Source organism: Arachis ipaensis, chromosome B10 (assembly GCF_059453495.1).
Source record: "Arachis ipaensis isolate K30076 ecotype BB chromosome B10, ASM5945349v1, whole genome shotgun sequence".
NCBI lineage: Eukaryota > Viridiplantae > Streptophyta > Magnoliopsida > Fabales > Fabaceae > Arachis > Arachis ipaensis.
In genome coordinates, this window is record NC_142435.1 from 136,598,444 (window position 1) to 136,670,532 (window position 72,089).

Sequence of the window (72,089 nt, forward strand, 5' to 3'; positions counted from 1 at the left end):
CTAAATTAATTTATTTCGGGTTTATTTCTTATTTCATTTGAGTTCAAATTGAGCAATTTATTTCACTTGTATTGTAGGAAGAAATAGATACTTTCAGACGAAAATGTGATCCAACCATTCTCTTGCACAAGATAAATAAATTGAGAAACAAAGGCATTGAGGCATCTGAAGCGATAAGACTCCCAAAGCCATCCAATACCCTCTCAAATCTTTTTTTGTAAATTCACATATGGAGATATAGAAAGTAAATAGATTATAGTTTCTTTGATTTGGTGTAAGAAATTGTAATTAACACTAATTTGTTTAACTCGTTGTAAAAAAGTAAACACTTCTTCTTTAATGTATATATGTTAATGTTAATGTTAATGTTGATGTTAATGTATATATTTGTTGAAATTGTCTGGGCTGCTGTTTTGAATGAATCTAGGTTCACAGTGGATGGATTCAATGTATTGATCAAACACAAGAGCCCCAAAAACACAAATGAACCGAAATTAATGCATTAAATGAACCGAAAAAAGTGTATATATCACTATTTAATTTCAGAAATACCTAAACTGTTTGACATAACATAATTGCAGAAAACTAATTTGAAAAACAAAAAAAGTGACTATTCAATAAAACATAACATGAATCGAAATTAACTCTCCTAGAACTCAAAAGAACTGAGATTTGGTCATACATGAATCGAAATTTATATTAATAAAAACTAAAACTTCTATAATCCTCTTCGGGATAATTCATATCCTGTGCATCAACAGGCTAGAGCTTGACTGAATCATTGAACCACCAACTAAAAGGTTCAACAGCAAAAAAGAAAATAAATCATATATTAGAGAAATGCACAAACAAATTTTTTCCTAATCAAAAGCAAATCAATGTTACCTCGCTTAGAGCTGGCTTTTTTTTTTTTTTTTTTTTTGCATTTGCGATCTTTTTTTCCATATTTGATCCTAATATGTTCTTGGAACGACCTCTTGTTCTAACACGTGGGGGCTTTGAAGGTCATTAATATCACTCAACGTCGCGTCTTCGTGAGATAACGAACTTTTACCTTTACTTTTCACTTGATATTCTTGCATCTCCGCCATGACATTATCAAAAGCCCAGTGCAGAATTCCAGTCAGCTCCTCGGACTCTAACGTAAATTCGCAAATATTGTGTGACCAAAACACCAAATCGTCGAATCTCTTGCTTTTTGCCTCCAATAGAGGCTCGTCTTGGCTGCTCTTGATATGTGTGTGCCTCCTCTTTATGTTCTTACTCCAGTGTTCCAATATATATTTTGATGCTACTTTATCTACTCGCTCAAAGCTTAAGACACTTAGAGAATGACGACACAGTATACCCGTTGACTCAAACAACAAGCACTGGCACTTTACTTCTCGTGATACTGCATTGTAGGTAACAAAAAACTTGTTGAATGTGGAGTTAGAAACCTGCTCTATGACTTTGTATGTCATAAAACCTAGAGTGGAACACATTGATCTTGTGATGCAATTCACCTTTCCTCTGAATTGTGCTTGAACTTCTCGTGAGTATACACGTGCTGAAATTGAACCTCTATTGTTGATTTTGTTGCACATGGTATCACGGTGTGAAAATCTGCAGCATCAAATTCTCTCTCTCTTTGCTATCTGCTTGCTAGGCAATTATCATATTGCTTCACAAATTGAATCAAGGAGCTATTGTGTGTGATAAACTTGTTAAAAAAATGCATACATGCTCTCACTCCTTTGTGTGCTTCTCATCTCGACCCAAAAGTGGTGATCTAGATAAACTGTAATCTATAAATGGCGATCTTCAAATAGCTTTACAGAATAAACCGAAAATAGACGCAAAAATGAACAGAATGTTATACTAATTTTCACTGAAAAAGTAACAGCATCAAATAATTCGAATTAAAACCTCGATTACCTGAAAGCCACTTATTGCCTCAAACACCGTATTTTGTGACAAAATCAATCCAATTTCTGTCGAATGCGTCTTTTGTAAATGAGTTCCAAACGACATGACTCATCTCTTGTTCGATTTCTTCGTGTCTCTTGTACCCGTTTAATTTGCTTGCGATCTTCTTCATGATATGCCAAATACACCACCAATAAATTGTTGTTGGCATACGCATCTCAATAGCCCTTTGCATCGATGTGCATTAATCGGTAAGAATCCCTTTTGGTGCCTTCCCTTCCATGCAACGAAGCCAACATTCAAATAGCCATTTGAATGATTGGATGTACTAATTTTTCATCAAAGCGCATCCGAGAAGTATCGACTGACCGTGGTGATTCACGCCCACAATAGAACCAAAAACCAGATTGTACCTGAAAAAATAGACACTCGCAACAATTATGAACCGAAATGTGTTGGCTCTGTGAACCTAAAACTATATCTCAATGAATCAAATACCTGTTTGTGTTGTAAGTGGTATCAAATGAAATAATATCTCCAAAATACTCATATGCAGCCCTGCTTCTTGCATCGGCTCAAAATGCATTTTTGATGGAGTGATCACCTTCAAGGTTAAGCTCAAAAAAGAAATTTCGATTCTTCTCTTTCATTCTTAATAAGTACTTGCCAAATTCTTTGGCATCGTCTTATTCGGAAACATTCCGTACTTCCGTTGTAATGTAATTTCTCACGACTTTTTTGATAAAACATAGTTCGCAATAACTGTCTACTGCCGCTACGAGTGACTAATATGTTTTACTTGGGCTGATTCTGTCTTCCTCGTTATTTTTAATTGTGCGATGCACAAACATGCTTAGCTCTCTGTATTGTTTGAGCATCTCTGCTCGATCTGGATAACAAGGGTGTGAATGATTAAGAACAACTTTAAAAATTATCCAAAGATCGACGTCCTTCAATATATGTACATAAATCCTAGCTGGACAGTTTATTGGAGCAGAGGGGTTTGTCTTCAGAGTTGGAGACATCCTAGATTTTCACTTCCCATCTCTACTACATGTAATTAGTCGATTCTTAGTCTCATCTTCCTTCTGAGTCGTGTTCCTTATTTTGGTAGAAAAACTGGCAAGTTTCAAATAATCTTCGTAGAACTTTCCAGTTTCTTCCAGTGTCTTGAAAGTCATCCCAACCATTGGGATAAATTGTTCATTCACAACACACCTGGACTGTAAAATTACCCGAAAATATTATTAAAGAAAAATCTTTGTATAATACCAAATGAACTGAACATTTGTCTATTATATAAATTTGAGTTCAGAAACACCTGCGTCTAGAATGAATAAAAAATATTATCAAAGCGAAACCACTGTATAATACCAAATGAATCGAACATTGTCCATTATATAAATTCAAATTCAAAACACCTGCATTTAGAATGAACCGAAAATATTATCAAAGCAAAACCACTATATAATACTAAATGAATCGAACATTGTTCATTATATAAATTCAAATTCAGAACACCTGCGTCTATAATGAACCGAGAAATACCATCAAAACGAAACCATGTACAATTCCAAATGAACAGAAAATTGTGTTCATAAACATCAATTGGATTTAGTGATTACATTCCATTCAATTCAATTTAAAATTGAATAATCCAAACCTCATCCGCTTGATTCGATTCAAAAGAATAATACAAATCGCTTTCATTCAACTAATTTAAAGTTGAATCATTCATTGTTTTGATATGCTATTGAAATATGAAAACAAAGAAGAAATTTGGAATATGAAAATAATGAAGAAAACGAAGAAGATAAATGCAATGCAAATCGAAGAAGAAAACGAAGAAGAATAGGAAGAAGATAAATGTAATACAGATCAAAGAGAAAAACGAATAAGAATACAAAGTTTTACGTTGTAGAAATCAGAGTAGAGAAGAACACGAGAGCTTTACGTTGAAAAAGAGAAGCTCTACGTTGAGATAGAAGAACAAAGAGAAGGTTTACATTGAGAAAGAGAAATTCTACGTTGAGGAAGAAGCTTTACGTTAACAGGGAGAGGGGGCGCGTGATCCAAAAAGAACTTGTTTGACTTGGTTAAGGAAATTACATAGATGTGGAACATTATTGTTTATGTAAATTACCCTCAATACACATGCCACACATACTAATATTAGAATTTGATTTTAATTCACCCTTTTAGATGTTATCATTAAAATTCATCATCTCTTAAATTCTAAGAACTTATTTGGAATGTTAGGAATTAGAATTCACTCAAGAATTGAATTCTTTTTCTTGTTTTGAAACAACTAAAAATGAATGATTTGAATTCCGTTAAAAATTCTAATTCTCATTTTTCCTTCGTTTGTAAGTCAGATTAAAAGGAGTCTAATTTTCAAATTTACTCACACACTCTTTAAATTTGTATTCTGTTCATATATTATAGTATTTTCAAATCATGGAATTGAGTTTGAAATAGAAATGAATTCTTTTGTTAAAGGAAATAGAATTCTTTTTTCATGTTGAATGGTTTCAAACAAACTCTAATTCTAGATCTTAAACTCTAAATTGTAGCTGTTAAAGCTTGTTAATGATTAATTGGCTATCCACATCAGCAACTTCATCATCTCACAATTTTAAAATTCACCACATCTCCAATTATGTAAGTTATGAAAAATTGTCTCCTTCTCACATAGAACCATAAATGTATGAACACACTATTCTGTATGATTGTTGGAGGAATGCAATTACTGTCGAGTTGCATGCTCTTGAGAAAACTAAGACATGAGTTCTTATTACTCTTCCTCGAGACAAGAAAGCTATAGGATGCAAGTGAATTTTTAAAATTAAATACAAGCCTGATGATTCTATCGAGAGACACAAAGCTAGACTGGTGGCAAAAAGATTTACTCAGATACCAAGTTTTGATTATTTTGACGCCTATAGTCCGGATATTAAAATGACCACACTTCACATTTTGCTTGCACTGGCAGCTAGAGAGAATTGGTTTCTTTACCAATTGGATGTAAACACCGGTTTTCTCCATGGTGAATTAGAGGAAGATGTTTTCATGAAGGTTCCACCCAGATTCACTGCGACTCCCGACCAAGTCTGTAAACTCAAAAAAAGCTTGTATGGCTTGAAACAAGCGAGTAGACAATGGAATAGTAAATTGTGTGCAACTCATCAATTATAGATACCATCAATCAAAGGGTGGTCACTCGTTGTTTAATTACTAAATCACTCTATGGCAAATTCACAATCAGATGATCTAGTACTTTCTGGAAATGACTTGGCCGAAATTTAGAATGTAAAAAAGCTTCTTGATGATCAATTTAGCATTAAAGATTTGGAAAATTTTGAATACTTCCTGGACATGGAAGTCGCTCGAAGCAGTGCTGGTGTTTATCTATACCAACAGAAATAAACTCTTGATTTATTAGAAAAATTTGGGCTCCTTGATGCAAAACCTTCCAGCACTCCCATGGATTATTACAAAGTTCTCTCCAAATGTTCAAGTTTACCCTTAGATGATGCTACTCCTTACTCTTGGCTACTGTCTTTGGCTACTGTTTCTTCTTGGGATCTTTTTTGATATGTTGGAAAAGTAAGAAGCAAATAATTGTGGCTTGATCTTTTGCTGAGGCCGAATATAGAGCTCTTACTCTTGCAACTTGTGAAAGTGTTTGGCTAACATACATTCTCTCTAATTTTGGTCTTAAATTCCTGAAGCCATTTACTCTTTTTGTGACAATCAATTTGCCTTATATATTGCTGTTAATTCAGTCTTCTACGAGCGCACAAAATTTATTAAAATTTATTGTCACACTGTGAGAGATCGTGCTTAAGATGGTACCTTAAAATTGTTGTCTATTTCTTCCGCAAATCAAGTTGCATATGTGTTTACTAAGGCACTGCCATTAGCACCCTTTAGTTCTTTTTATTCCAAGCTTGGAATGATCAACTTCCACATTCCAAACTTGAGGGGGATGTTAGAGTTTGTTAATTATTAATTGGCTATCTATTATGAGGAGTGTTAGGAGGCCAGCAACTTTTGTAATTTGTAGCCATCAAATAGTCATTAATAATAATTTTAATGGTGTGAAATTAGTATGAGATTTCATCTAATAGCTTACTTTTCTTTACTGGTTAGATGCTAGTTAAAATTTGAAAAAGTTACTGGTCCTAGACTTTTCCATCTATTATAGTAACTTGTTAACAAGACTAAGATGTATAAGTAGGTAATTTATTTACCATTTATTTACTATAGTTAGATAATTCATTTTATGTCTTTACTCTAGTGGTACAACTTGTACATTTAGTTAGAATATAATAATTTTGTTAGTCACTTATATATAAGGTCATTCTTTGTATAGTACAGACTACAGATCAGAGTGTAATTTATCACACTAACAAAAAACTTTTAGCTTTATCTTTCGTATTCTCTTCTCTCCTTATTCTTCTTTCTTCTCTTTCATTATTTCTCTTTTTTCCTTTGCACAGCCTCATCAACTCTCCGGCTCAAATGCCAAATTTTGACGGTAGCAGAATCAAATTTAAGAATGAAAAAGGACACTCAGTATTGCATTAGGGAAGCAGATGAATGTGCTTTCTTCAAAAAGATCGAAAACAATGAAACAGAAAGGGGAATACGTTGTGTTTCATTTTAGACCGCAATATTCAACTACTATATACTTATCTAAACCTCTCAAACTATAAGGCTTTGTTCGATTTTTTTTTATTCTTATTTTTTTTTCCAATTTCTAAATATTAAAAATTGTATACATTCTAAATCTTCTAAATAATTTGAGTTGAACTGGAGGGTCAACCTTTTTAACTAACATCAACTAATTTTTTTAATGTTAAATTTTAAATACTAAAATTTAAATTATAAATTTTAAGTCTTGAATTTTATATCTTAAATTTTCTAAAATTAAAAGTTAAAAAAATAATTTTATAATAAAATATTAGTTAATATTAACTACTTAAAAATTAATTTCCTATACTTTTCAAAAGAAATATTGACGAAAACGTTTCAGCTTCTAAATTTTTTTATTTTTTTTGAAATCTCAAATACATTTAAATTTTTATTTTATTTGAAATTTAAGAGAATTGCTACGCATATTATTAAGAATTCCTATGTCCCTATATGGTACTATGACTGATAATCCATATACCAAAATGCAAAAGGAAAAAGTGTAATTAGTGTACAATGTGAGTATTTTTGAAATTAATATTAAATAATAATTAAATTAATTAATTATAAAATTATTTTTAATTTTAAATACAATGTAAATAAGGATTTCAAACAGTCACGAACACTTCTAACCGGTCTCCCTTTTTCTCTCTCTCTCCCTCTCTATCCTCTCTCATCTGTCGCGCCACCACAGACACCAGTCGCCGTAGTCCTCAACATCTATCGCCGCGGCGCTACGTGACCTGAAGCCTTCATCAGCGTCAATCAAAACTGCAGCGTCCAACCTCCTTCGCGCGCGTCTTCTCCCCACTGGCAGCAGCTACTTCGGTCGTCCGATTCCCGGTCCTACACCGCTCACCCATTGCGCGCGCTCGTCTTTCGGTGTCAGCCTGTCTCCGTGCCGTAACCTGTATGGTGTGCGTGCCCTTGCGTCTGCCTGGCTCCTGCCTCCTTCGTCAGCCAATTGAAGGTGTGACCGTTGGATGGGTCACGGTTGCATTGGTGTTACGGTCCCCTCACACCTATCGTCGTTGTCTTCTCCTCATTTGTTCAAGCTTTTTTTTTCTTTTTTTTTTTTTCATTATATGCTTACATCAAATCATAATTCTCATGTGTCAAATTATACACTTTTTTTCTTTTTTAATAAAAATTAAATTGTTGGATGATCATGTGTCCATTTAGAATGCTCATTTTAGTAGATATGCGGATGGTTATTTTAAATTTTATGTAGATGATTATTTTGGCTGGATTGGGTTTAGTTATATATAATTAAAATATGTTGAATGTTCAATTCATTAGGTAAGCAGATGAATTTTTTTTTTATTCTTAAGTAGATGATTATTTATTCTAAGAGTGAGTGGCGTGTGACAAGTCAAGCAGTAAAGGTAAAGTGGGATGATTATTGATGAAAGTGAGGGTGGCGGCCGATTGAAAAAGAAGAGGGTATTGGAGTGAAATATTTTGATAAATTAGAATTTTGGATGATTATTTTTTTGAAATAATTAATTAAATTTTTTAAAAATTTAAAATTTAAAATTTAAAATTTGATGTGAAATAACTAAAGGAAAATTTTTGAATTTAGGATAATCTGTGTGGAGGGACTTTTATTATTTATCTCTATTAAACTAAATAACTAGGTCATTGTACATATTATCAAAATTCTTCATTGTGTCCCTAATAAAATTCTACCAAAAAATGGTATTCAATTAAATTTGAGTTCCTCTAGATGTACGTATATACACTCATAATTTATGTTTTAAAAGTCCAAGACATAAAAAGATAATAATAAAAAGAAAACACACACACTCTCTCGGAAGGTCTGAAATAATTAAGGTTGAATGACAAACAGCTTTATCCCAAGACTCCAAGTTAAGCACAATATCAAGAGAATGATGAATACGTGAAAATTACACATAACCTAGTTATGTTTTGATTTCATCATTAAAATGTTCTACTGTGTCTTATCATATTTAAATCCGTCCATTTCATCAATGATAAATAAGTATCAACACAAAACAACAGTATAATGAAATTTTCATATAAAATGACCTTTTCCAGAGATAATGACAGACACACACAACTATGATTTATTCATTATTAGCAACTTAGCATATAGTAAGCATAACTATAGCATTATATCATAAATTCATATCAGATATATATTCCACCAAAATTCATAGAAATAATAAAACACATAATTTTTTATTTATAAGAATAAGAGAAATAACAATATCACTCGTAACAAGAAATAACAACAGTATAATAATGTAAAAAAATCATATAAACTAAAAATTAGAGGTAAACTAACATAATAAGATTTTTAACGTGAAAAACCTCTTCAATGTGAGCAGTAAAAATTATGAATCACCAAAACGAGAAAATAGTTTCACTATAATAAAAAATAAAATACAGCAGAGTCACAAACTACTGTATAAAATGTACATACAACTCAAATAACCTAAGTTTCAAAACTTATAAAATAAGAACAAGCAGATAAAAATACCACAAAAATAGAGCTGTTGTGCGTGGCCAATATCTCTAGCCACAGACATCAAATTAAAGATCCGAACAGTAAAAACAAAGAACCAGGTATCTGGAATACACTGTCCAAATTTGAGCTTGATCCAACGGTTAACAAATATGCAGCAACCAATTTACAAAGACAGCTTTGTATATGTACAAAAATAACTTTCTCTCATCTCTTCTCTCTAGTGTTTGGTGTTCTTCTTGCAAATGAGACCTCTCTCACTCAGCCCTAACTCACTTCAGCCACTTCAACTATTCGTGGACTTAGATATTAGTATTTGAACTTTTTCTCTACATAGGAAGGGAGCCAAAAAAATCCAACAAATCTCTCCCTCGGGACTATGTGGAGGTAACCGTCAATCCGGCGATTAAGTAACAAACTTCAAACTTCTATTTTGATAATACTTTGGTCATCATATCAGAATCATTCTCATCAGTATGAACCTTTTCAAGTTCCAACAACTCAGCATTCAAAACATCACGTATCCAATGATACCTCAAATCAATATGTTTGGATCAAGAATGAAAAGTGGATTTTTTACCAAGATGTATAGCACTTTGACTATCACAAAGCAAGACATACCTTTCTTGAGCAAACTCGAGTTCTTTTAAGAATTTCTTCATCCAAAGCATCTCCTTGCATGCTTCGGTAATAGCAATAAATTCATCCTCGATAGTGGACAAAGCAACACATTCTTGCAAGCAACATATTTTTGCAATCTCGATTGTCAAGACATAGTTCCACCCGCAAAGTTGATTAAGAAGCCTAAAATGGACCTTCTAGAATCAATATCTCCTGCCATGTTTGAGTCAGTGCAAATAACTAGAATAGGTTTATCACTTCCATAACACAACTTCATGCTAGAAGTAGTACCACGAAAAAATCTCACTATCCATTTTACAGAATTTCAATGCTCTCTTCCTGGGCTTGAAAGAAAACGGCTAACACAACTAACAGCATGACCTATATCCGGTCTTGTGCACGACATAGCATACATTAAACTATCCACGACTGATGCATATGGAACTTTTCCATGTCTTTCTTCTCTTTATCACTTGATGGACTTTGCTTGCAACTCAATTTGAAGTGTGTAGCAAGAGGAGTACTAACGGTCTTTACTTTCTCCATTTGGAACCTGTGCAATATTGTCTCTATGTATTTCTCCTGTGACAACCAAAGTTTCTTCTCTTTTCTATCACGCTCAATTCTTATACTAAAAATCTCTTTTGCCGGCTCAAGGTCCTTCATTGCAAATGAGATTGCAAGTTGCTTCTTCAACATATCAATCCTAGAAGCATTTTGACCAACAATAAGCATGTCATCAACATATATCAAAAGGATAATAAAATCATTACTAGCAAACTGTTTAACAAATAAACAATTATTAGAAGTAGTCTTCTTGTAGCCTTGTTCTGCCATAACAGACTCGAACTTCATGTACCATTATCTTGGAGATTGCTTCAAGCCATACAAGCTCTTCTTTAGTTTGCAAACATGATCTTCTTTATCTTTTATCATGAAACTTTCAGATTGTTCCATGTAAATTTCATCCTTTAGATCACCATGAAGGAAAGCAGTTTTCACATCCATCTCCTCTATCTCTAAATCAAGACTTGTAGCCAAACTCAAAATAGTGTTAATAGAAGATCTTCTCACAACTGGTGAAAAGATTTTATTATGGTCAACTCCCTTTTTCTGCCTATAACAATTGACCACCAATCTAGCCTTGTACCTTGTTAACTCCCTTCATAAGTTCAAATATTTGATTATCATACAAGAATTGTATTTTATCTTGCATTGCATCAAACTATTTCTTATTGTCATCACCTTCTATAGCTTTCTCATAACATTCAGGTTCTCCCCCATCAGCCAAAGTCACATACCCATCAGTAAATGTCACATACTCATTAGAAAGATATTTCATTAAAGGCTGTCGCTCTCTAGTAGACCTCCTAGGATAGAAACCTGGTGGATCTTCAGGTAGCTCAGGTTGATTATCACCATCAATTGGAGCATCAATTGGATCTCCCATTTGTTGATCATCAGAAATCAAAGGCTCATTTTACTGCATATAATCCTGATCTTGATTTTCTGCTAGTTTTGGTGAAGGAGGCGGCTAAACTAGATCTACATCAGACAAGTCACTGCTCTCTTGTGATTGACTTTTCTCTGCCTTATTAATGTCTTCAATGGTTTGGTCTTCAATAAATTCTACATCACGGCTTCTTACAAGCTTCTTTTCAACTGGATCATAAAGCCTGTAACTGAAGTTGTCTTGACTATATCCAATAAAAATGCAATGCCTTGTCTTTACATCCAACGTGGACCTCTCTTCCTTTGGAACATGAACAAATGCTTTGCATCCAAAGACTCTTAAGTGATCATATGAGACATCTTTGCCTGACCAAACATAATTCGGAACATCATTTTCTAAAGTAATTATAGGACTCAAATTAATCACATGAGCTGTTGTAAGTAATGCTTCACCCCAAAAGACTTTAGGTAGCTTAGCTTCAGTAAGCACACACCTAACTCTTTCAATCAGTGTTCTATTCATCCTTTCTGCCAGACCGTTCAACTGAGATGTTTTAGGAGGTGTCTTTTCATTCCTAATACTTTGCTGCTTGCAATGCTCATCAAATAGTCAACGATACTCACCATCGTTATTAATGCGAATACATTTAAGTTTTTTACCTGTTTGCCTCTCAACCAAAGTTTGGAATTGTTTAAAATTTTCCAAAGCTTGGTTCTTTGTTTTTAAAGCATAAAGCTTTCTTGAATGATCATCAATAAAAGTAATAAAGTAAATAGCCCCACTAAAAGACCATACCTTCAAAAGATCGCAAATATCAGGGTGCACCAATTTCAAGAAGTCTGATTTTCTTGAAGGTTGATGACTTATTTGTTTGTCAATCATACAATGTGAAAATTTCTCTAACTCTGCATTCCTCAAACCGGAAAGAACATCCTTTCGAGTCAAACAATTAAGTTCTTTTTCACTAATATGACTAAGTCTTTGATGGGTGTGAAATCGGATTCCATACCAAAACTCACTGGCAAATGTACCGGGTTGCATCAAGTAGTAATTACTCACATGAGTGAGGTCGATCCCACATGGATTGATGGATTGAGCAATTTTAGTTAGGTGATGAATTTAGTTAAGCAAATAGTTTATTATTTGAGTGAATTGTAATTAACAGAAGCTAAATTGCATGAAAATAAAAAGGAGAGGGGAAATTGACAGAAAAATAAAGTGCAGAAGAGTAAATTGCATGAAACTTAAAGTGCAAGAAAGTAAAAGAGCTGAAACTTAAAGTGCAAGTAATGTAAATGACTGAAACTTAGATTGCAAGAAATGTAAATAGCTGAAGCTTAAAGTGCAAGAAAACTAAAATCACTGAATCTAAATTGCTGAGAAACTTAAATTGCTTGAAGATTAAAAGGGATTAGCGTGCTGGGATGTAGAATTCAGTAGGAAAATGTAAAATGCTATCAATCAGAGAAGTAGAAGATGAAATGAGTTGCATAAAATCTAAACAGAAAGGAAAAATTACTTGAAGAAACAAAACAGAAAGAAAACTTAGCTCAATTATGAAATCTGAAAGGAAAATTAAAGATCGAGGAGGAGCAATGAGATTAGAACACAGATCTAAATCTGAATTACACCCTTAATCAAGAAGAAAATATATTGCAGAAGAAATTTAAATGAAACAGCAAATAAAACTCAGATTCAATTCCTCAATTCTCAGAATTATGCAGAAGAAAAACAAAGATGAATTCCAGATCAAGACTTGGAAACAGAATTCCTTCAATCTCAATCTAAAATTTAAAACATAAAGTAGAGGTTGCAGAAGAAAGTAAAATGAAAACTAGAGAGCAAGACTCAGATCCAATCTCAGTCTCCGAGCTCTCAATGAAAACTAAAAATGAAAAATGAGCTAAAAGTAAAATTGAAAAGTGAGCAAAAGGTAAAACTAAAAATGAAAAGAAAAGTCCTCTACAAATCAAACTAACTCCTATTTATACACTTTCTAATTTTTTGATTTTCAGAATTTGGAGTGGACTTTTCAAATTGGTGAAGAAGTGGATCCAAGATTGCTTTTTATTGAAATTGGACCAAGGGCCACCTCCCAGTGGAGCGCTCAGTTTGGTCAAATAACGTAGCGCTCCCTTGCCTTGTTCCTAGGCTCGTGCCAAGCTTCATTCATAGCGCTAAGTTAACTAATGTAACGTAGCGCCCCTTGCTTGCATTTGTCTCCCCCTTCGAGCCTTGGCTCTACCATTTGTGCCAATTTTTTTTTGTAGCAATAGCGCTCAGTTAGGGGTTTTAACGTAGCGCCCTTTCTTGCTGGCCTTGGTTCCCATTTCGAATCTTGGTACTTCCCCTTGGCTTCAATGCGCTTTGCTTTTCTTTTGTTAAAGCCCACGAAAATGTTAAAACATTTAACGTAGCGCTCTTCTTTCCTTGGCTTTGGTGAGCGCTCTCTTCATGTTTGAACACAGCGTCCTATTCATTTCCACTCATTAGCATCAATAATTAATGATTTCATGCATGCACTCATTAGCGCCTTATTAGTTAATAATGCCAATTAACATAGAGCTTGGTTTCATTGCCAATTGACATTAGTAATCAAAGTTTTCATGCATGCTTTCATTTGCCGTGGCATTCATTTCATCACTAATTGAATGCATGCTTTAATGCCGTTGCCACTTCATGCATTGCTTTCATTATTATCATGCATGCATAAGGCATTAATGCATGATAATATGGCCAAGGCTTCATGGTCATGGGCCACGCTTTCAAAAGCATAGCCTAAGATTCCAAAGCGTGCTCAAACTTTAAAGTGTGCCCCAAAATTCTTTTTTCTTTTTCTCATCATTTCTTCACCTACAAGTAATCAAAACAACCAATCAAAGCATCACCAAATTCACAAGATTTCTAAATCATTCAAAAACCAACTAATTCTAGCTTAAACCTCATGATTTTATGGCAAATAATTGATGGTTGATTGAATTGACATAACCATGCAAATCCACTCCAAATCACTTACTTATAATGCAAGAAAGTGCATAAAACCTAATGAAACAAGTGAAAAATGCTTGAAAAGCTAGCATAAGATGACTTGTCATCACAACACCAAACTTAAATCTTGCTTGTCCCCAAGCAAGCACTAAACATAAGAAGAAATGAAATGAAACAGAAAAGCATGCATGTCCTTATTTAGCAGATAAATGAACTTGGTTCATGGGGTTCTATGCAGACAAATGTAGCTCACTTATTCTTTGCTGATAGATAAGAAATGTTTCTTTGATGGTTCACTAGAGTTGCTGCTATAATGCCTTTCTTTTTGATTAATTCCTGTTAGCTATTTCTTTTTTTATTTTGCTTAGAAAGCTTATTTCTTAATGAAAGCTTGGTGGCAAGTGTTGCAGCAGCCTTTTGGCTCAATTTTTGCTCAACACTTCTTCACCACAGACACTTGGCTCACAATTTCTTCCTAGAAACATTGATGCCCAGCATCTCTTTGGATTACTAAATGCTTTGTAACTAGGTTGCTCTTGATAATGGAATTTCGGTTGGCAATCCCAGATTAGTTAATCCAAGTGGCCAAGTTTTAAAATACTCCTCAGAACCTAATTGTCCAAGCATATCCTAGTACAAAAACACCACAGGCATATGTCCTAAGGTCCAAGCTATTGGTGTCTAGCCTTATTATTTGTTTCTTTGCCAATTCTTGGCTTTTCTTTTCTTTTTCTTTCTTACTTTGATTCATTCTCAAGGGATTTACATTAATAAAAAGGCTTTACAACAGTAGCTTAATTCACACTACAAAGGAAATTTTATTATGCAGCTTTTATTATTGAGCTAATCATTAAATCAAACAAGTACCACCACTGAATTTCATTCTAATTCCTTCAACATTGGACATTTACTCTCTATGTCAAACATTTTTCTTTTATTTATGCAAAAGGGAATCAAAACAAAATTTAAGCAAATGTGTAGTAACAAGCACAATGCAGGCTAGCATTTTTGGCAAACATTTCTACTTACACCTAATTGAACACTTCAGCAAGACATAAAGGAATTCCCAAGTTAAAATTCTTCAAAGCAACAAGGATTGAGTGTCAATACAACCTGTTGGGAATGTCTCTCAGCTTTTTCTTCTGTCATCATTATTTCTCTCTGTTGTTCCTCCTTTGGATGATGATGCAGAATCCTTTCACAAATTGAATGTTTTCCTACATAATCCTTAAAAGTTGCTTGTTTCTCAAGCCCTTAGGCAAATGGTTAATATGCAGAATCTGTTTGTAGGCTTTTGAACTTACTTTGGTATGTGAACACCAAACTTAGTTCCTTGCCACTGTCTCTTATGCAACAAGTCAACCATTTATATGAAACCTTGTGCCTGTGCTGAAGGTCACAAAACTAAAAACTAGAAAACAGACAATGGCTAAGTAGTTTCTCTGATTGCTTGGAGCTAGCAACTATTTATGCAGAAGATGAAAATGTGTTTTCAAATGAGATTTTTGGTGGAACACCAAACTTAGCATCCTTCATTCTCCCTTAAATTGTTTTGGTGTGCAACACCAAACTTAGCTCCTTGCAATACAGATAAGACTACTCAACCTTTTTATTGAAATAGCTATGAAAAGAGATTACCTCAGGTTGGGTTACCTCCCAACAAGCGCTCTTTTATTGTCAATAGCTTGATATCTTGTTCTTTGATCATGGAGGCTGAAAATCATAGTGCTTTAGCTTTTCTCCTCTTACTGTGAACTTCCTTCCGGTCTCCTCTTTGATGATCTCTAGGTGTTCAAGTGAAAGGATCCGGTTCACAGTATAATACTCAGATACTTGTGGAGACACCTTCATTGGTTGGGTGTTTAACATCACTTTATCCCCTGGTGAGAAGCCTTCAGTGGGGATTTTCTTGTTTCTCCACCCTTTTGGCCTCTTCTTCTTTTCTTTCTCAGAAGATAATTCATGCCTTGGTGGTTCTTTATCTGGGGTGTTGAAGTTCTCATATGGAGGTTTTGGATCTAGTTCCTCCTTGATTTCTTTGGTCTGTTGCACCATCTCTACTTCTTTCAAGCATGAATTTAGAAGTCTTGGAGTTAACTCATTGAATGCCTCCTTCAAGCTTTGATCTCTGTCCTTATCCTTCATACAATCTTCTTCTTGAGTGGGTTCATACAGGGTTTTGAAAACATGGAATGCTAGGTGCTCATCATGCACTCTCAGCAACAATTCCCCTTTTTCAACATCTATCAATGCTCTGCCCGTAGCCAGGAAAGGCCTCCACAGGATGATGGGAGTGTTAGGGTCTTCCTCCATATCCAGGATGACAAAATCAGCTGGGAGAAGGAATTTCTCCACTTTTACCAGCACATTCTCTACACTCCAAGTGTTTGCTGAATAGACTTGTCAGCCATTTGAAGAAGTATTCGTGTGGATTTCAGCTCAAAAATTTGGAGTTTTCTCATTAGAGACAAAGGCATCAAGTTTATGCTTGCACCAAGATCACAGAATGACTTCTCAATTGTTATGTTTCCTATGGTGCAAGGTATATAAAAACTCCCAGGATCATCTTTCTTCTTTGGAAACTCTCTTTGGAGAATAGCACTACATTCCATTGTCATCTCAATAATTTGTCCTTCTTTTAGGGACTTTTTCTTTGTCAGCACTTCCTTCATAAATTTGTCATACAATGGCATCTGTTCAAGTGCTTCTAAGAACGGCATATTGATGCTGAGTGTCTTGAATATGTCCAGAAACTTTGAGTATTGCTTATCCTCATTTTCTTTTTTGAACCTCTGGGGGTATGGAAGTTTGGGGACATATGACTTCACCCCTTCCTTCTTCTCTTGTAGCTGTGGCTCAAGGATGTTCTTGTCTCCCTTTGAGATTTGTGCCTTCTTGGTTTTCTGATCCTCTTCACTTCTCCCCTCTATCTCTCCTTGTGGAACTTCTCTATTGTGTTTTTCCTGATTGATGACTTTCTTCTTCATAGTCTTCTCATTTCCCACTGTGATTGCCTTGCACTCCTCCCACTTTGTAGCCTTTCCTTTGTTCCTTGGGTGTTCTTCAGTGGCATTGGAAAAGGTATTTGCTCTCTTCTCACCCATTTCTGAAATTTGCTTAGCCATTTGCTCCATATGCCTCTCAAGATTTCTGATTGAAGCTTCTTGATTTTTGCTTGTTATGGCTTGATCTTTTCTTGCTGCTTCTTGATCTTGTCTGGCCATCTCTTGAGTTTCGATGAGTTTCTCCATTAATATCTCTAGACTAGAGATTCTTTGAGAGTCTGGATTTGGTTGTGGTTGTGTGAGATGAGATGGTTGTTGCTGAAGGTTGTTTGAATTATCTACGGGGATATTTTGTGGGTAGAATGTGGATGTGGAAAAGTTATTCTGGTGGTTTTGTGAGTTGTTATGGGGTTGGTGGTATGTGTTTTGTGGGTTTTTGAATTGGTTAGTATTATTGGATGAATGGCTTTGGTTGTTTGTATTGCTGAGGCTGCTATAGTTGAGGTCCCTTTGTCCTTGATTCTGGTGCTCACCCCACCTCAAGTTAGAATGATTCCTCTAGGATGGGTTGTGTGTGTCAACATGGAAGTTGTGTTGGAACGAACTTGAGGTGTTATTCATATGTTGCACCTGCTCAGGGCTTTGTTGCTCATAATTGAATGTCCCAAAACCTTCTTCAGATTGCTTCCACCCATGTGAGGTTTGAGATTGGCCTTGTGTATTTACTGCAGAAATTTGCAGTCCATCAATTTTCTTAGCCATCATTTCCATTTTTTGCTGAAGTTGTTGATGCATCTGTTTGTTTTGTGCCAAGAGAGTGTCAACACCTTCAAGCTCCAAGATACCTTTTTTGGGAGTTGGTTGGCGTTGCCTTTGATGAGCAAAGAAGTATTGATTGTTTGCCACCATGTCTATGAGATTTTGGGCTTCCTCTGCTGTCTTCATTAATTGCAAAGAACCTCCTGCTGGATGGTCTAGTGCTTCCTGAGCTTTCAGAGTCAATCCTTCATAGAAATTCTGAAGTATGTCCCATTCATTGAACATTTCAGAGGGACATTTTCTAATCAAGGCCTTGTATCTCTCCCATGCCTCATAGAGGGACTCTCCATCCATCTGTGTGAAGGTTTGCACTTCTGTCTTCAATCTAATGATCCTATGAGGTGAGTAGAATTTGGCTAGGAATTTGCTCACTAAGTCTTTCCAATTATTGATGCTTTCTTTGGGAAATGTCTCTAGCCATTGAGAGGCCTTATCCTTCAGAGAGAATGAAATAGCAGCAGCTTGTAGATGTCTAGATGCACACCACTTATTTTGACAGTTTCACAAATCTTGAGGAAGATGGATAAGTGTTGGTTTGGATCTTCAAATGGACCTCCTCCATAGGAGCAATTGTTCTGCACCAGAGTAATAAGTTGAGGCTTCAACTCAAAGTTATTTGCATGAACGTTGGGAGTGAGTATGCTACTCTCACAGTTTCTTGCATTAGGGATAGTGTAAGAGGCCAACACCCTCCTTGCAGGTTGAGCATTGATGGTTACTTCTGCCTCATCCTCCATGACTTGCACAATCACAAACAAACCAAATGAAAACTGGACATTCTAATGCTAGAATCTGGTTAGAGGGTTAGATGACACAATGTGTCAAACAGTTAATATGCTTAAAAGAAAACAAAATAAAAATGCTTAATCTAGATTATCACCTTACATAATCATTGTCAATCTAAATCAATCCCCAGCAACGGCGCCAAAAACTTGATGGGTGTGAAATCGGATTCCACACTAAAACTCACCGGCAAGTGTACTGGGTCGCATCAAGTAGTAATTACTCACATGAGTGAGGTTGATCCCACAGGGATTGATGGATTGAGCAATTTTAGTTAGGTGATAAATTTAGTTAAGCAAATAGTTGATGATTTGAGTGAATTGTAATCAACAGAAGCTAAATTACATGAAAATAAAAGGGAGAGGGGAAATTGACAGAAAAACAAAGTGCAGAAGAGTAAATTGCATGAAACTTAAAGTGCAAGAAAGTAAAAGAGCTAAAACTTAAAGTGCAAGTAATGCAAATGACTGAAACTTAGATTGCAAGAAATATAAATAGCTGAAGCTTAAAGTGCAAGAAAACTAAAATCACTGAATCTAAATTGCTGAGAAATTTAAATTGCTTGAAGATTAAAAGGGATTAGGGTGCTGGGATGTAGAATCCAGCAGGAAAATGTAAAATGCTATCAATCAGAGAAGTAGAAGATGAAATGAGTTGCATAAAATCTAAACAGAAAGGGAAAATTACTTGAAGAAACAAAACAGAAAGAAAACTTAGCTCAATTATGAAATCTGAAAGGGAAATTAAAGATCGAGGAGGAGCAATGAGATTAGAACACAGATCTAGATCTCAATAACACCCTTGATCAAGTAGAAAATAAATTGCAGAAGAAATTTAAATGAAACAGCAAATAAAACTCAGATTCCTCAATTCTCAGAATTATGCAAAAGAAAAACAAAGATGAATTCCAGATCAAGACTTGAAAACGGAATTCCTTCAATCTCAATCCAAAATTTAAAACATAAAGTAGAGGTTGCAGAAGAAAATAAAATGAAAACTAGAGAGCAAGACTCAGATCCAATCTCAGTCTCCGAGCTCTCAATGAAAACTAAAAATGAAAAATGAGCTAAAAGTACAATTGAAAAGTGAGCAAAAGGTAAAACTAAAAATGAAAAGAAAATTCCTCTACAAATCAAACTAACTCCTATTTATACACTTTCTAATTTTTTGATTTTCAGAATTTGGGGTGGGCTTTTCAAATTGGTGAAGAAGTGGATCCAAGATTGCTTTTTATTGAAATTGGACCAAGGGCCACCTCCCAGTGAAGCGCTCAGTTTGGTCAAATAACGTAGCGCTCCCTTGCCTTGTTCCTGGGCTTGTGCCAAGCTTCATTCATAGCGCTAAGTTAACTAATGTAACGTAGCGCCCCTTGCTTGCATTTGTCTCCCCCTTCGAGCCTTGGCTCTACCATTTGTGCCAATTTTTTTTTGTAACAATAGCGCTCAGTTAGGGGTTTCAACCTAGCGCCCTTTCTTGCTGGCCTTGGTTCCCATTTCGAACCTTGGTGCTCCTCCTTGGCTTTAATGCGTTTTGCTTTTCTTTTGTTGAGGCCCACGAAAACGTTAAAACATTTAACGTACAGCGTCCTATTCATTTCCACTCATTGGCATCAATAATTAATGATTTCATACATGCACTCATTAGCGCCTTATTAGTTAATAATGCCAATTAACATAGAGCTTGGTTTCATTGCCAATTGACATTAGTAATCAAAGTTTTCATGCATGCTTTCATTTGCCGTGGCATTCATTTCATCATTAATTGAATGCATGCTTTAATGCCGTTGCCACTTCATGCATTGCTTTCATTATTAATTCATGCATGCATAAGGCATTAATGCATGATAATAAGGCCAAGGCTTCATAGTCATGGGTCACGCTTTCAAAAGCGTGGCCTAAGATTTCAAAGCGTACTCAAACTTCAAAGTGTGTCCCAAAATTCTTTTTTTCTTTTTCTCATCATTTCTTCACCTACAAGTAATCAAAACAACTAATCAAAGCATCACCAAATTCACAAGATTTCTAAATCATTCAAAAATCATCGAATTCTAGCTTAAAGCTCATGATTTTGTGACAAATAATTGATGGTTGATTGAATTGACATAACCATGCAAATCCACTCCAGATCACTTACTTATAATGCAAGAAAGTGCATAAAACCTAATGAAACAAGTAAAAAATGCTTGAAAAGCTAGCATAAGATGACTTGTCATCAGTCTTCTATGCCACAAGTTACAAACTTCTTTACCTTTAACCGCATTTACACTACCTTTTGCAATCATGGTATGCATCACATACAAATTTGAAGTACCTTTTTTTCAAGCCACCACTAAGTTGTCTTTAGTAAGCTTTCATTGTCTAAAACCAAAAGTGTTTACAAAGCCTTCATTATCAAGCCTTTTAACTAAAACCAAATTCAAACGAACATCTGGAGTGTGTCTAACATTTTTGAGTAGCAGTTTCATTCCTATATTAGTCTCAAGATAAACATCTCCTACACCAATAACCTTGGCCAAGCCATCACTACCTATCTTAAGCACTCAAAAATTACATGGAGTATAAGAAGTAAAAAACTCCTTCTTCGGTATAACATGTATCGGAGCGCCACTATCAATTATCCAACTGAACTCATCATCAAAAACAAGATTAACCTTGTACTCATAATCAATAATATTAATCGTAAGAAGATCATCTGAAATAGCATATACACGATTATTACCACCATCATCCTTCTTTTCTTACTTATCTTTGCTCTCCTTTTTTCAAAAAAAGCAATATTTTTTAACGTGACCCATTTTGTGATAGTAATAACACTCAACATTCTTGTATCTTGACTTGGATTTACTCCTACTTTTACCTCTACCCTTTTGACCTCTATTATGATTTCTCTCCCTGTTTTCAATAGCTAATATTTTAGAGTGTGACAAAAAATTCTGCATCTTCCTTTTCATCTCTTCATTTAAAATGCCACCTTTAACCAATTGCATACTCACTTTACCATTTGGAGCAGAAGTAAGAGAGATACGAAATCTCTCCCAAAAATTTGGTAGAGTATTTAGCAATCACAGTCCTTGGACATCATCTTCAAACTTGATTCACATGCTTGACAACGAATTCAGAATTCTTTGAAATTCATTCAAGTGATCTAATACTTCAATACTTGTGACCCCTTCTTGTATCTCAAATTCATCAACATATTCAATAAGTACAATTTATTATTGTCAGACTTGAAAACATACAAGGATTCAATTTGATTCCACAAAGCTCTAGCATGAGTCTCAATAGCAATGTAATTGTAAACATTATTATCCACCCATTGCCTAATAAAATCATAAACTTATTGGTGTTCAAACTCTCATTCTTCATTTGTTTTAGATTCTGATTTATGTAGAAAATACGAGTAAATATAGATTTTTGACAAACAATAAATCTTTCATTTTGTCCTTTCATAGATGGTAATTAGTGTCATTCAAACTTATCATCCTAGTAGAATTATTTGCCTTCATCTTTCAAGCAAATAATAACCAAATACCCAAACCAGGCTTTGATATCAAATGATAGGAATAAAACACACAATTTTCTAATTGTAAGAATAAGAGGAGCAACAATACCCACTCACAACAAATAATAACAGCAGCACAATAATACTCAATAGCAGCAAAAAAATCACATAAACCAGAAATTAGAGACAAGCTAACACACTAAGATTTTTAACATGAAAAATCTCCTCAATGTGAGAAATAAAAACTACAAGTCACCAAGACCAGAAAATAGCTTCACTATGACAGGATGCAAAAAAGTCACAAATTACTGTACAAAATATGCATACAACAAGTCAAACAACCTAAACTTCAAAGCTTACAAAACAAGAACAAGAAGATGAAAATATCACAAAAATAGAGCTATTGTACGTGGCTAATATCTCCAGATACAAACATCGAAATGAGGATCCGAACGGTGAAAACAAAGAACCAAATGTCTGGAAGACATTGTCCAAATTTGAGCTTGTTCTAACAATTAACAAATCTGCAATGACTAATTTACAGAGACAGCTTTATATATGTGCGAAAATAACTTTTTCTCATCTCTTTTCTCTAGTGTTTGGTGTTCTTCTTGTAAATGAGACCTCTCTCCCTCAACCCTAACTCACTTCAACTACTTCAACTATTCATAGACTTGGATACTAACATTTGAACATTTTCTTCACATAGAAAGGGAGGCCAAAAAAAAACCCAACAAGAATTTTCATAGAATGCTGAACTATTAAGTTGAAAACCAACCATGTGCCACGATAAATTTTAAGATGTTACATTTAATCATGTTCGTATAATATTTTAAATGTTTGAGATATTTTGAGATTTTTTAGAATGTCTTAGGAGGTCCCAAAAGATGCTAAAAGGTTTTAAAAGATTCTAAAAAGTCATAAAATATTCTAAAAGAATTTAGATGTACATAGAAATATGAAGAGTGATATAGACTAATCAAAAAGAGTTTAAAGAAATATAGTATGTTAGATAGATATTTGTAACAAAGGTTCTGAACCGTTGATTAGATTTAATCCTAACTGTGCATTGAGGAGGTGGATGACTATAAATAGGGGTGAGATTTGGAATTGTGAGCAGGCACGGACCCCATGCATAGTAGTGAGGGGGCACTTGCCCCCACTCTCATTTAATATTTTTCAACAAAAAAAAATTATATATATATATATATATAATATGCCCCCATTTTAAATTTTAAATGACTCCACTATAAATAAACAAAGTCCAATTGTTAAAAATTCCAAACCCATTTTATCTTTCTATTATTTTAACTATTAGTTAACCTAATCAAATTTAGTCTTCTTTTATTCTCAAATCTCAACCGTCACTCATTTATTCTTTTAAACCCTCTTCTTAATTTCATATTTTCAACCTTCTTTTCTATTCCTTATCTAGTGGTTATTTTTTCTTCATCAAAAGGTAAATTTTTCAATTTCATTGTTTCTCTTTTTGATATTTTCAATTGCAAATTTTAATTCAAATAATTATAATTTAGGTATTAATCTATTTTTTTATTCTCTTCATGAATTTATATATTTTATTTTATTCTCAATTTATTCATCCTTATTATGTATTTGTTTATCTTTCGTTCTATTCTATTATATGTAATTATGTTGCATATAAATTTTTAAAGTGAATTGATCAATTTACTAATTTAAAATATATATTTTTTATTTTTAGAAATAATAATGAAAAGATATTTCAAAAGAAAGTTACCACTAGAATCTGAAATCACTCCATTAGTCTCTTCTAATAAAATGAAGTTCTTAGAATTGAAGCGAAAAAAGTTAACGGCTAATGTAATTTTTGGTTTTTTTTTTGTATTCGAATAATTAATGTGAATTTTTATATTTTTAAATTTAAATTAATATATCTTTTGATAGTAATGTGTATTATTTTTGTCCCTCCAACATAAATTTTTTAGATCTGTCACTGATTGTGAGTATGTAAATCATTTATAATAAATACTTAAATAATAAAGTGTTCTTCTCACTAAAGTTAATTTTCTCTTGTATTCTTAATTTTTTTACTAAATATTAAGGATTAAGCTGACTTGTTCTTAACTCAAAAAGTTGAATAAGTTCGAATACCAACACAATAACATTGGCGAGTGTCTAAAGCCGTGACATATGATAGCTAATAAATAAATTTTCACTGTAAAATACTAAAATTAGATGACCAGAGGCCAAATCAGTTTCAATCCAAGCAGAAAAAAAATATAGAAAAGAAAAGATCAGTTTATATAACCAACTTACTTACCAAATAAAAATTTAGGAACAGACACTGCTCCCAATCTCAAATCATCATCATCTTTCTTTTCTAGAGAAGAACAATACCTTCCTCAATCTTCATCTTCTTTGCTGCTTGAGCTACGTACATCACTACTTAGCTTGCTTCAGTAGGAATTACAATCAAATTAACAGATTCCTTCCCAGTTTCTTCTGCATTATAACAAGAGTTTATTTATGAGACTTTTCTCAATATAATCACGTATTAACTACTAATATACTGAAAATGTCTTATAACTTACAAAAAGAATCACACATGATCAAGGGTGCTTCAATAAGAGCAAGTCTAATGGGAGTTCCAATTTTGCTTTTTTCTGACACCAACGAATTCCAATCGTTGGAGCAAAGCAAGTGAAGGTCCCCACACATTTTTCTAGGGGAGCCAGGCCCTCTGAGCAAGGACTTTGGCCAGCCAATAATTGGCAAGTTATTATTTAAATAAATAATTATATAAAATTATATTAAATAATTATATTATAATAAATAGATAATAATTAATTTAATAATAATTATAATAATTATTTATATTAAATAATTAAATAATAATTAATGTAATATAATTATAATAATTAATTATATTAAATATTGATATTCTTATTTAATTAATAATTTATTAATAATTATAATAATTAAGTAGATTAAATAATTAAATTTTTATTTAATTAATAATTTATATTAATTATTTATATCATAATTAATACTAAATATTATTTATATTTATATTGTTATATTAATTTAGCCGTTGCAAAATTAGCCGTTGTAAAAATAGCTGTTAGAAACTAGCCGTTCCTATGTTACCGTTATTATTAATAAATTAATATTTTTTTACTCTATATATACCACTTAGATACACTTCTATTCTCACACTCTCTACTACTCTTCTTCATCTTCTTCCAAGTTTACAAAATCAAAATTCTGCTACTATTATTTTTTGTTCAAAAAAATGGATCCAAACCAACTCAACTCTTTCTTCAATTACTTACAAAACTTTTCTCAAATTCCAAATACCCAACAATCTCAAACCTCAAACTCTCAAGTTCCAAATCAAAACTTCACACTACCAAATACATTTCAAAATCCAAATCCACAAAATCTTTCTAATTTCAATTTTCAAGCTCCTTATAATAATCAATTTCCTATATTCCAACCGCAAAATCAAAATTCACAAACACCCCATTTTCCATTTTCATCCATATTTAACCCCTCTATCGGAAATGTTACTCCAACTTTCTTGCCGTTTCCAACTCAATTCAGTGCATCAAGACATAACTCATCTGGTGTTGGTGGCTCTTCTAACCCATCCTCTCAGACTCCTATACAATCTAGTCCAAATTCGCAATATTCAGATTTTGCCAACTCTCATGGATTAGATGCTATCGACCTCAATGATAATGATATTGAAGATCGGAGGCAAGATATTATTCAACACTGGCATTGGAAAGAGGATGAGATGCTGATCAGTGCATGGTTAAATGTTTCAACTGACCCTGTAGTTGGTACCGATCAAAAGGGGGAAACATTTTGGAGTCGAATTCATAGCTACTGTGTAGAATTTTGCTCCGACATGACAAGGGGGGTAGTTGCATGTAAGAAACAATGGTATAAGATCAACAAGGCTGTTGCACAATTTGCTGGTTGCTACGATCAAGCTGGTCGAAACATAAGGAGTGGTTCGAACGCTGATGATATAAAGGAGTTGGCTTATAAACTTTATTCCACACATTATGGTCAAAAATTCACTTTTGAGAGGCATTGGAATATGCTTCGGCTGGAGCAAAAATGGAGAAGCCAACTACCTACACAGAGTGGCGGCTCAAAGAGAACCAAGGTTAGTGCAACTGGAGCATACTCATCCTCATCAAACCCAGAAACACCGTTGGCTGATGAACCCGGTGTGGACTCTCCCGTTCACCCACAAGGATCAAAGAAGAGCAAGCGAAAAGGTAAGAGAAAAGCACAGATGTCTGAAGATTTTAGCGAAAGAAAATCATCGGTTGTCAAAAAATTATCTCTCATGGAAGATATTAAGAATGTTAGAGAAAAAGAACTACTGGAAAGGGAAAAAGAAAGAGAAGAGGAGAAGGAACATAGAGCAAAGATGTTGGCAATCAAAGAGAAGGAGTTACAATTTCAAGCGGCAATGAAAGAACAAGAATTACAAACTCAGAGGTATATTAAAGAAATGGAGATAAAAGCAAAAGAAAGGGAAATGGAAAGGATGGCCAAAGAAAGGGAAAGGGAGATGGATATGCAAATACTTAATGCTGACACGTCTACAATGAGTGAAAAACGACGAGCTCTTCATGAGATTGCATGTGAAAAACTAATTGCCAAGTGGTTTACTTAATGGTTCCTTGTATTCGTAGAGTTATGTAGCAAGTTCTTATTTTTATTGCGTATTACTGGTATGTGATGTAGTTTGTGTTATTTATTTCTGATGTAAGTTTTTAAATTAGTCAATATTATTGTGCCGTTATTGTTTATGAAAGTGATCATTGCAAAACTAGCCGTTAAGTAGCCGTTATAAAACTAGCCATTAAGTAGCCGTTGCAAAACTAGCCGTTGAAAAACTAGCCGTTAACTAGCCGTTAAGGTACTTAGTGCAGACACACTTATAAATATCAACTATCAATAACTCCTCAACTCCACTTCAACTCTTATTTCTCACCTCGAAAGAGAACTAAAAATTAGATTTCTAGATATGGCTAGAAATTTTGATGATATGTTTAATGAGGCTTTGTATAGCAAAAGAAGACGGCAAGATAACACACTCATAGATAATTGGATCGATGAGTATTTACTCAAAGATTCAGAAGAAGAAGATACCGATAGAAGCTCTATCCCAATTACTCGTAGATGGATCAACAGAGATCGAGAAGCAGGACATGATCGCCTTTTCCAAGATTACTTTGCAGATGATCCGGTGTATCATGCTGACATTTTTCGACGGAGATTTCGAATGAGAAGACATGTGTTCCTTCGGATAGTAGACGCTCTCTCAAACGTCGATCCTTATTTCCAACAGAGGGTTGATGCAACTGGAAGAAGAGGCTTGTCGCCACTGCAGAAATGTACTGCTGTGATACGGATGTTAGCATATGGCGTAGCAGCTGATGCTGTTGATGATTATGTGCGCATAGGCGAGAGCACTACAATTGAATGCTTGAAAAAATTTGTTGAAGGTGTCATTTCGGTGTTCGAGGATGAATACTTGCGAAAACCAAATCCAAATGACGTACAACGCCTACTACAAATGGCAGAGGGTCGTGGCTTCCCTGGCATGTTGGGTAGCATTGACTGCATGCATTGGCAATGAAAAAATTGTCCAAAGGCGTGGAAAGGTATGTACATGAGTGGTTATCGTAGGGTTGCAACCATAGTACTTGAGGTTGTAGCATTTTCAGACCTTTGGATATGGCATGCGTTCTTTGGAGTTTCTGGTTCAAATAACGATATCAACGTGTTAGATCGTTCTCCCGTGTTTGATGACATTCTAAATGATCGTGCTCCGGAGGTAAATTATACTATTAATGGTAATAATTATACAATGGGATACTACTTAGCAGATGGTATTTATCCTGAATGGGCCACATTTGTCAAATCAATCTCAAAGCCACAAGGGGAGAAACGCAAGTTATTTGCACAATACCAAGAAGGGCAAAGAAAAGATGTGGAACGAGCATTCGGAGTGTTGCAAGCACGCTTTGCAATTATACGTGGTCCAGCTCGTTTTTGGGAAAAGAAGAAGCTTGCCAACATAATGAGAGCTTGTATTATATTGCATAATATGATTGTTGAGGATGAAAGAGACACTTATGCAGGAAATTTTGCTCAAGGCTTAGAGTATGATGATGTTGAAAATGGCTTATCATAACCTCAACTGGGAGAAGAAGATTTTGCACCATACCATCAATTTCTCCAAAGAAATGCCCAACTTCGAAATAGGCAGCAGCATAGACAATTGAAAGAGGACTTGATTGAACACATATGGCAATTTCACAATGCTTGTCGTCAACTATAGAATTTAATTATATTTTTTTTTGTATTAAGTAATTTTACAAATTAGTGTAATCCCGAATTATATATTGTGTATTACTGTTATATATAAATTTATTTAATATTAATATCTTTTAATAGTGAATTATTTTTAAATTTAAATATTTAAATTATATTAATTAAAAAATTAATTACATTAATTTCAAATATTTTAATTAATTAATTAAGTGGGACCACAACAGGGACTAAAGTTAGTTCCTCCTAATGGAGAAGAGAGAGATGCTTTGAGTTCCTATTTACTGTTTATGACGCAAAAGCTGATGTGGAGTTACTTTTTATAACAGGTGGGCCATAAACAAAAACTGGGATGAGTTCCCTATTGGAGATGGTCTAAGGGCCAAGCCAACAAAACACGCAACAATTATTTGATTGACAAAACGAATAAACCAAGTAAGCCTCGAATTTAAAAAATTAAAAAATAAATAACGTTCCATAAAATTTTGAATATATTCGGACTAAATCTATACAAGATTTTATTTAGATATGATTCGATTATACTATTTGTAAGTTAATAAACTGTTCTAAAGTCTAAATCTAATATGTGGGTAAGAAGGCTATAACAAGATATATATATGTTCAGACTCAATAAGAATTCTTGAGTTGTTTATCTAAGTAAATAATTATCTTCTCAAATTTTTCTTATTATCTTTTTTTCTTCTAAAAGATAGGCTCTAACAATTTTTAAGATAAAAGAAAATAATTATCTACCAATAAAAGTACAACTATTTAAAAAAGTGATTATCTTTCTATTATAAATACACTAATACATCTCATAAATGCTAACGTTCTAATCTATAAAAAAAACTTGTTCAAAGACCTTCCTAGTTTAAGCATCGAAATCTTTTACAGGTACCACCGTCACTTTGCCTCTTGTAGGTACCACTGTCACCTTCTCACGAGAAACTCAAACAACGGCATCTCGGCACCAAAACAAGTCAATCGCTGCTTCAGAAGGAGTCTAGACATTATCATTTCAGGTAACCCACGGAATAAAATTGTTACGATGGGTAATTGGAGATTAGTGGGCTGGACATGTTAGGCTGGCCCAATCGTCTGAGGAGGGAACCTTCGAAGGGGCTCGCGCCTTTGGGGCCTCTGTCCGACTTGTGATTGTGAGTGAATGGGGGGTGGTACCTGCAAAGACACTCCGATGCCTAAGTCAGCAAGGGTGTAAGCAGGTCTAGAGAGTATTGGGACTTAGAGATACCTGAGGGGTGTCAGTGTATTTATAGTGGTGAACCAATAACCACCGTTGAAGTAGTTCCACCTTTTAAGGTAGATAACTGTCCCTTTATCTTAGGGAAGTTGAGATATGGCTCCTGGAAGTGGGTTGAGAGTTTTTAGGGGCAGTTATTTTAATATTATCTGCCAGCTAATCCCCGTTCCCGACTTCCTTAGAGCAAGTTGTGGCAAGAACCGACTTCTCAGGGGAAGGTCTGTGTAAGGTGAGGCTCAATCCTGTGGGTTGTGCCTTTCGTTTGGACCTGGGCCTTAGCGTTGGGTTAGGGTATGAACAGTGCCCCTACTCGAGCCCAATTTCTTTCAAGAATTGGGTTCGAGTATTCTACTCGGGGTTGTAGCCGACCTGCAGAGGAACCGACGTGAATTTTCGGGACCGACGTGACTTTTCGGAACCGACGTATCTTTTGAATTTCTACAGTCGCGTCTAATCAAGCGTCACATCCATTTAGGGGTTCGTGTATCCACACGTAGGGATTAATTGCATTGGTAACGGTGCACCCATTAATGACTGCCTCCGTTTTTACCATTATGCCCCTAGCATGTTTATAAATACTTTCCCTCTCTTTCATTGTTTCGTTTCTGAAAACTTCACATTCGCGCATTCTTGTTTTGGAGAAAGCTTTGTTCTTGCCTTCAGTCGACTGTTGCTATTCCTGTTGCTTCAGAAGTAAAGGTCAGTCCTTCTTTTTTCCTCTATCATAAATGCTTTTTATTTGCATGTTTTTATTTCGGAGGAGTGTTTGACCGTAGTTTTAGCCGTTATGTTGGTTTTGAAACTTCTACCTCAGGCCCTCAGAGACTTCATTTTGATTTCTTTCCTTTTTTCTTTGTAGGATTCGTTGCCCCTTTTAAAAAGATGTCTACCTTAGAGTCTCTTTCATTATGGGTTGACGGTATGGTTCTTGGGAAAGAACCTTGGGTGGATACTGACTACATCACCGATCTCCGCATACGTCACAGGCTTTGTACTTCTGACGAGGACGAGGCCGAAATATGAGCTGATTGCCCCGGGTCCGGAAGACCGGGTTTGTTTTGGGAGGGCTTCTGAGGCAGCCCTTCATTTTTTCTATATGTATGAGAGCATGATTATCCGCTTGGGCATTTTTCTTCCTTTTTTCGACTTTGAAATAGCTGTTTTATGTCACTACCATGTTGCTCCTACCCAACTTCACCCTAATTCTTGAGGTTTTCTGAAAATTTATCAATTTATCAGCCATGCATTAGACTTTCTGACTTCTTTGAAGATTTTCTTTTTTCTCTTCCATATGACTAAGCCCTTTAGTGGGCAAAATAACAAACAGCAGTGGGTGTCTTTCCGGACCATACAAGGCCGGAGAGTTTTTACCCTTTTTGATGAATCCTTCCATGACTTCAAAAATTTCTTTTTCAAAGTTCAAGCCGTAGAGGGTCACCACCCCTTTTTCCTGGATGAGAATTCTTCTCCTCGCTTTCTCCTGTACTGGCTAGAGGCCTCTTCTTGTGAAAAATATAGTCTGGATGATTTGGATGAGGTGGAGGTGGCCATTGTGGGGTTCCTCCGAGAAGTATGGGAGAAATCCCCTACCTGGATACAAAAAAATTTCTCCATGGGTCTCCGACCTTTGTCCAGGCTCAACTAGGTAGCTTTTTGTTTGTTTATCATATTTTCCGACCTGTTCGTTTCCCGACTTGTTTTACTGACTTTAGCTTCCTAATTGTTTTTACAGAGATGGCGAAGAAGAATTCCAGGGAGTCTTACCAGAGAGTTCAGGAGGCCAAGACGAGGTCCCGCGCCAGAGTTGGCGGTGCCAGGGCGGCTAGTCCTTCTCTTCCTTCCCCTTCCCCCCTTCTCACAATTTGGGGACCCCCACCCAACCTATTGTCATTTCTTCCTCAGCCTCTTCTCTGCCGCCCCCTCCTCCCCGATCTTCCCCTGAGCCAGAAAGAAGAAGCGCAAGACTTTAGAGTCTAGCTCTTCTTTTGAAGGTGAGACCAAGGTGGATGCGCCTCAGTTCGTTCGGAAGTATATCTATCCTCATACTCGTATAGGTATGAATGATGCTTCTGTTCGAAACCACCTTACTATTCTGGCTCAGGAGAGTATCAGGGCAGCAGGGGTGTGCACAAAGTTCCTTGATATTTTTGGGAAGACTCCCCTTAGCTCTTTGGGTTCATCCTCGAGGGTTGAAGAGCTGGAGGGGAGGCTTCTCTTATATCAAGGGCAGGAGAAGATGCTGAGGGAGGAGGTCGCCAAATTGAACGAGGAGAGGGATGGCCTCCAGGAGAGGGAGAGGAAGTTGCAGGCCCAGTGTTCTATGGCGGAGGGCCTGAGAGAGAAGGCGCAGGAGAGTTATTCGAGCTTGTTCGAGGACCTTGTGGAGGTGAAGAAGGATTTGATGAGAGCTCGGGATGCCTATACAGAGTTGGAGGACTCCATTGCTGACGGGGGCTGAAGAAGCGTGGAGGATCTTTAAAGAACAGGTCGGAGTTCTTGCTCCTGACCTGAATCTCTCTCCTTTGGATCCGGACAAGATCGTGGTCGACGGAGCTATCGTTTCTCCTCCCACTCCCCGATATGTCACCGAGTCTGATCTAAAGACTCAGGGACAGAGGATAATGGAGTCCCCTCCCCGACCAAAAGATGCCCCGAGTTCTTCGAAGGCTCCTGGAACTTCCACTCCGTCTCCTATGGATATTTCTCTCCCTGGTCCTGATAGCGCTCCGACTACTCTCCCCAACTCTGGTGGTGCTCCGACTACTCCTTCCGGCTCTGGTGGTGACGTCCTTCCTAACTGAAAAATTTATTGTGGCTATATGGGGACTCGGCCTGTGGGTCCCCCTTTTTTACACTATTTATTTTTATGTTGTGGTGGTATTTTGCTGACACTTTCTTGGCCTTTTATGGCCGTAAACAAAATATTTAAAAATACTCTTTTTTGGATAAGGGTTTAGGTCATCTTTCTTTGTCTTGTTGTGCGCATGCTTGTCTGCTTAGGTTTTGAAAAACCTTTTTTATTTTTGTTTTAAGAAACCCTTTTCTTGGCTGACTGTCCCTTCTTCTGAGTTTCTCTTAAATTTTTCTTAAGGACTTGGGACAGCCTTTGCCTTGGTGCTTTCAATAGGTTTTCTGATCTCTTTTCGGTATTTCTTATACTCAATTTTTTGATTTATTGAGTTCTTATGACTTAGACTATTTTTGCGATGCATTTCTTTGTTTCTCGGTTTTTCCGACTTGTAAGTCAGATAATTTCCGAGTTTTTCATTATCGACCTTTATAACCTCTTTACACCGACTTGTACCTCGTCGTTTCATCTGACGACCATCTAGGTCGGTTCATGGGATTTTCACGCTTTGTCGAGCTTAAGTCGGCGCGTTTCGTAGAAAGAAAGAAAAGCGAGAAGGAATTTATAAGTGATATTGTCAAAAGATCTTTATTTATTTGCAAAGGTTCTTTACTGCTACTAAGGGTTTTTGACTATTTATGGCCCCTTAGTCTCTACTGTGATGCCTCGTTAAAAACCCCCCTTCAGAAAAAACTCTTTTCTTTTGGGAAAAACCATGAAGTTGGGAAAAGAGTACATCAGGGAGTAGAGTTTGCTTTTAACTGTAGTACCTTTTCATATTACAAGCATGCCACGACCTAGGTAACTTGGTGCCGTTTAAATCGGTCACTTTGTAATAACCTTTTCCTAAGACTTCTCTAATCTTGTATGGTCCCTTCCGATTGGCAGCGAGCTTTCCTTTCTCAGATTTGTTGACTCCAATGTCGTTTCTGATTAAGACCAAGTCGTCTGGGGTGAAACTCCTTCGAATGACTTTTTTGTTGTATCTGGTAGTCATTCTTTGTTTCAACGCCGCTTCTCTTATCTGGGCTTGCTCTCGGACTTCGGGGAGCAATTCGAGTTCCTCTTTGTGCCCCTTTATGTTTCCGACCTCATCATGGAAGATCACCCTTGGACTTTGCTCGTCGACTTTTACTGGTATCATGGCTTCCACGCCATAGACAAGTCGGAAGGGTGTTTTCCCTATGGCAGATTGCGGCATCGTCTGGTAAGCCCATAATACCTGGGGGAGCTCCTCAGTCCAAGCTTCTTTTGCGTCTTGTAGCCTTTTCTTTAATCCTGCCAGTATGACTTTGTTAGCTGCCTCGGCTTGTCCATTTGCTTGTGGATGTTCCACCGAGGTGAACTGGTATTTGATCTTCATACTGGCTACCAGGCTTCTGAAGGTAGAGTCGGTGAATTGGGTTCCATTATCTGTGGTGATGGAATGAGGTATCCCATACCTTGTGATCATATTTTTGTAGAGGAACCTCCGACTTCTCTGGGCCGTGATAGTGGCTAATGGTTCTGCTTCTATCCACTTCGTGAAATAGTCTATTCCCACGATTAAGTATTTGACTTGTCCTGGGACCTGGGAGAAAGGTCCTAACAAATCCATCCCCCATTTTGCGAAGGGCCATGGAGAAGTTATACTGATGAGCTCCTCGGGGGGAGCCACGTGGAAATTTGTGTGCATCTGGCATGGCTGGCACTTCTTCACAAATTCTGTGGCATTCTTCTGCAAGGTCGGCCAGTAAAACCCAGCTCGGATTACTTTTCTGGCTAGCGACCTGGCTCAGAGGTGGTTTCCACAGATCCCATTATGAACCTCCTCTAGCACTTCAGTGGTCCTTGAGGTCGTTACACACTTCAGCAATGGTGTCGATATTCCTCTTTTATAGAGGATATTTTTCACCAGAGTGTAGTATTGTGCTTCTCTCCGGATTTTCTTGGCTTCTTTTTCCTCCTTGGGGAGGATGTCGAATTTTAGGTATTCGACCAAGGGATTCATCCATTCAAGGTTTATCCTGGTTACTTCAAGGATATCTTGTTTGGCCTCTGCTTTCACTACAGAGGATTCTTTGAGAGTTTCCTAGATCAATCTTCTATTATTCCCCCCTGGTTTGGTACTTGCTAACTTGGAGAGGGCGTCTGCTCTGCTGTTAAGATTTCGAGTTATATGTTTGATCTCGGTTTCTGCGAAGCGCTCGAAGAGGTGCTCCAAAGTTTTTTCCAAGTATCTCTTCATATTTGGGTCTTTGGCCTGATACTCTCCATTTATTTGGAAAGTCACCACTTGAGAGTCGCTGAATATCAACACTTTTGTTGCACCGACTTCTTCTGCCAACTTTAAATCTGCGATCAGGGCTTCATATTCTGCCTGATTATTAGAAGATGGGAATTCAAATTTGAGGGAAACCTCTATTTGTGTTCCCCCTTCATTAACCAGTATTATGCCTGCACCACTTCCTGTCTTGTTTGAGGATCCATCTACGTATAGTTCCCATGTAGTTGGCTTTTCCTCTTGATCCCCTGCATATTCCGCTATGAAGTCAGTGAGGCATTGGGCTTTAATTGCCGTCTGAGTTTCATACTTCAAGTCGAACTCGGAGAGCTCTATTGCTCACTGAACCATTCTTCCCGCAACATCCGTCTTTTGGAGGATTTGCTTCATGGGTTGGTTCGTTCGGACCCTTATTGTGTGAGCTTGGAAGTAAGGTCGTAACCTTCACGAGGCTATTACTAAGGAGTAGGTGAACTTCTCTAGTTTGTGGTACCTTAGTTCAGGGTCTTGTAGAATTTTGCTGGTGAAGTACACGGGATGCTGCCCGACCTCATCTTCTTGTATCAAGGCTGATGCTACAGCTTTGTCTCCTACAGACAAATATAGAACGAGCTCTTCCCCAACTAGAGGTCGGGTCAGGATTGGAGGTTGGCTCAAGAACCTTTTGAACTCCTGGAATGCTTCTTCGCACTCTGGAGTCCATTCGAACTGGCATCCCTTTCTTAGTAGAGAGAACAGTGGAAGGGATCTTAATGCCGATCCTGCCAAGAATCTGGAGAGGACTGCGAGTTGACCATTCAATTGTTGAACCTCTCTTAAGCAAGTTGGGCTTTTTATTTCTAGGATGGCTTTGCACTTGTCGGGATTTGCTTCAATCCCCCTTTGCGTCAGCATAAACCCCAGAAATTTTCCAGCCTCCACCGTGAAGGTACACTTTGCGGGATTTAGCCTCATCCCATGTAACCTTATGGTGTTGAAGACTTGTGAGAAGTCCGTCAAGAGGTCGGTTTCTTCCTTGGTTTTCACCAGCATGTCGTCCACGTAGACTTCCATTAAGTTCCCGAGGTGGGGAGCGAACACCTTATTCATCAGCCTTTGATATGTGGCCCCGGCATTCTTTAATCCAAAAGGCATGACCACGTAGCAGTAGTTTGCTCTAGGCGTGATGAAAGATGTTTTTTCTTGATCCGACTTGTACATCGAGATCTGGTTGTATCCCGAGTAGGCATCCATAAATGACAAGTATTGATACCCCGATCTAGAGTCCACTAGAGTATCAATGCTTGGAAGTGGATATGGGTCCTTAGGACATGCCTTATTCAGGTCGGTATAGTCAACGCACATCCTCCACTTGCCGTTTTGCTTCTTGACTAGCACTACGTTTGCTAGCCATGTTGGATATTTAACCTCTCTGATGAAGCCGGCTTCCAGGAGTGCTTGTACCTGCTCCTCCACCACTTGAGCGCATTCTGGGCCGAGCTTACGCCTTCGCTGCTGTACAGGTCGTGACCCCGGATATACTGAGAGCCTGTGGGACATGAGCTCGGGGTCTATTCTTGGCATGTCGGAAGCTTTCCAGGAAAAGAGGTCAGAATTGTCTCTTAAGAGCTTTGTCAACCTTTGTTTTTTAAGTTTTCCTCTAGGTTGGCTCCTATGTTGGTATTTTTTCCTTCCTCTTCGCCGACCTGTACTTCTTCAGTTTTTTCCCCTGGTTGTGGCTGCAGCTCTTCTTTGGCTCTTGCGCCGCCGAGCTCTATGGTGTGGACTTCCTTGCCTGTTCCTCTCAGGTTCAGGCTTTCATTGTAACATTTTCTTGCCAATTTCTGGTCTCTCTGTACCGTTGTTATCCCCGCATATGTTGGGAATTTCATGCAAAGGTGAGGTGTAGACACTACTGCTCCGAGCCGATTTAGGATAGTTCTGCCAATCAAGGCATTATATGCTGACCCCACGTCAATGACTATAAAGTCTATGCTCAGAGTTTTGGATTTTCTCCCTTTCCAAAGGTCGTATGGAGGGGTATGAATCCTAGTGGTTTTATTGGCGTGTCGCCTAGTCCGTACAGGGTATCAGGGTAAGCCCTTAACTCCTTTTTATCCAACCCTAATTTGTCGAATGCGGGTTTGAAAAGGATGTCTGCTGAACTCCCTTGGTCTACTAGAGTTCTGTGGAGATGGGCATTGGCCAGGATCATGGTTATCACCACCGGATCATCATGTCCAGGGATTACTCCCTGCCCATCCTCTTTTGTAAATGAGATGGTTGGGAGGTCGGGTGCTTCGCTCCCGAGCTGGTAAACTCGCTTGAGGTGTCTCTTGCGAGATGACTTAGTGAGTCCCCCTCCCGCAAATCCTCCCGAGATCATATGTATGTGTCTCTCGGGGGTTGGTGGTGGGGGGTCTCTTCGGTCCCCGTCATCTCGCTTTCTTTTCCCATGATTGTCCGACCTTTCCATGAGATATCTGTCAAGTCGGCCTTCCCTGGCCATCTTTTCTATCACATTTTTAAGGTCGTAGCAATAATTTGTTGAGTGACCATACATCTTATGGTACTCACAGTAATCGCCTCGGCTTCCTCCCTTTTTATTTTTGATGGGTCTAGGAGGCGGCAGTCTTTCAGTATTACAGATTTCTCTGTATACATCCACTTTGGAAACTTTTAGAGGAGTATAAGAGTGATATCTCTTTGGTCTGTCGAGACCGACTTCCTCTTTTTTCTTGGGCTCCCTTTCTTTCTCTTTCATCGAGTGGGGGTGCCCAGGTCGCCAACTCGGCTCTCGTAATCTAGCATTCTCCTCAATGTTGATGTACTTTTCTGCTCTCTCTTGTACATCGCTTAAGGAGGTGGGGTGCCTTTTTGATATGGACTGCGAGAAGGGACCTTCTCTAAGTCCATTTACTAGCCCCATGATGACTGCCTCAGTGGGCAGGTCTTGAATCTCCAAGCACGCTTTGTTGAACCTTTCCATATAGTCCCGTAAAGGTTCTCCGACCTCCTGTTTTACTCCCAGGAGGCTCGGTGCGTGCTTTACTTTGTTCTTTTGGATGGAGAACCTCATTAAGAACTTTCTCGAGAGGTCCTCAAAGCTGGTAACCGACCTTGGAGGGAGGCTATCGAACCACTTCATCGCAGCTTTTGACAGGGTGGTCGGAAAAGCTTTGCAGCGAGTTGCATCAGAAGCATCAGCCAGATACATCCGACTTTTGAAATTGCTTAAATGATGCTTCGGGTTTGTGGTTCCGTCATAGAGGTTCATATCAGGGCTTTTGAAGTTTCTTGGAACCTTTGCCCTCATTATGTCCTCACTGAATGGATCCTCTCCTCCCAGGGGCGACTCTTCTCGGTCGCCACGGGAGTTCCGACTTCTAAGGGAGAATTCTAGCTTCAAGAGTTTTTCTTCTAACTCTCTTCGCCGCTCTATCTCTTCCCTTAGATTTCGCTCCGCCTCTCATTGTCACTCTAGTTCCTGTTCCAGCTGTTCCAAACGACCTTGGTGACCATGGACCAACCCCATTAGCTCGGCTGCATGGGGTGACCCTTCCTTTCTTGATTCGCGTCCATCCAAGGAGTTCACCTTCGGATTTTTAAGTCCCGAGGTGCCTTCTCTGTGCTGGTCATTGGCTCCCTAGTGGAGGGTCAGGTCCGCGTCATTATTTCCGGTGTCTAGATTTTCTTGTTCGGAATCAGACGCCGTATGACCATCTTCTGGTGAATTATCCGCCATTATTGGTTGATCTCTCAGGTCCCCGACAACAGCGCCAATGTTACGATGGGTAACCGGAGATTAGTGGGCTGGACTCGTTAGGCTGACCCAATCGTCTGAGGAGGGAAACCTTCGAAGGGGCTCGCGCCTTTGGGCCTCTGTCCGACTTGTGATTGTGAGTGAATGGGGGTGGTACCTGCAAAGACACTCCGATGCCTAAGTCAGCAAGGGTGTAAGCAGGTCTAGAGAGTATTGGGACTTAGAGATACCTGAGGGGTGTCAGTGTATTTATAGTGGTGAACCAATAACCACCGTTGAAGTAGTTCCACCTTTTAAGGTGGATAACCGTCCCTTTATCTTAGGGAAGTTGAGATATGGCTCCTGGAAGTGGGTTGAGAGTTTTTAGGGGCAGTTATTTTAATATTATCTGCCAGCTAATCTCCGTTCCCGACTTCTTTAGAGCAAGTCGTGGCAAGAACCGACTTCTCAGGAGAAGGTCGGTGTAAGGTGAGGCTTAGCGTTGGGTTAGGGTATAAACAAAAATTATTTTAAATTTTTTAATAAATAATTAATTTTTATTAATTATACTAGATATATATTAAAATTAACTATAAATTATTAATATATATATATATATATATATATATATATATATATATAAAATAGTTTATTTTGGTATATTAATACAAATATGTATCTATATAGAATTGTTACAACTTGTTAATTGAAATTTTGTTTATATATTAGTTTTTTGAAAGTAATGGGAGAAGCGAAATGCTCGAACATTGTTAGAAAAAAAAAAATGAAAGATGGAAAGAAGAAATTCAATTAAAAAAAATTATAAAAAATAAAAAATATATTTGTGTTTTTAATAAAAAATTTAAGAGTAATTATCCAAATCAATCCCCAAAAATTTTAAAAACGGATATTTTAGTCCCTAAAAAAAATTGATACATAGATCAATTCCTAAAATTTTATTCTGACAGACAAATCAGTCCCAGTTTATTTTCCGTCAGTAATTACCTAGATCAGTCCTAAAGATTTTAGAAACGGATATTTTAGTCCCAAAAAAAAATTAATGTACAAATCAATCTCTAACGTTTCTCTCCATTAGACATAACAAGCTTCCATCCAAAACTAAAATAAAATAAAATAAAATTATTATTATTATTAATTACATAATAATATTGTACTATAATTTTTTATATTTTTAAACAAAAATAATGATAAATTTATTCATTAGATTCTTATGTATGTATTTATATATATATAATCACTCAATAATAATAATAATAATAGTAATAATAATAATAATAATAATAATAATTAATAAAATTATTAGAGATTATTTTACAAAATCTTTAAAGTTAAAATTATTTGATATTTTTGTATTTAATATAATCAAAAGATGTTCTATTTTAAATATTTAATTAATTAATTATTTTTTATCATTTTGATAAAAATAAATGCTTGTTTGGGCACCATTATTCTATTAAAAAAAAGATATTTTTTCAATAAAAAAAAGATATTTTTTATTTTTTAGCGTGTTTGGTAAATTTCTAGTAGTAAAAGTAAAAGCACTAGAAAAATTAAAAAAAATATCGTTTTTGAGAAGCTGTAATTTACATCTTTTTTTAAAAGATCATTTTTCCTTAAAAAAAGATATTTTTTATGTAATAAATAAACAAAAAAATACTTTTATATTGTTATACCCAAATATAATTGATAGATAAAAATATCTTTTTACATAAGATATCTAAACATAAAATTACATTTACTTCTCCATAAAATTTTTTAAAAAAATAACTCGAAAAAAGAATTTTTTTTGAAGTCACCCAAACATTTTACGTAAGATATCCAAACATAAAATTACTTTTATTTCTCCATAAAATCTTTTAAAAAAATAACTCAAAAAAAGATTTTTTTTTTAAGTCACCCAAACAAGCCTAAATCTCATTCAATAATTAAATCTCTGTAAGGTCGTTTAAGTAATTTTCCGTAAAACAAAACAATGTATATAAGTGCAGGCATAAAGTCATAAACAGATTAAAGAAAGTCAGAACCAATCAGAGCGAGAGATCGGAGATCAGAGATGTCGTCGTCTCACGGGAACGATCCGCGTATGCCAGCGGCGGCTCGGCCATATGTGGCGCCGGCGGTGGCGCCGCAAGACCTTCCGATAGACTATGCCGGCTTCATCGCCGTCATATTCGGCGTCGCCGGCGTCATGTTCAGGTACAAGCTAGGCTCATGGCTCGCTCTCATATTCTGCGCCCAATCCGTCGCCAACATGAGGAACGTCGAGAACGATCTCAAGCAAGTCATGATGGCTATGATGTCAGTTTCCTTCTCCTTCTCATCCATTTGAACTTTAATTTGAATTTGAATTTGAATTTGAATTTGAATTTGTACTTTCAGATCTATGTATCTGGTTAATTGCGTCGTTAATAGAGCAATAACCTAAGAATGTTAGTTCTGTTTTGGAATTGAAGCTAGTGCATATTCCACAAAATTTATCGTAGTTTATGAAATATATGAACTTAGGGAAATTAATATTTCTTGAAAAATTAAAATTATAGGAAAAATGAAAGAATCGGACTTGAAAGCTTACTTCGATAGCTTAATGAACTTAGTTGGATTAGAATTGATAGTAGATAACAATTATTAGCCTTTATGTTTGTATGGATCACAATCAGGGTTGATACTGTCTGTCAGATTCAGCTGAATATTTGTTCTGCAAACTTGAGTCATGTAGTCTTCTTCCAATTCAAATCCTTCGTTGTATAGCATGTGAAGCAATGATTATAAAAGCTCTTGGATTTGTTCTCAACTTAGCTTATGATATATACATGACATAATTACACTTCAAGTGTCTGTCAGTAAACAGAGGACAAAAGCCAGAGATAGAGATCAACTGTCCAAAACCTTACACTACCACTGCAATCATGTTTAAATTGATGGAAATCTAGGTCATCACCTCATCATCTGAGAACAAATCCTCTTCAATCAAAACGGACTCTTAAGAGTTAACTGCTCTATTAATCTTGCTCTGGTCTGAGAGATGCGATTAATCAACCAGACTTAGGTTTCTCCCCTTAGAACTACATAAGTGCGATGCGAGCCTGTATGATGGATCCTGTTGACATGTTAGGGTCCTGTAGGTTAGTAATAATCTAGGTTTATAGTTCATATGCCATTGGAGAAAAGTACTGAACATAGTTTACAAGTTATATTTCAATAGTGAAAATAAGTTAATTAATTAGAGTTGGTAACTCATCTCGTCGTGGAGAAATAATTTTGTTTTGTCTTGATGTCTTACATGTGTAGTCGTAGAATGGCATCTTAAGGTCTAGTATATATGCTCACTAATGAAAAATGCTGCTTGTGCTACACACTAAATTAATTCAGGCTTTCTCTAAATTTAATATGGGAGAGATAATGTGTTAGTTCCGATAAATGGCATGATGAGGTAATTTGCTTTAATATGGGAGAGAAGACAAATCACTGATATTGATTTCCAATGGAATAAATCGTGAATAGCTAATAGCTAATTGCTAATAGCAGTTTTGGGGATCATAGTGAAATCACTCTCCATTTATGGTGTAGCAATATGAAATTGCTATCCGTGATTTGTTAGTAAATAGAAACAACCCTGCTACGTGTACACCAAAAATCAATCCAAATTAGCCACTCGTATAGAACACATATTGAAATACAAAATACACATTGAAATGAGCTAAACAACACATGTATTTATACATAAATACATGTTTGCTAATTCAGTGTTTGATTTTGGGTGTGTACATAGTGTTTTTGAAATACGAAAATTGCTGATAGCAATTTGTGGGGAACCGATACCTACATAAATCTCATTCCAGTCCCACACCCATAGAAAATAATTAGTGCTCCATAAGTAGTATTAATATTTGACGTTACTATAATCTTTGACCAGTATTTTCTTCATTGATTTTATTTTTCCTTCATTTTTTCATCCTTATGTAAACATGAACCGTCATATAATTGGTTATTGGCGTGAATTTCTGCATATTATAAATTCTTTGCTATTTTATTCTTGACTGTCGAAAGTGCTGACTAGATGTTAATCTAAACTCCAGGTTTTCGTTAATGGGATTGTTAACAAATTATTTTGGACCTCCCAGACCCAGCAAGCAAAGTTGAGATCTCATGTTTGAGGTAGAAATGTTCCTTTCCTCAGGTGTTGTCAGGTATTAACCAACAAACATGGAAGAAGTTTAGTCATTTCCCGTTTCCGGTAGCTTTTCAATTTGCTATATTGAATATGCTTGAGAAGACTCAAGACTAGTGTATTTCTAAATTTTGGTGTTTTTAGCATTGAGCAGTAAAATATATATTAGAGCATTTTCAAGAGTTTGTTTTTAGAATATTAGTTTTGATACTTTCAAAAAGTGAATTAACTTAGAATTGAAATCTGCATTGGAGTTGATTGATGAAATGAAACTAGAGATATGGTATCACTTTAATAGAGAACCAATAAAATTTTGTTATTCATATAATTATGTTGATAAAATAATTAAAAATAATATAAAATTCTAATTGAATTAATACTAAATATTGGGGGAGCAAATTTTATTTTAATTTTAAATTACTATTTATGATATATAGTCCTACAAATGTCTATGTGTCATCTTATAGAACTCAATAAAATTAAAATTAAAACTAGTATTGGAGATGCTCTTAGGAATCTTAAGATAGCCGCATGTTTTAGCTATTCTCCAAATTTATTTAATAAAAGAGTTATCTTAGGCATAATAGTTTTTTCGTTGTTGGATTGAATGAATCATAGTATGGCGTCTCAAAAAATGAGTAATCATTTTTCCTTGAAATTAATATGCATGCAAAGTGATTTTGGTCGACTTTTTTTAAATTTTTTTTCCGGCGGGTTTTCGAGATGTGAAGTTGAAACAAGAGTGGTAAGTAGCGGTAGACACAGGTCAGGCTAGGTCAGGCTTTGTTCTTAACAGGCCTGACCTGTCATGTAGTTGATTGGCCTGATTGGCCTGAGCTTGATCTGCAGCCTACTATAGGTTTTTTTTAAAGTACTAAGTCTGGCCTGTTATTCAGCCTGGCCTGGCATGAAGCCTGTTAAAAGACCTGTTAATTTTTTTTACAAAAATAAAAATATTATTTAAAAAAATATTTTTTAATAAACATATTTATACGTAAAATGTCATATTTAATATTTATAAGAATTTTTAAACTTTAAAGTATTTAAAATATATAAAATTATTTAAATTAAATATAATAAATTTAAAATATCTTATAATTTTATTAATAATAAAAAATTATTTATATATATAATTATGTATTAAAAGGTCCAAACAGGCCTGACAGGCCAAGACAGGCTAATTAGTGAGCATGCGCCTGGCCTATTAATATAATAAGGTTTTTATAATAATTTGAGCATGTACCTATTTTATAACAGGCTAAGTCAAGCCAGGCCAAACACAGGTCAGGCTGTAGATCCCTGACAGGCCGCCTGACCTTTTTTCACCCCTAGTGGTAAGTGTAAACTGCGAAGCTGAGTGTTCGGATTAAGATTTTGTGAACAAACTCAAACATCAACAGGCTGCCCTGACAAGCCCAAGAAAAAAAAAAAAGAAAACAGGCTGCGCTGGTTTTGTTTAAACCTCCATATTCTAGATAATGGAGTTAAAATTTGCAATGGATTTGTTTTTATGCAGTTAGATTGTGAGATACCGTATAAAATTATAAAAAAAATGACAATAAAATATTTTCTAATAATAAATAAAGGGAGAAAATTAACATAATTTACCTTTTGAAATCTTAAAAATTGAAATCAATTTATAGTTTATTTAATATAATTTAGACTTGAGAGAGTTTAGAAAAATTAGGGGTGAATTATTCCTCATTTTAAATAATCATATTTTAAGTTTTTCAAAAATTATATTTAAATTTACTTCGTTGAGTATGGAATTTAGTTTGAAAAGGTGCATTATAAGTAGAATATTTTGACTTTTAATGTTACAATTCTCGCATTTTGCCAGAGTTTTGCAATTATTTTATTATTTTCGGTCCATGTCTCAATTATTTTTAAATCAGGCAAGTATAACATGTATTTCTTTCATCAGTGTTCTACAACATCTATATTTTACTGTAGCATTAACATGGTAAAATAGAAAGAAGTGAAAGCAACATTTGGCAGCATTCATTCCAGGCAAAATAAGGAATGTCAAGGTACAGTATTGTTGACCCCAAAAAGAAAATAGATTACATCATTGCAATGGTATTTGCCAAATCAAACGAAATATGCATGGTTATGTGCAGTAGAACTACATGCTGCTAAGGAAAATGCAACCCGCTTTCAAGCAATGGCTTATACAACATTAAAGCAGCAACACAATAACGAACCAGATCAGACCCACTTGTCAGTTGTCACCTAAAGTTGAAACTGAAGCCTAAAATGACAAATTCTCTATAGTTAAATGACATGTTTAAATTACTCCCACTCAGCTATCAAGATTCTAGATACAAGTATATATAACCTACACACCAAGGATGCAAGTGCGACATGGAAGGTTACTATGCTTAAGGCTAATTTTCAACAGGTGATGAAATTATTACAGCAATGCTCTGTATAGTACAGCAAAAACAATATTTACAGTGTGCCGCTTCTACCAAGTTTCACTACGATATTTTTTGGTCTCCAAGAAAACACCATGAGTATTTCCAGCTAGCACAGCATCTGTAACGATGTGTCATCAGCAGCCTGTCCTATTGTGCACGTCCTTCTCCACGGGGCATTTTCTTGGAACCAGCTGCAACAAAATTTGATTTGACAAATCAAACAAATAAAAAAATGGTAGAGGATTGTCTAGTTATAATCTACGTAATTGGCACACATCAATAAAGTACTATTGTTATAATAATCAACAAAATAAAGGCTGCTTCATATGGCTGTGTGTTTGATTGATCAAGACACCTCATATAACTAGTGAACTTAGTTTGCTTGGTAAGCTTATTACAACTAAAAGTTGACAGTTATCATATGGATGGAAACTGAATCTACTGAATATGCATATCCAAAGAATTGTCACATGGACCAAGAATAGTTCCTACTACCAGGTTGACAATTGCAAGCAACACTAAGACGAGGGACAAATAATAAACTTGCTAACTGACTATCCATTCATAAAGTGTCCACAGCTTAGCTTAAATCAAAATGTACCAGATCGCAAGCCATCAAATTCCTTCATCCAGTCCAACAAATGAAAACTAAACAATACTTGTATTAACACGAGGAATTGTTCTCACGCTCAAGAAAAAAGATTCTCTCCATCCAAAATAATAATAATAATAATAATCAATAAATAAATAAAATTAAACTATTATGCCAAAGATATATCACAGAGCTGCATCCAAAATTGGAATAAGCCACAAAGAAAAATATGAGGAAGTACCGTCCACAAACTTATGATGAGAACCTTTGCAAACATGTTAAGCATTCTAATTCTACATGATCTTTATTACAAACAAAGCTTGATTAAAAGGTGAATATTTTAAAAATCCCAATATTTAAAATCATGGTAAAGCTTGGGGAAATGTGAGTTGACTTCCTAAAAATATGGAATGGAGATATTAAAGATAAAAGAGAAAGAAAGCATACCGTCTTCAACATCCTTGAGCTGGTAATAGTGAGGAGCTATCTCCACCAACCACTCTGGCTTTAATTCAGTGACCTGCAATTTGAGCATCATGTATCAGCTAATGACAAAAATCCAATCAATGATGTCATAAAACATAACTCATTTGAACGTTAATAATACCTGTCTCATATATTCTTTGGTTGTAAGCACTAGTTCATGATATACAACCCATCTTGGAAGAACCTATGAAATGCAAACAAAAAACAACTTAGATATTTGTAACAAGCACACCAATCCCTACTTCATTTGGGTGTTAAGGTGAATGCAAATACATGCAACATAAAGTTTTTAGATTGCTTTTAAGTTGCCTGAAATCAGGTATCAATTGATGTCTTCTATAATTTAACAGTTAAAACATAGCCCAAAATACATGTGCCATAGTGACAAGGAAGCCAAAACAATACAGTGCAACATATGGTTATTTAATGCATCACATGAGAAAATGCAAACCAAAAGGAGTATACTCTTCTGGATTACTCCACATGTTTAAAATGACTAACACTGCTTAAGACTTGGTCATCAATTAGAGTCTTAAAAGATATGCTATGCATTTCTTCCTTGTGAGTAATTATAGTGCTTTTGGGTACTAAAAACCATGAATTTTCTTCCAAGCAAAGTTCTTTTCCCTATGAACCTTCGACGTCACCTCTCCATTGTACCATAGGATTCTGTTGGTTCTATTTTTATGAATTTTGGGACTGGACCCAGGATGGATTGATTAATGAGTATGGAAAGTTTTGATTTTGTGATCAAGATCTAGGTGGTGTCAATTGTCAAATCTGGAAATATCTGTTCTGTTGCCCTCAACGTTATTTCTTGTTATTTGTTGATTCCGTGGATCATGTCATAGCTCATTTGCGGCAATCTTAGTTTTCGCTCACATTGTATAAATATAAAGCATTGTGGCAAGTTTCTAGCAGTTCCAAGATCTTGGCCCACTATAGGGAAACCACAACTGTTTGGTCCAATGCCAATTTACTATTTAATCATGACCATTCTGACGACGGTTTACATTGGCTGTGATTCCCACAAGCACTTTGATTTTAGTTTTAGCGGATCTTGTAACTTTCCTGTTTGTCTATGCTTCAAATGCATTTGCTGAACTTGAAAGAATTTCTGATGAAAGACCATACCAAAATATGGGTGTGTTTGTACGACTATTGTTATTTTTTATTTTTACACAACCAGTATTTTTCTTTTAACTGAAAAAATCAGTTTTCACATATTTATATAAATTTTTATAAAATAACAAAAATTAAAACGATAAGGTTTTAGCTTTTTTGGAAAATCTTAACAAACTAGCTTTTCAAATAATAGCACCCTATATTGCCTTGCCACTAATGTTTTATGGTGTGTGTATAATTTCTCATTGTTAAGGGTCCATTTGTTATATAGCTAAAGGTTAGTATTTAGTTAAGTATAACTTAGCAAGCGTTCGAAATGGAGTTGCACAATGCCATATGGATAACATGAGCGGCATAAGAAACATAGGATTAGAAAAAAGATAGTCATTAATTATATGACGGTAAGTTTTTGAATAATTAGAAATGGGGAAGGCAGCAGCACACTAAAACCACAGATGACACTAGCGAGACATCAGAAATGCAAAAACACCAAAATACCTGTGCCAGCCCCGAACTAGGATGTATGTTAACAGTCTGTGGATGTTTAACAGTTCGATATGATCCATTCTTTTGCAGTCGTGCAGAATGTGGGAAAAATCCTGCATTGGTTAAACAGTGAATGCAGTAGATTGAGTGAGGATTGCCAATACAAGTAATTATTTATTTTACTAAGTTTACCAGATGTTATGGATTTCTTGATGGCATCCAAATCGCTAGAATTTGACGTTAGTTCAATCTCAACCCGCTCTAGAAGACCTGCGAGTTGATCACGGACATCCCTAGCCCGTTTCATACTCCTTACCTGAAGATCAAAGTTACAAAGATTAAAAAGTTATAAGAAATATATTCTACAAAGACCAGCACATCTGAGTACCAAAGTATGAATATGTTTTGAAAAAAGTCATTAAGAAGGGAGAAAAGAATACTGACATAATGAATTATTTTCCCACAACTTTCACTATCACCTTAAAAGATGATATCATTATTCAAATAATCAATTTATTCAACTATGCACAGCTATGTGTAACTGAATACTACTTTCTAGTTTGCTAAATACTGATGTAGCATAGATTAGTTTCTAGAAAAAGAATAGCACCTGTATATAATTTTCATAGCACCATTGTGTTGAATAGTTGGTCTCCTTCCATGAGTTGTAGACCTGAATGATACAAAATTAAATAACAAGGTTCCACAACAATCTGCAATAAGTAAACATATCAATGATAGACTGTAAACACCAACTTCAAATAGGTTCTCAAATAATAGTAATCAAGCCATGTTGGACATCAATTTATAAGGGCAAGTGTGCTTACCCCTTAAGTTTGTGTTATGTGGGGCAAATTCAGAATCTAATTCACATCCATTTTTGCATTGCCCAATGACGGTTTTTATGGAACAATCTTAGGGTTTGGGGTTTAACTTCTATTGACTAAGTTTGGTGGATTTGGTAGTAGGGAAAGAAAGAGGCAAAATCTGTGACACTATGCAGTATAGGCCACTATTTGGAATATTTGTTGGAGCATAAAGCACGCACATGCACATTCAGTAACAAATTTTCTGTCAAGCATGTTTAGGGATATAGATTAGATGCCTAGCATCTATTTGGTGTAAATCATTCTTTTGCTTTGCTTCCCATCTTAATGCAATTTTTCTTTTATCCAACAAAACTAATAAAGCCATATCCCTATCCCGCAATTTGACTAAAAAAAAGTTCCAACCTAGATCAAAAGATAGACACACAATAAGCAAAGGTAACATGCAAGCTAGGGAAGTCATGTTCAAAACTAGAATAAAGTTACATGAAGGAAATGCAGCAGCATCATTCAAATGACATTGATATTTAATATAAATTTTCAGATTATTCATGTCATTACACATTCTTACAGAAACAATACCTGAATGGAGCTTATGTTGCAACATCACTTTTGACTTTATAAATATAATTCAAATATTCAAATTGGCATTGCAAGACACAAAGCAACTCAGTGCAGATCCAAACAAATGCAAGAGAAAAGGTCACATGAAACAGTGGCAATAATGCGGGAGAATAGGGTGGTAGAATCAGTAGGCTCAATGTGGGAGAATAGGGAATGCAAGTCATGTATGACAAGAAAAGTTAAAATCCAATTTCCGATGGCTTTCTGGATTGCTGGGAAATATTAAGTTTAACAGTGTCAATGCTCAATAGCCCATCAGAGTAGACTGGATGCCCTTTGTCTAAGCATTTAATGCATAAGGATATATAAGTTGAAATTATTGATGCAACCCAATCACCCCAATGATACCACATCTTCAAATCAACTTCACCTTATACCATCTGGGTAAATGAACCAGTTTTATCCCCTGCCTCAGCAAGTAGGCAATCAAATCAGCTAAGTTGTCTAATAATGTATTCATAGAGAGATTAATAGTGCCTAAATGTTCATGGAATGGAAGATGGAAACACAGATGGAAAACCAAACACAGAATATGTAGATATCAACAACAGTGCCTAACATTTAACTGAATGGGAAAACTAAACAGACAAGTAGATAACCAACAAAATATGCTAAAAAATAACAAAATTAAATTTAGAAGTAACTGAACCTTTAGCAATGCAATATGGTCTCCAACATTTCCAGTGTGAAAGTTCATCCTTGCATTGTCTGCATGGACTTGTTTATCCTTTGGACGATAAAAAATCGAGTTCCCAACAGAAAGCATAGCAGCAATAGAAATGATCTCATCTGAACACTTGTACTTTTCTGAAGCTACAATCATTTTTGACAACATAGGATCAACTGGGAACTCTGCCATCCGTCTTCCAACCTTTGTTAACTCACCCAGTTTATTTAGTGCACTTAATGCAAACAGAAGCTCTAGGGCTTTCAATAATGCCTCTGCAGGTGGAGGATCCATAAAGTCAAAGTGAAGCAAGTCATGAATACCAAGACTTTTCAAAGTCAACACTACATTTGCCAGGTTAGTCCGTTGTATTTCTGGAACAGTGTTATCATCTAGATCATTGTGAAAGTTATATGCAGTATACAATCGGAAGCACATCCCAGGTCCTGTTCTTCCAGAACGCCCAGCTCTTTGCATTGCTGAAGCTTTTGAGATGGGTGTTACCAATAAGGACTCCATTCCTGTTCTTGGATTATAACTTTTCATCTTACAGAATCCTGGATCAATGACATACTTGATCCCATCAATTGTCAACGATGTTTCAGCAATATTAGTTGCAAGGACAACCTTTCTTGCCCCTTCAGGTGTGGGTTCAAATATTTTAGCCTGTAGCTCAGTTGGTAGGTTGGCATATATAGGGCATATTATTAACTCGGCAATTTTTGTGCCCAAGCCTCTAGTTCGATGCTTTAAGATTTCTTCAGCAGTTTCAATTTCTTCTTGACCAGTAAGGAACACCAAGATATCACCAGGAGGTTGAGTGACATGGATTTGAAGTGATGTGACAATAGCTGCATCTAAATAGTCAGCTTCTGGTGCTTTTGTAAAGTTTATTTCAACAGGATACCGTCTCCCTGGAATTTTAAATATTGGAGCAGAATCAAAGTAGTCACTGAACTTCTCTGCATCTAGTGTAGCACTAGATATCAGCAACTTAAGATCAGGCCGGAAACGAGAAATATCCTGTCACAGTAACACACAATGTAAACACAGCAGGACATTATCATTAACATCTAAAGTAAGATAATTTATTCCCCCGAAAAGAACTTGCATATCAAACATGTCCAATCTTAGTAAAGACCATTCATTGATGAGATAAGAATCATAACACAACAACGTAGAACAAAACAAAACAAATAATCAACATCTCAACATCACATCAGAAACCGAGAAAAGTAATGAAAACAAAATTATGATCATCCTGCAGACTTGTTATGCCTATGCAGTATAGAGAACTTGTGCTTAACTGGACATAATACATGCTCTAACTGTCTTGAAGATACTGATAATTAAGGAAGCTCACCTTTACTAATCCAAACAAAATATCAGTTGAGAGTGTCCTTTCATGAGCCTCATCCACCATGACAACACTGCAAAATTGAAGAAAATAAGAATACTATAGCATCCAACTAAACCCTTAATACTCTCAATTCTCAAATATAAGCCCACCTGTAACTTGCCAGATCAGGTTCACCAAGGAATTCCCTCAACAACATTCCATCAGTCATATATTTCAGAATAGTCTTCTCCGATGTACAGTCCTCGAACCGGATAGAGTAACCAACCTTGAAAAATAAAACACTAAATGATATAACGAACATATGAAAGACTGAGGCAGTGAGGCTCAAAGAAAGGGATATATCCATAACTGAATTTCTTTGAAAAAAAGGCTCAAGTTTCCCATATTATTACATAGAGAGATCCATCTAAAATGTTAACAGCAAATAAGCTCTTCAATAATGATAACAATCCAAACAGATAATAATATAATAACAAAAAAATTATAAATTTTTCATTAAATAAACTATATATAGGAGATCTAGTGAGAAAAGTAATCCCACATAAGAGTGAGGAGTAAATCTAGATTGTTAGATATTGCATAAATGGTTTAGATTAAAACAGAGTCGTGACTTTTTAAAAACTTTAAAATCTGACCATCCATGTATGGGATATAAGACCCATATTTGCTGCTCTCACTCAACATATAAGACCACTTTTCTCACTAGATGCTTCCTATAGATATATAACGAAGCCAACCTCATGTCCTAGCTTAACACCCATTTCTTGAGAAACACGAGCAGCAACACTCATAGCTGCAACACGCCGTGGTTGGGTACATGCAATCTGTAGAAACAATAAGCAGCTTTAAATTTGCATTTGTTTTCAATAGCCAAGTAGGACATGTTGACATCAAAGGTAGAAGAGTTATAATCTGCAACTAAATGGCTATCATAATAAAATTCTTAGACCCACCATGGCAAAACATATACAGAGCTATTTGCTCAAAAGATAAAAAATAATGGTTTTTGAAAGAGACAGCACAAAAAATTAGAACACATGAAACATCAGCAAAGTAACATTTACTGAATGCACATTATAAAAGTTAACCTATCAATATCATAAAGCACATTAAAAGAAATAAACCACACCATTCCTTGCTTTGTGTAGCCAGCCTCATGAAGATATTGGGGAATCTGTGTGGTCTTTCCAGAACCAGTTTCTCCAACAATTACAAGCACCTGAGGAAAACAGTCAAGGTTAATTTGAATGAACATATAGTTGTGTGTGTGTGTGTGTATATATATATATATATATAAGAATAAAGCTAATAAGATGGCAATGAATGCAACTAAATGCCATAATGCAACAGTTTATTTGCAACAGAGGTGAAATTCACTCCTACAGAGTACAGAATACCAACAATCAGAAATAGTTAAATAAAAAAAATCAAGAGAAAATAGGGAAGAACACAGAAGCAGAGGGGGCAAAAACCATGCCTGATGATCACGCACGGCTTGGAGCAATTCGTCCCGATAAGGATAAATGGGCAACTTTTTCCTCTCCTCCTGAAAAAAGTGTAAAGAGCATGATGAGGCATTCTCTGTGGTCAGTCTAAGTAACTTCATCAGAAGATTCGAATCCTTTTTTTCTGCTTGACACACGTTTAAAATGGCAACGTAATAATCAACTTCATAACCAGTTTCTCCGCCAGTGTTAAAAAATAAATATGATTAGTCTAATAATATTATTCATAAATATAATAGCAACCCTAAATTCAGCTTCCATCTTACATCTTAGACTTTGGTGTCCACATCTAGTGGTTATCTTATTTTTATTGCCTCAAACAATCAATTCGATAGCCAGAAACAGTTGAGCGGTGTTGAACAAACATTTTTGTCAAACCACTCTTTTCAAACTTAAAAGCCTTTGTCTATTTTTAATGCTTGTTGCCTAAAAACTATTGCAAACATTAGCAGGAAAAGGTTCTGAGAAGCATTGAATTGCCAAACCACTCTCTCATAATGAAGTCATTGATGAATCATGAATGCTACCTGAAGTGCCTCTAAAGCTGACTTTGCTCTGGACTTTTCAAGTGAATCTTCCATTTCTTCATAATCAAACTGCAAAGAGAGACTTATGCCTCAATCACAGAATATCAACAAATTTAAAAAGTCATGAGCGAAGCTTAGTCATTGACATACATTATCTCCATCCATCACTGATGCCTTGATAAAATCAATCTGGTCCTCGAAAACAAACCTGAACATATAAATTTTATGGAAGTTTTTAATCAATAATCTTATATACATTCAAAGGAATAACGCAAGGAATATCCCTTGGAACCTATATAATATGGAACACTTACTGATAGTCATCGGCGGCTTGTTTTTTATTTTTTGAACCATACTTTAGCGTTGCCTTTCCTAAAAGATATTCAGAACCCAGGCGTATTATAATAATATAAGAAAAAATTTATCCAAAAAAATAATATGGAGAGAATGGATTTCTTTTTCCATTCTTTCTTATATATATATATATATTATCAAGAGTATAATAATATTGAAATATTACCGATTTGGTGTTCCTCCCATGCCTCTTGTTCAGCAAATGGGTTCATTTTCTCCTCAGCATTTGTATCCCTACAAAAAAACAATAAAACTTCATTAAAAAAGTAATTTTGGAATTCAAAACCATTCAATTAGATACAAATCAGAGGAAATAGATGATAACTATTTTCTAGTTAAAATGGCAACAGTGTATGTGTGCTTGTGTGGTCCCACTTTCTTTTGCTTTTTATAATTTATGGTAGTCTATCAGAGATCATGTAGAAACAGAAATACCTGTAACGTTGCATAGCCACAGAAAATCTCTTCTCCTGATTAACACCACCTTCCTGATCATAAGCTTCTGGCATCCTATACTGCAACTCCAGGAGAATAGGACAGTTTAGTATACAGATCACCTCAAAATATCTAACATCGCATGCCCAGATGCCAAAAGGAAAAAAATAAATAAATAGATAGCATATGTCCCTCTAATAATTTCCATTGCAAATTATTAGGTTTGCCCCGTATTGTGGGAAAAAAATTTTAGAAAAATGGCAGGAAGCAGTTTAACTCTTCAATAAGTTACTAAACTTCAACAATAATCAAATGTGAATGAATAAATAGACCTGGAGTGACACATATGGAAAGTTATTGATTACCTCATTGACATTGTCAGCCTCCTCTGACCGTTTCTTTACAAGTTCATATATTTCTTTCTTGTATCTGGAAGAGAAAATAAGAAATAAATAAATAAATAAAAACTTTTCCTAAATAAGAATAAAAGAATTACTTGTGATATTTGTGGTTGCAGTTTAGGGCCTCTCTACACACTGAACAATCCCCATATTGATAAAGAGCTCTAGCTACCGCATCTAAATGCAGTATACACAGACTCCCTAAAAAAACAGGTCAAACATGCTTTCTAATGAAATAGTAACATGAAGAGTTTGTTTCAAGCATATAATCAGTAGCTAATAGTATGGTTCTAGAGATGGATGATTCATTACGCTATAGCAAACCATAGGACATAGCATAGTGCAGTATTTCTTGAGGCACAAACATATAAAACAAGAATTTCAGACACCAAGAGATAATGCCAAATAGATTGTAATAATTCCTCTAGACAAAAGCAAAACAAAAACAAGTGTTACTTATAAAAAGTATAGCTTTTTCCTCTATACAGATCATGAGCTAATGCCAAACAGGTGAGGTCACATATTAAAGACCAATGTAAGCTTTTGTAAAGAGTACAGACAGAAGTAATAATAAAAGACGAGAAGCAAAAAGGGTAATAATATTATTTTTCTTTCTTTCATTGAGTGGCAAACAGAAACATTACCTAAGCTCACGATATTCTGCTTCGGTAAGCTTCACGCCCTCAAACAAATATTGTTCATCTTCTATATCATCTCTGCAAGTAACATGAAAATTATTAAAATCAAATAGAAATTAAAGAGAAAATAAACATTATAACTCAAAGAACAGCATAATAAAATAACCATGCTAATATTAGTCTATTGATAGAAAATAGATCTAACAAACAAACCGGAAAACAAATACCTCAGTTCTTCTAACTTCTTCTCCTCCCTTTTCTTCAAGTATTCTTGCCTTGAAACCTTTCTGGAACAAAAGTGAGAAAAGCAAGATGTGACATGACATTACATAACATACTGCTCACCTTAGGAAGCTAAGAAAGCAATTTACAACTACCATTTTTAAACAAGACAAAAGAATATGACAACACCAACCAAGACTTATTTCACTTAGTATGTTCAGCCACATCTAAAACATCAGTCTACATGGTTATCAGTTGTCCACCGCATAAAATCCCGAAGGAAGGGGGCAAAAAAATAAATAAATAGAAGTACTTTTCCTCAACCTCATTGTAACCAATACCAGTAATAACAGTTAAAAAATTAATTAAGAAGATAACAATGACAGATCTTGTTTGCACTTTCTATGGAGAAGAAAGATATTTGTATTTTATAGTAACAAATACAGCAAGTATAACAGAATCCTTTATATATATAAATAAGGTAACAAACCTCAAAGCTTGAATATCATCCTGCTCTTGTGCAGTAGATCTTCGAATTGCCTCTTCTGTAACATAAAAATCAAACACAAACGTACATGAAGTTTACATGGATAGTTGTCTGTAAGAATTTGTCTCTGTAAATCTAACAAGCAAGTAACCTCAAACAAGAAAAGCTTATACCTTCTTCCCTTCTTGTCAATTTTTGTTCAGTCAACTGTCAAACAAGAACACATTCAAATAATTAGAATAAAGCAACAAAAAACCAAAACATGGAAAAGGAAAGAAGAAACAAAAAGAAAAACTAATGCACTTGAAATGTTAGTATAGAAGCATCTATTTGTGCTTCTACATATAAGCAACATCAGTTCTTCAACAAATTATAGAATCTTATGAGCTGTAAAAAAAACAAGTTAATAAATTGATGAGAAATGAGTACGATCTAACAGGCACCCATGACCTAAAACCCCAGCCAAACCGACTGACATCAACAAAATACATAACTATGTATTGCAAAATAGTATCCATTCAAATTGTTGATGGTTCACACTCCATCTACTTCTAACTCTCCTTCCTTAGTCCTTATTCTTTTCAAAAAATTGTCTTCATTTTTATTTACTGACAAGGATATTCATCTTGCTACTGCTTTAGATCCTCATTTAAGCACGCTAAAATAAACAAAACAAAACAAAAAAGAAAGAAAAAAAACTCGGGTATAATAATACGTGATTAATATCAGGTATGTAGACCAAATCAATATGAATATTCATGGGTACCTTCCGGGTCCCTGCTGCATCTCTTTCTTTCAGATGTTGCTCTAGTTCCTCCTTCTCTCTTTGATCTTTTAATCTTTCTTCTTCTGACTGTTTGCAAAATTGGGAAGGAACCACGTCAAAAGAAGAAAATAAAACCTTAACGAAGCTGATGTAGTGAAGCATTATATTCTTGAAACCAGAAAGAAGGGAAGGAAATGCAAGGGAAAAGAACATTATGTCTCAAGAAATGGCACTCTTCTGCAGGATTAAAAATATAAAAAGAAAACAGAAAACAGAAAACAGAAAACGGAAAAGAATAAGATAAGTGCAATCTTCCTTTTATTTTTTTGCAGAAGAACACAAATCTTATTTAGTTCAAAATTATATAGATTGACACAAGATCGAAAAATACCACCTCTGATCCAGTATCTTCACCGGGAGAAGTTCGTCTCTTAACTTGTCTCTCCATTTCCTTTCTTGAAATTACCTGCAGGATTGCATTTGGTCAAAATAAGTCACCTGCTGTTAGAAGAGCCGTTGATCAGCAGCTTACCATGCCAGAAAATATGAAAGTGAATCTAATAGGTTATGAGCACTTTGCCTCATCATCTTCATCATCTTGATATTCAGTTTTCTTCCTGAAACGTTTGTTACGGCTATCAATCTTTTTAGACGTTGAAGTAGTAGCTTTGGAAGATTTATCTTCACCACCAACATAATCATCATCATCATCATCAGCCTTCAAAATGTCATAAGTCCTCTGCTTCCTTACTAACATTGCAGCTTCTCTCTCTTGTTTCTGATATTGCTGGTACATAATACAGGAGTATCAACAGAAAACAGAGATTATAAAAATATTACAAGAAAGAATTAGCTAGATAAACACACAAAGATGGCAGCATATGTTCACAGTGTAAATATACTTATGTATAAACTAACATTTAAACCAGAAGATTTACGAGGAACTCGAGAGAATATTTCATCAGCAAATGCATGAGTATCTGACGATGAGATCCCAAACTCCACTAGTTTACCCGCCAAATCTGCTGGTGAAGCAGCCTGCTTGGCTGCAATCCAGAAAAAGAATATCAAAATACTGAACATAAAAGTTCTATCATATATGTTCCAAAGTGACTATATAGAAATCCTTTAACTGTGAGAAAATGATATTAGATCAATTACATAATCCAATCATGTACTGTACAACTGTGGGCTGAGAATATCCAAGCAGTGACATCAACTTATCTGATACCCATGCCTTCAGACTGTCATCACTCCCCATTTTCACTGCACGAAATATATAAAATCATCATCCTAATGTATATGGATTGCAGGCCCAACAAGCATACTAGTGCTTACGGCATACCAATAAAGGGCTTATCCACCCAAATAAAATTCAATCAATAATTACAAATAGAAATAAAAAATTTGACAATATACATTCTCATCGCAATGGAACTAATGTCAACAATGTAAAAGAAAATGTGAGTATTAATGTTTTTCATAGAAAGCAATCCAACAAAATATTCTAATAAAATCTTAATATTCTTTAGTTAGAAAATAAAAAGTCAGAAAAGAGAACGACAATAAGACACAGAACAATATTATGAATGTAGGATAAATTAAAAACACTTTGTACTTTCTCTTCCTCATCTTCATGAACTTCTAAAACAATAACAAGCACAAAGCTAATGCCCCTACCCCCCCCCCCCAAAAAAAGAAAAAAAATCAATGCTATTGTTGGTAATAGTTGCCACTTGACAATCCCAACGTAGCAGCTGCAGAGAAGCCAATCCAAAGCCGCTCCAAAAGAACAGCGGATAGCAGGATGGCTGCTATTTGAATATGACCCCCTATTAAATGCAATTCTTATGTATCATCATAGTTATCAATTTAAAACAGTGGAGAGAGGAGCAGCTGACAATGGGAGGGCGAGGAATGGCAAGGAAACAAGGACAAATCCAAAAGACGCGAGCTTGGAAGTGGTTCAAGAAGACAAGGTGTGGCTACAAGGGATGGTGAAACCTCTCTATGCCTTCATATACAGTGATTTTATCGAACCCACGAATGGGGGGGGAGAAGGAGGAAGCACAAGGTACTACCTTGTGATTTTACTGTTTTTCCGTTTCGCAATATCTGATATGTGAAAGTATGCACATGAATTAAATGGACAAAACTGAAAAATAAACTTTATACACTCCTCAACTCCACTAAGATGGTTCATAAACCTTCCTATCCCACACTTTTCTATTCCATTCCACTAATAAACACTTCCTTCCATCATCTTTAAAACTCTCAAACATATCCTAACTACAATATGTTGCACCTTTATTTGGGTTTTGAAATCTGAAAGGCAAATGAGAGCATTCCTAGATGTATGAATTGTGCCCCTTTTTCCCCTTGCCTTGACGCAACTACTATCTTTGTAAGTTTTACCATGAAAGAAGTACGAATGTTCAAAAAAAAGAAACTATACATAGTTATACAGAATCGAACTCATTCATTATCAATTACCAAATGCCATAATCCGTTCCATAGTCTAAAAGCGTGGAAAGAAAAAAACGCAAATAACATCAATCCAGTGCATAACAATACAAAATCATATTCCTAATTAAACTTAAGTCTCTAAGATTAAGTAAACAGAGGAGCAGCAGCTCCAATGAGATTTAAAAATAACGAGAGATGCCAAAAGAAGAAATGAATAAAAAACACAGGAGAAAGAGATAAAAAGAGAAACGTACACAAATGCAGAGAAGGAAAAAGAACCGAAGAGAGAGGAATGGAAGAAGATGAAGACGAACCTAACGGTGGTTTGGAGCTGCGCTTGTCCGTCAGAAGTAGCCGCAGCCGGAAGCTCCGCCGCCGGTCAGACAGAGAGAAGAGGAGAGAAGCGATTGAGAGAGTTAGGAGCGGGAGGAAACAAGTACGGAAAAAGACGAAGGGGAAGCAAAGACAAAAACCCTCGATGATACAAAATACAGGGGAAGTATAAAATTACATTTATGCCCTTCTGGGTGAAACAAAAACATTACTCTTTTTTGGAAAGGGTTTAAGGTTTATAACAAAATGGCCATGGAATTTAGGAAACCAAGTCCAGGCCCAAGAACTATTTTTTTTCTTATAAAAAATTTTTTAAACAAATTGCTCCAAAGACAATAAGACTTTTAACACAAAAAAATATTTTTTTTAATCATTGATCTTTATTTCTGTAAGATTAGTTATTCTCTCTATTAATATTTTTTTTTTGTTAACGGAACAAGCTTACATAGCGTGTTAACTGCTGATTTGTTCATTAAGTACTAATTAGGATTGACAGATTTTTTTGTTGGAAACATCGTTGTTTTTCTGGAGGTAATTGTTAGGAGCCATTTAGGGTTATATATTTTTGGTTGCTTTTTCGTATACATTGACTAAATTTATATTGTAAAACTAAAAAATATTGGTAATTTTTATTTTTTTAAATATAAAAGTTGAACAAAAAGAATATTTTTAATCTTTTTACTATTACTTAGAAAAATTGTTAAGATATTATATTATGGTGAAAACTCAGGTGAAGTCGACTTCACGTGGAGTTGATATCTAAGAACCGTTAGATAAAAATTTAGTCAAATCAGTCAAATCATCTAAAGGCTCTCAGATATTAACTTCACGTGAAGTCGACTGCACTTGAGTTTTCACCTTATATTATTAAGATTATGTTAAGTCTTAAGTACACTGAATTTAAATTAAACCATCATAATCCACAAAAATTTATTATTATTAAAAGAAGTACATATTTAATTTTATAATAGATAATAAATGAAAAAGTTGACACAATATTTTATCTAAAATAGATACAATAAATAAAACTACTTATGTCAATTAACCAAGTAAATATAACATCAAAAATTTAAAGTTCAACATTTTGGAATAATTAGAAACAAATAGATAAGACTAATAACAACAATGAGCAATGTCATTCTTATTAATATATATATTCTTTATTCAATTTTTTTAAGTAAAAAAAATTAAAAATCACTAATATTTCTCAGTTCTTATATAATAAATTTCGCCAATGTATATGAAAAAAGATAACAAAAGTAGAGAAAGAAAATCTAAATGGCCCCTAATAATTACTCCAAAAGACAAAGAGGTTCCCAACAAAAAAATCAGTCAATCTTAGCTGACACTTAATGGACAAATTAGCTATTACGTAGGCATGTTTTGTTAACTCAAGAAAGAGATCATTGACGGAGAAAATAACCTGTCTCATAAAATTAAAGATCAAAGGTTGAAAAAGGTTTTTTTTTTTTTTTTTGTATTAGGGGACTCGTGGTCCTTCGAAAAAATTATTAGGGATCAGAATGGGTATTCACTTTTTTTTTATGAAAAAGTATAAGGGACAACACATCCACCAGCCAACTCTGCCAACTTTAAGGTAGGGCCCAATAGCAAAGCCCATTACCACACAAAAAACCATCTCACACACTTTCACCCAGACTAACCCTAACGCGATTCAATCCCACACCACTCTCCTCCCACTCCCAATTATGCTGTTGCCGAAGTTCACCCAGTCGCACCGCCATCTTCCAACCAGTTCCGGCGATAATACCGCTGCACCAAGAAGCTGTGCGCTAGCTCGACAACGCCAGGAACGTAGCCCACAGGAAGGCACCCTTCGCGCACCGTCGCTGCCTCCGCAGGACCTATCTTGCGCGCCGTCGCTGCCCCCACACATCTTGTCCCACCGTGTTGTTGATGCCCCTGCGCGACCTAACCCTACGATGTAAACCGAGTGCCAAACGTGCTCTCCATGAAGCCACTGGATGCGTCCTCCGTCACCGAAGACCACCGCAACACGTGCACCAAGGATCGTCGGTAGTCCCCTTGCCGCCGACTACAACGAAATCACCCACAAGGTAAGGCCCCTTGTCGTTGGTTCCTAAGGGTTTTTTTTTGTTTAAACTCTCTATTGGAGGAAATAAGAAAATTTGTTTAATTTAGAGATTTTTTGAAATTTTGTTTCATCGTTAAATATATGTTTCTTAACTCCTTAGACGGATGTTTCTTTGTGTTGTAGTTTGATGTTGCGTAATACATGTTTGTGGATATTCCTTCTTGATTGATGAGGTTTCTTTGCTCTTAGATGAATGTTTCTTTTTTTTTTTTGTACATGGATGTTAATGAGTATAGGATTGTGGATGTTTTTTTGTTCTTAGCTGGATGTTTCTTTCTATTGTACATGGATATTTTTAGTATAGGATTCAGATGCTTCTTTACTCTTAACTGGATATTTCTTAATTCAGGATTACGGATGTTTTTTTGCTCTTAATTGGATGTTTCTTTTTATTTTACATAGATATTTCTTAGTATATTATTCGGATGTTTCTTTTTATTTGATGGATATTCCTTTGCTATTAGATGGATGATTCTTTGTATTGTAGATTATATTTACAAAAATTTAACATGAATTCAAAATTTGTTATTAGTAAATTCTTTAGCAACCACTTATACGATTTTTTATTTGGGTAGTGTTACGTAGGTAACCTAACATAGGTGCATGGGGCCTGAAGGATTGGCCCAAGCGTTAATGGAAGGTGATCTCCGACTTGTTCACGTTCGGGAGCCGCCGTCCGAGTTATGTGTTTGCAGAATGGGGGGTGGTACCTTCAAAGACACTCCGATGCTTAAGTTAGCAAGGGGTTCAGCAGGTTTGGGAAGTATTAGAACTTAGAGATATCTGATGGGTGTCAGGGTATATATAATGGTGATCCAATAACCACCGTTGGAGTAGTTCCACTTCTGAAGGTGGATAACCGTCCCTTTATCTTAGGGTTATTGAGATATTGCACCTAGAAGTGGGTTGAGAGATTTTGGGGGCAGTTACTTATTTGAATAACTGTTATCTGCCAACTCACCTCGAGCCCGACCTCTTTAGGAGGAGTCTATATCGAGCATGACCTCTTTAGAAGAGGTCGGGTGGGTGGTGAAGGCCAATCTTTGGATTGGGCCTTTTTGGCTTATTTGGACCTGTACCATAGTGTTATGCCAGAGTACGAACAGTGTCCCTACTAAAATCCGATCTCTTTGCTTATGAGTTGGATTCAAGTATTAATCGAACTCGGGCTTGTTCAAGTTGGGAACCAACGTGTTTTTTAGCTAGAACCGACATGATTCTAGGTTTCTCAACCGTCGTGTCTAATCAAGCGTCACGCCTGTTTGGGGTTTCGTATTTACCCGTGGGAGCAATTACATTGGTAACGGCGTGTTTCTTTAATGATCGCGTCATTTTACCTTTGTGCCCCTGGCATGTTATAAATATTTTTCCCTCTCTTTTCTATGTTTTCTTTCGTCTCTGAAGCTTCTTGCCCTCACTCTTGTTCTTTCTCATTCAAAAATCCTTTAGCCTTCCTTCTCGGGGTGCTTTGTTGTTGCCGTGACTTCTCCTCCTTGAGTCTACAGATAAAGGTTAGCCCTTTCTTTATCTTCTTCTATCATTTATATTGTGCTTTGCTTTGCATGTTGGAGGAGGTTTTCATGCTTTTACGATTTCCCGTTTGTAGTGTGAGGTGTTAGTACCTACGCAAGTCTGTTTGTCAGTCTGGCGATTCTTTTCTTTATTTTACTTTTTTTTAGAGAAAGACTGCTTTGTCTTTGGGAGCCCTGTTTTTGATGATCTTTTATTTTTCTTTGTAGGTCTTATCCTATTTCTTTTTGTTGGAAAAATGTCTTCCCATGTTCCTAAGTCCCTTTCGAGATGGGTAGATGATACTATACTTGAGGAGGAACCTTTAGTAGACACTGACAACTTTTCCGAACTTCGCACTCACTATAGGATCTGTAGTTTAGAGGCTGATGAGCCTAAATACGAGTTGTTGGTCCCGGGTCCTGGAGACCGGGTTTGTTGCGGGAGGGTTGCTGATTCTGACCCTCACTTTTTCTTTATGTATGATTATCTTTTTACCTGTCTGGGGGTTTTCTTCCCCTTTTCTGCTTTTGAAATAGAGGTACTATCGCACTGCCGAGTTGTTCCCACTCAGCTCCATCCCAACTCTTGGGGTTTTATGAAAATTTACCAACTTGTCAGCCGAGAGCTTGACTTTCCGACTTCTTTAAATATATTTTTTCTATCTTTTTCATCTGACCAAACCCTTTAGTGCTCAGAATAATAAATAGCAGTGGGTATCTTTTCGAGTTAATCAGGGTCGGAAAGTCTTTTCTATTTTTGACGAATCCTTCCACGACGTCAAAAACCTTTTCTTCAAAATCCAAGCTATAAAGGGTCACCATCATTTTTTTCTTGATGAGAACAATTGCCCCCGATTTTTCTTATATTGGTCGGAGGTCTCTCCTGTTGAAAAGTATGGCCTGGATTATTTGGATGAAGTGGAGGAGGCCATTGTGGGATTTTTCCGAGAAGCTTGAAGGAGAGCCCCTAATCTGGATACTAAGAAGTTTCTTCTGGGCTCTCCGAGTTTCGTGCAGACCCAACTAGGTAGCTTTTGTTTTTTTGTTTTTTTTTTGTTTTGTAGTTGTTTCTGAAAGTTCCGAGTTGTGATGTTTTCGATTTGTAAACTGATCGCTTATTTATTTCTTCCTTTCAGAAATGGTAAAGAGTGGATCCAGTGCTGCTTATCAGAAGGTCCAGGAGGCCAAGAGGAAGGCTTGGGCCCAAGCTGATGCTGCGAAGGCTGCTGGCGCTCCTTCTCCTCCTCCTCCTCATGATTTCTCTCGCCCATTTATGGTAACCTCTACTTCTACTCCTCTCCCTCCTCCTGTATAAATTCCTCGGGGAAAACGTGGTGTGGGAAAATGTGATCTCAGGACTTCTTACACAAATCCGCATAACTAACCAGCAAGTGCACTGGGTCATCCAAGTAATAAACCTTACGTGAATAAGGGTCGATCCCACGGAGATTGTCGGCTTGAAGCAAGTTATGGTCATCCTTGTAAATCTCAGTCAGGCAGATTCAAATGGTTATGAGGTTTTGATAATTAAAATATAAATAAAATATAAAATAAGATAAAGATACTTATTTAATTCATTGGTGGGAATTTCAAACAAGCATCTGGAGATGCTTTGTTGCTTCTGAACTTCTACTTTCCTACTGCCTTCTTCCAACTATGCGTTACCTCCTTCCATGGCAAGCTGTATGATCCTCTTGGATGAAAACAAATCCATATGCGCTGTCACCGCACGGCTAATCATCTATCGGTTCTCGCTAGCGTCGAAATAGGACCATTGTCCTTTTGCACACTGTCACTGCGCCCAACATTCGCAAGTTTGAATCTCGTCACAGTCATCCCTTCCCAGATCCTACTCGGAATACCACAGACAAGGTTTAGACTTTTTGGATCTCAAGAATGCTGCCAATGGTTCTAGCCTATACCACGAAGATACTAATCTCACAGACTCGGTCCGTGTATTAGATATCCACGAGAGTATACTTTAGCTGTCATCCAATGACTACGTTAAACATCATGTAGATCGCTTTGTGGTTGTCAGGCACGCGATCTTGGGCTAAGCGAGTAAAGAAGATTGGGTGATTGTCACGGGTCACCCCTTCATTCTGACTTAACTGAATTAAGAACAAAAGTATATCTTAGAGAAGAAGTAGGCGTGAATTGAAGGAAAAACAGTAGTAATTACATTAATTCATGAAGAACAGCAGAGCTCCACACTTTAATCTTTGGGGTGTAGAAACTCCACCATAGAAAATACATAAGTGAAAGGTCTAGGCATGGCCGTGAGGCCAGCCTCCAAACGTGTACAATAGCATAAGATGGTAAAAGTTCTCCAAAGATGGTCAAAAAGACTCTTAAATAAATCACTAAAAGTAGTTTTTATACTAAACTAGTAATCTAGGGTTACAGAAAATGAGTAACTAAGTGCAGATAGTGCAGAAATCCACTTTCGGGGCCCAATTAATGTGTGCTTGGGCTGAGCATTGAAGCTTTTTCGTGCATAGGCTGTTCCTGGAGCTAAACGCCAGCTTTGGTGCCAGTTTGGGTGTTTTACGCCAAGATGTTTTAGGCTGGCTTTGGACGCCAGTTTGGGCCATCAAATCTTGGGTAAAGTATGGACTATTATATATTGCTGGAAAGCCCAAGATGTCTACTTTCCAAAGCAATTGAGAGCGCGCCAACTGGACTTCTGTAGCTCTAGAAAATCTACTTCGAGTGTAGGGAGGTCAGAATCCAACAGCATCTGTAGTCCTTTTTCAGCCTCTGAATCAGATTTTTGCTCAGGTCCCTCAATTTCAGCCAGAAAATACCTGAAATCACAAAAAACACACAAAATCATAGTAAAGTCCAGAAATGTAATTTTTGAATAAAAACTAATAAAAATATAATAAAAAGTAATTAAAATATACTAAAAACTATGTAAAAACAGTGTCAAAAAGGGTATAAATTATCCGCTCATCATGCCTCCCTTCGGATTTTCTTTGCCTCTTTTTCCTCTTTGGGTAGGATGTCAAATTTTATGTATTCGATTAGTGGCTTCATCCATCGGAGGTTTAATTCGGATACCTCTGGGACATCTTGTCTAGCCTCTGTTTTTGTGACATAGGGCTCTTTGAGAGTTTTCTGGATCAGGCTTCTATTATTTCCTTCTGGCTTGGTACTTGCTAAATTGGAGAGGGTGTCTGCTCTGCTGTTGAGATCCCGAGTTATATGTTTGACCTCGGTCTCCGAGAACCGCCTAAGGTACTCCAAAGTTTTATCTAAGTACCTCTTCATATGCGGGTCTTTAGCCTGATACTCCCCATTGATTTGGGAGGTTACTACTTGAGAGTCACTGAAGACCACTACTTTAGTTGTACTGACTTCTTCTGCTAGTTTCAACCCGGCGATCAAGGCTTCATACTCTGCCTGATTATATTGGAAGCCGGGAATTCAAATTTAAGGGAGACTTCTATTTGAGTTCCCTCTTGGTTGACTAGTATTATGCATGCACCACTTCCGATCTTGTTGGAAGAGCCATCCACATACAACTCCCAAGTTGTGGAGGCTTCCTCTTGATATCATGCATATTCTACCACGAAATCGGTGAGGCATTGGGCTTTAATTGCTGTTCGAGTTTCGTACCTCAGGTCAAACTCGGATAGTTCTATAGCCCATTGAACCATTCTGCCCGCAATGTTTATTTTTGAAGAATTTACTTCATGGGCTGGTTCGTTCGGACTTTTATTGTATGAGCCTTAAAGTAAGGTCGTAGCCTTCGAAACGCCACTATTAAGGCATATGCAAACTTCTCGAGTTTTTGGTACCTTAACTTGGGGCCTTGTAGAACTTTGCTGGTGAAGTACATAGGATAATGCCCAACCTCGTCTTCCCGTATTAGAGCTGATGCTACAGCTTTGTCGGCTACGGACAAATACAGGATGAGTTCTTTCCCGATTTTAGGTCGGGTCAGAATGGGAGGTTGCCTTAAAAACCTTTTGAACTCCTGGAAGGCTTCTTCGCATTTTGGAGTCCATTCAAACTGACATCCTTTTCTTAGTAGAGAGAAGAGTGATAGGGATCTCAATGCTGATCTTGCCAAGAACCTGGAGAGAGCTACAAGTCGGCCATTTAGCTGTTGGACCTCCCTTAAACAAGTTGGGCTTTTCATTTCCAGGACTGCTCTACACTTATCGGGGTTGGCTTCAATCCCCCTTTGTGTTAGCATAAACCCTAAGAATTTTCCAGCCTCCACCGCGAAGGTGCACTTTGCAGGATTCAATCTCATCCCGTGCGTCCTTATGGTGTTAAAGACTTGCGAGAGGTCGGTCAAGAGGTCCGTCTCATCCTTGGTTTTTATCAACATGTCGTCCACATATAGTTCCATTGAACTCCCAAGGTGAGGTGCAAACACCTTATTCATCAGCCTTTGGTATGTGGCTCCTGCATTTTTTAAATCAAAAGACATAACCACATAGCAATAATTTGCTCTAGGCTTAATGAAAGGTGTTTTTTCTTGATTTGGCTTCTACATCGAAATTTGGTTATATCCTGAGTATGCATCCATGAACGACAAGTATTGATATCCCGAGCTGAAATCTACTAGGGTATCAATATTTGAACGTGGATATGGGTCTTTAGGGCACGCCTTGTTCAGGTCGATGTAGTCAACGCACATCCTTCATTCGCCGTTCTGTTTCTTAACTAGCACTACATTTACCAGCCAAGCTGGATATTTGACCTCTCTGATGAAGTCGGCTTCGAGGAGGGCTTGTATTTGCTCTTCGATCACTTGAGCTCGTTCAGGGCTGAGCTTCCGTCTTCTCTGCTGAACAGGTCGCGACCCGGGGTATACTGACAGCTTGTGCACCATGAGCTCAGGATTTATCCCGGACATGTCGGAAGCTTTCCAGGCAAAGAGGTCGGAATTCTCTTGTAGGAGCCTTATCAGCTTTTGCTTCAAGTCTTCTTTCAAGTTGGCTCCTATGTTGGTATTCCTTCTGTCCTCTTGCCCAATCTGTACCTCTTCAGTCTTTCCTCTGGGCTGTGGTCGCAATTCTTCTTTAGCTCAGATTCCCCCGAGCTCAATGGTGTTAACCTCATTGCCTTTACCCATCAGGTTTAGGCTTTCGTTGTAGCATTTTCTTGCCAGTTTCTGATCTCCCCTGATGGTTGCAATACCTTCTGGTGTTGGAAATTTCATGCACAGATGGGAGGTGGATATCACTGTTCCAAGCCGATTAAGGGTCGTTCTACCTATTAATGCATTATAGGCCGAACCCACATCAACGACTATGAGGTCGATGCTTAGAGTTTTGAATTTTATCCCATTTCCAAAAGTTGTATGTAAGGGTATGAATCATAGTGGTTTTATGGGTGTGTTCCTCAGTCCGTATAGGGTATCAGGGTATGCCCTTAACTCATTTTCATCCAATCCTAGCTTATCAAATGCTGGTTTAAACAGGATGTCGGCTGAGCTCCCCTGATCCACCAGGGTTCTGTGTAGATAGGCATTGGCGAGAATCATGGTAATTACCACCGGATCGTCATGTCTAGGGGCAATACCTTGTCCATTTTCTTTGGTGAAACAGATTGTTGAGGTCGGGTAGCTCTCCCCCGACCTGGTAGACTTCTTTCAGATGCCTCTTACGAGATGACTTTGTGAGACCTCCTCCTGCGAACCCTCCTGAAATCATATGTATATGTCGCTCCGGGGTCCGTGGAGGGTCTCTCTGATCTTCTTCGTCTCTCTTTCTTTTCTCATGATTGTCCGACCTTTCCATGAGATATCTATCAAGCCGTCCTTTTCTGGCCAACTTTTCTATCACATTTTTCAGGTCGTAACAGTCATTTGTTGAATGCCCATATATTTTGTGGTATTCATAGTATTCACTACGACTTCTCCCCTTCTTATTCTTGATGGGCCTAGGGGGAGGTAGCTTTTCAGTATGACAAATTTCCCTGTAGATGTCGACTAGGGACACTCGCAGAGGAGTATAAGAGTGATATCTCCTGGACCTTTCAGGCTCGACTTCTTCTTTTTTCTTGGACTCCCTTTCCTTTTCCCTTGACGGGTGAGATTTCCCAGGTCGCCAACTGGGTTCTCGTAGCCTGGCATTTTTCTCCAGATTGATGTAGTTCTTAGCTCTTTCTTGTACATCACTCAGAGAAGTCGGGTGCCTTTTCGAGATGGACTAAGAGAAGGGACCTTCTCGGAGTCCATTTACTAGGCCCATAATTACTGCTTCTGTAGGCAGATCCTGAATTTCTAGGCACGCCTTGTTGAACTTTTCCATGTAGTCTCTCAGAGGTTCTCCGACCTCATGTTTTACTCCTAGGAGGCTAGGCGCGTGCTTGACTTTGTCCTTTTGAATTAAAAATTGCATAAGAAACTTACGCGAGAGATCGTCGAAACTGGAGACCGACCTTGGCGGGAGGCCATCGAACCACTTCATCGCTGCCTTTGTCAGGGTTGTCGGAAAGGCTTTACAGTGCATAGCATCAGAGGCGTCGACTAAGTACATCCGACTTTTAAAATTGCTTAGATGATGTTTTGGGTCGGTGGTCCCGTCGTATAAGTCCATGTCGGGGCTTTTAAAGTCCGTTGGATCTTTTGCCCTCATGATGTCTTCACTGAATGGATCTTCTCCCCCCAAGGGAGATTCTTCTCGGTCATTGCGAGAGCTCTTACCTCGGATATTGGATTCTAACCTTGAGAGCTTTTCTTCAAGCTCTTTTCGTCGTTCAAGCTCTTTTCTGAGGTTTCTCTCCGCTTTTCTCTGTCGTTCCAGTTCTTGTTCCAGCTATTCTAACCGTCCCTGGTGGCCGTGAAGCAGCCCCAGGAGGTCGGTAGCGTGAGGTTGTCCCCCCTTTTCTGGTTCGTGCGTTTCAGAGGGGATCCCCTTTGGATCTTTCACCCCTGAGGGGCCTTCTCTGTGCTGGTTAGCCGCTCCTTGCAGGGTGACTATAGCTCTGTCATTGTTATCGGTGTCTTGATTTTCTTGCTCAGATTCGGACGTGGTATTTCTGTCCTCATTTAGATCATCCACCATCATGGGTTGATCTCCCAGGTCCCCGGCAACGACGCCAATGTTACGTAGGTAACCTGAGATAGGTGGATGGGTCCTGAAGGATTGGCCCAAGCGTCAATGGAAGGTGATCTCCAACTTGTTCACGTTCGGGAGCCGCCGTCCGAGTTATGTGTTTGGAGAATGGGGGTGGTACCTGCAAAGACACTCCGATGCTTAAGTTAGCAAGGGGTTCAGCAGGTTTGGAAAGTATTGGAACTTAGAGATACCTGAGAGGTGTCAGGGTATATATAGTGGTGATCCAATTACCACCGTTGGAGTAGTTCCACTTCTAAATGTGGATAACCGTCCCTTTATCTTAGGGTTGTTGAGATATTACTCCTAGAAGTGGGTTGAGAGATTTTGGGGGCAGTTACTTATTTGAATAAGTGTTATCTGCCAACTCACCTCGAGTCCGACCTCTTTGGGGAGGAGTCTATGTCGAGCCTGACCTCTTTAGAAGAGGTCGGGTGGGTGGTGAGGGCCAATCTTTGGATTGGGCCTTTTTAGCTTATTCGAGCCTGGACCATAGTGTTGAGTCAAGGTACGAACAAGTAGCTTTTACAAAAAAGTGTGGACACTATGCAGAATATTCAAAAGGATCCTAACATACAAAAAACACACACCAAATTTAAAAGACTCATCAGTATTACCACTCATCACCAAACCCATCAATAACATTAACCACCAAACTGATACCTCAAGTTATTGGAAATGTTGATGAAAGGAACAACTTCTTTTTCTTAAACCATTAATTAATACATCATCAACAAACTCCAACAATAACAACTACTACTACTTTGTCATCATCATCATACTCATCATAGAACCAGAACTATGTGGAGAATTACTTGTTTTCAAATAAGAATTGGGATGATCTTAAATTTGTGGTTCAGTTTGTCATTGATCCTAATAATTCCAAGGTTTATCATATGGATTGAAATTATTCAATAATATATAAATTTGAGCATAATTTTATAGCAATAATTTGTACTAAATTTAACTATTAAATTATCTTGATCCATCATACAACTTAAGATGTTCACTTATTGCTACATAGCTAAAAGTTTTTGTAAACTTTTTTTATTAGGATGATTTGACATATCACATATTCATTAAGATTACTCATCGGAAAATACATGATTATCATTATTTGAATAAGCCATAAAGAATAAGATATACCATCCCATAAATGTTACTAAGAAGGAACTTGAATTTATTCAATTATCGCTATAAATCCCATGGTGTGACAGAGTACTAAATCAATCAAAGTCACTTAGTGCATGTTTGGGCGCTATTATTTTGTTAAAAAAAATCTTTTTTCAATGAAAAAATATCTTTTTTTTTATTTTTTAACGTGTTTGACAAATTTCTAGTAGTAAAAGTAAAAGCACTAGTAAAATAAAAAAAAGATCTTTTTTGAGAAGCTGTAATTTACATCTTTTTTTAAAAGATCTTTTTTCCTTAAAAAAAATGTTTTTCATGTAATAAATAAATAAAAAAGTACTTTTATATTGTTATACCCAAACATAATTAATTGATAAAAAGACCTTTTTACATGAGATACCCAAACATAAAATTACTTTTACTTTTCCATAAGATCTTTTAAAAAAAGATAACTCAAAAAAAGATCTTTTCTTAAAAGCTCACCCAAACAAGCTCTTAGTCATATAGAAAAGAAATCTATTTAGTAAAAAAAAAAACATGATTCTAAATCAAATACCATAAAGTATCTTAGTAATGGACTCACCTAAGCAGTCAAAATCATCAATTTTGTCAACAAATCTAAATGCACAATTTATTGTTGTTCACAAAG

The 72,089-nt window shown here is 36.4% G+C and overlaps 3 protein-coding genes, 1 long non-coding RNA gene and 2 pseudogenes across 7 annotated transcripts; 4 read left to right on the forward strand and 2 right to left on the reverse strand.

Annotated features, from left to right (window-relative positions):
* Nucleotides 1-19,742: 19,742 nt before the first annotated feature.
* On the reverse strand, nucleotides 19,743-24,918 carry LOC148581842 (uncharacterized). Its single transcript, XR_015892436.1, has 3 exons — nucleotides 24,832-24,918; nucleotides 24,561-24,742; nucleotides 19,743-20,730 (listed from the first exon to the last, which is right to left on the reverse strand). It is a non-coding gene; the product is annotated as an uncharacterized LOC148581842 (long non-coding RNA).
* An 885-nt stretch (nucleotides 24,919-25,803) lies between these two features.
* LOC148581843 (glutathione S-transferase T3-like) lies at nucleotides 25,804-27,107 on the forward strand. The gene is made up of 3 exons (XM_088494060.1): nucleotides 25,804-25,825; nucleotides 25,936-26,532; nucleotides 27,046-27,107. The coding sequence occupies exons 1-3, from the start codon at nucleotides 25,804-25,806 to the stop codon at nucleotides 27,105-27,107; spliced, it is 681 nt and encodes a 226-aa protein (XP_088350186.1).
* Nucleotides 27,108-27,290: 183 nt separating this feature from the next.
* On the forward strand, nucleotides 27,291-28,610 carry LOC107621490 (uncharacterized; annotated as a pseudogene).
* Nucleotides 28,611-32,178: 3,568 nt separating this feature from the next.
* On the forward strand, nucleotides 32,179-32,662 carry LOC148581844 (uncharacterized; annotated as a pseudogene).
* An 8,035-nt stretch (nucleotides 32,663-40,697) lies between these two features.
* On the forward strand, nucleotides 40,698-43,115 carry LOC107622499 (asterix-like protein). The gene is made up of 2 exons (XM_016324423.3): nucleotides 40,698-41,012; nucleotides 42,791-43,115. Exons 1-2 carry the CDS (start codon nucleotides 40,768-40,770, stop codon nucleotides 42,852-42,854), a joined length of 309 nt encoding a protein of 102 aa, XP_016179909.1. The 5' UTR covers nucleotides 40,698-40,767; the 3' UTR covers nucleotides 42,855-43,115.
* A 1,746-nt stretch (nucleotides 43,116-44,861) lies between these two features.
* LOC107622500 (pre-mRNA-splicing factor ATP-dependent RNA helicase DEAH1) lies at nucleotides 44,862-59,755 on the reverse strand. 4 transcript variants are annotated; one of them, XM_088483745.1, is made up of 28 exons: nucleotides 59,585-59,755; nucleotides 57,966-58,070; nucleotides 57,723-57,850; nucleotides 57,337-57,591; nucleotides 57,199-57,270; nucleotides 56,805-56,891; nucleotides 56,212-56,245; nucleotides 56,042-56,096; nucleotides 55,557-55,616; nucleotides 55,336-55,407; nucleotides 54,656-54,719; nucleotides 54,291-54,370; nucleotides 54,022-54,089; nucleotides 53,816-53,873; nucleotides 53,652-53,709; nucleotides 53,502-53,570; nucleotides 52,947-53,015; nucleotides 52,599-52,688; nucleotides 52,207-52,293; nucleotides 51,619-51,734; nucleotides 51,473-51,539; nucleotides 50,092-51,132; nucleotides 48,602-48,664; nucleotides 48,184-48,307; nucleotides 48,004-48,104; nucleotides 46,502-46,564; nucleotides 46,342-46,414; nucleotides 44,862-45,493 (listed from the first exon to the last, which is right to left on the reverse strand). In XM_088483745.1, the coding sequence occupies exons 4-28, from the start codon at nucleotides 57,337-57,339 to the stop codon at nucleotides 45,450-45,452; spliced, it is 2,718 nt and encodes a 905-aa protein (XP_088339871.1). In that variant the 5' UTR covers nucleotides 57,340-57,591; nucleotides 57,723-57,850; nucleotides 57,966-58,070; nucleotides 59,585-59,755; the 3' UTR covers nucleotides 44,862-45,449. The 4 variants fall into 4 exon arrangements, with proteins under 4 accessions (XP_088339871.1, XP_088339862.1, XP_088339859.1 ...); XM_088483736.1 differs by having other exon boundaries at nucleotides 57,385-57,591; nucleotides 59,585-59,749; XM_088483733.1 differs by having other exon boundaries at nucleotides 57,196-57,270; nucleotides 57,385-57,591; nucleotides 59,585-59,725.
* Between the last annotated feature and the right edge of the window lie 12,334 nt (nucleotides 59,756-72,089).

Coding starts and splice junctions, on each gene's coding strand:
- LOC148581843 (XM_088494060.1), top strand. CDS start 25,804: ATGTTACTCCAACTTTCTTGCC. Junction 25,826..25,935: donor GTTACTCCAACTTTCTTGCC/GTTTCCAACTCA, acceptor CGCAATATTCAG/ATTTTGCCAACTCTCATGGA. Junction 26,533..27,045: donor AAAGAAGAGCAAGCGAAAAG/GTAAGAGAAAAG, acceptor TTTTTAAATTAG/TCAATATTATTGTGCCGTTA.
- LOC107622499 (XM_016324423.3), top strand. CDS start 40,768: ATGTCGTCGTCTCACGGGAACGATCCGCGTATGCCAGCGGCGGCTCGG. Junction 41,013..42,790: donor CAAGTCATGATGGCTATGAT/GTCAGTTTCCTT, acceptor TCTAAACTCCAG/GTTTTCGTTAATGGGATTGT.
- LOC107622500 (XM_088483733.1), bottom strand. CDS start 58,065: ATGGGGAGTGATGACAGTCTGAAGGCATGGGTATCAGATAAGTTGATG. Junction 57,851..57,965: donor ACAGTACATGATTGGATTAT/GTAATTGATCTA, acceptor TCTGGATTGCAG/CCAAGCAGGCTGCTTCACCA. Junction 51,133..51,472: donor TTTTGTTTGGATTAGTAAAG/GTGAGCTTCCTT, acceptor TTACTGTGACAG/GATATTTCTCGTTTCCGGCC.